Source organism: Neofelis nebulosa, chromosome 15, assembly GCF_028018385.1.
Source record: "Neofelis nebulosa isolate mNeoNeb1 chromosome 15, mNeoNeb1.pri, whole genome shotgun sequence".
Taxonomy (NCBI): Eukaryota; Metazoa; Chordata; class Mammalia; order Carnivora; family Felidae; genus Neofelis; species Neofelis nebulosa.
In genome coordinates this window covers 14265838-14337926 of record NC_080796.1, presented here as the reverse complement: position 1 = coordinate 14337926, position 72089 = coordinate 14265838, and the positions used below count along the sequence as shown (strand labels likewise).

At 42.5% G+C, this 72089-nt stretch overlaps 1 protein-coding gene and 1 pseudogene across 1 annotated transcript; one reads left to right on the top strand and one right to left on the bottom strand.

The window, feature by feature from the left end:
* Positions 1 to 12148: 12148 nt before the first annotated feature.
* LOC131496488 (large ribosomal subunit protein uL11-like) lies at positions 12149 to 32996 on the bottom strand (annotated as a pseudogene).
* A 4758-nt stretch (positions 32997 to 37754) lies between these two features.
* BECN2 (beclin 2) lies at positions 37755 to 39063 on the top strand. Its single transcript, XM_058701677.1, has one exon. It carries the CDS (start codon positions 37755 to 37757, stop codon positions 39054 to 39056), a length of 1302 nt encoding a protein of 433 aa, XP_058557660.1. The 3' UTR covers positions 39057 to 39063.
* The last annotated feature ends 33026 nt before the right edge of the window (positions 39064 to 72089 follow it).

The window sequence follows — 72089 nt, the reverse complement described above, 5'->3', positions numbered from 1 at the left end:
TACTGCGTGCTCACAATGGTTAGCACTTTACAGTGCAGTGTGGTAAGGGGGACAAGTGTTCTAGATAAGCACTTACAGAGTCTAGCTCAAATCTGGAGTCTGGCAGACTCCACTTCCCTGGAGGAAGTGATGTCAGAGCAGATAGATGATGAGAAAGAATTAGGCAGACCAAGAAGACGAGGAAAAATATTGTGGTCACAGAAAATGGGATGGACTGTCTGAAGAGCAAAAATCATTTCAATGAGGCTGGACCTTTGAGAAGTGAGTGGAGTGAACAGGAGCAGGGCGCTAGGAGGCAGTAGAGGGGTAAGGACCTTAATAAAGGATAGATAAAAAGAGTGAACTTTCTCCTGAGAAGACCAGAAGGGATGGTTAGTGCTTTTAAAGACTGCAGTGCCGTGGTCCAGGTCTCCTGTTAGAAAGATCACTCTGCCTAAGAAAGAAAGCCATTGGAAGCTTTCAGTTTTCTTTTTAGATAGGCCACTGTCCAGAAGTTACGAAGGATATTATTTTAAAATATGCTAATAGGCCATTGAAAGATTTTTAAGGAAAAGAATGACGGAATTTGATGACTATTTTAGGGGTATGATGTTCTGGAGGAAGTTTCAGGGCATAAAAAGAACTGAGGAGGTGGAGAAGGTTTGGGAGGGAGGGACGCGTGGGCGTCAGGAGCGCCGTGGGCGTCACTGGGAGGCAGGATGAAAACCAGTCCCCAAAACTGGACAGGCTCCCGGAGACGCTGGCCTCAGGCTCACCCAGGACGCAGCAGTTCCCGTTGTCCTCCACAGCTTAGATTGAGGCCCCAGAGGGAGACAGGTGCTCTCTGGCCACAGGACAGAGTCCCTTCCAGACCCTTCCCCAACAGTTGGAACAGCACTCACAAAATGTCCCCCAAGTTCTATCCCGATTGAGATTTGTTTCAGGAAAAACTCAAGATCACTGGGGATATTTCCCCTCAATCCAAAGAGACCTGACTCTCCCACTGTGTGAGGAGACCAGCAGGGCCCCTCTGTGGGCTGGACTCTTCTCTCCCGCACAGAAGAGGGGCAGGGGTGGAGCAGAACTGCAAGCCCAGTCTGGGGACGCAGGAGCTGAGGGGTGACAATGAAAGGAAGTGCCAGGTGGAGCTGGGGGCTGAGGCAGGGAGAGGGTCATGAAGCAGCACCAAAACAGAGCCGCTCTGGGTATTGCAAGCAGAGATGTTTAATGGAAGAAACTTGCCATGAGATGTTTAAAAGCAGGAAGAGAAAAACGGAGAAGAAGGTTAGCTAGAGAGCAAAAGGGGTGAAAGAGAAGAGAGACTGAGGATATGGAGGGAGCCTCAGACCTCAGGCGGGCACCTGCTGCTGCTCTTAGGCTCTGGGCCTCCCTGGGGCCCAAAGCAGGAAGGGAGTGAGTCCCCCCTGCGCCCCCCCCCCCCCCGGGGGCCTCAGTGGCCGGAGGGACATGGAAGAGAGAGATGCCAGGGGCAGCGGGTTGCAGAGATGGAGGTGTGGTTCCCCAGCTCCTCCAGGGCTTCAGGCGCAGAGAAAACTGTTGCATCCACACGACTCCTGAAACAGAATGCTACGGGCACCAGTGACAGTCACAACAAAGTTTATTACAATGAGAGGCAAGGCTGACCGATCGGGGACCAACACTCTTGATAAGAGTGCGGCCCCGAACAGCCGGGGTACAGAGTTTTTATAACCGATCACATCGTTTTATCATCACCTGGGAACAGAACAAAGAAACAGGTTCCAGATGAGTTAGAAACAGTTGCCTAATGAGGTGTTTACTTTAGACTTTCTGCCTCTAAGTTGCAACCAGTGGATCTCCTTGACCCTGCCTCTGATGCTCTTTTCTTTGAACTTTTTTTCCTTAATTGGTGAAGCCTAATTTACAAGGGTATGAGGCGTAGTTTACCAGAGCAAAGCAAGGCTGTTATCTCTTAACCTTCAGTGTCAACACAAAGCTGTTATTTTTCAAGCTAAGCATTAGCCCTACACTACAATTTAACCCTTACAAAAACAACAGGTAAATGACCTGTACCTGCGCACTTCCTCGGACTTGTATTTTTGTTGTCCAACAAAATATTTTTTTTTAATTTATTTTATGTTTTATTTTTTAAAGTTTACATCCAAATTAGCATATAGTGAAACAATGATTTCAGGAGTAGATTCCTTAGTGCCCTTTACCCATTTAGCCCATCCCCCCCTCCCTCAACCCCTCCAGGAACCCTCAGTTTGTTCTCCATATTCATGAGTTTCATCTGTTTTGCCCCCTCCCTGTTTTTATATTATTTTTGTCTCCCTTCCCTTGTGTTCATCTGTTCTGTGTCGTAAAGTCCTCATATGAGTGAAGGCATGTGATTTTTGTCTTTCTCTGACTAATTTCACTTAGCATAATACCCTCCAGTTCCAGCCACGTCGTTGCAAATGGCAAGATTTCATTCTTTTTGATTGCCGAGTAATACTCCATTGTATATATATATATACCACATCTTCTTTATCCATTCATCCATCTATGGACATTCAGGCTCTTTCCATACTTTGGCTACTGTTGATAGTGCTGCTCTAAACATGGGGGTGCATGTGTCCCTTCAAAGCAGCACACCTGTATCTCATGGATACATGCCTAGTAGTGCAATTGCTGGGTGGTAGGGTAGTTCTATTTTTAGTTTTTTGAGGAACCTCCGTACTGTTTTCCAGAGTTGTCCAACACTATTTTTTTTTAATGTTTTTTTTTTTTAATTTATTTTTGAGACAGAGAGAGACAGAGCATGAACGGGGGAGGGGCAGAGAGAGAGGGAGACACAGAATCGGAAGCAGGCTCCAGGCTCCAAGCCATCAGCCCAGAGCCCGACGCGGGGCTTGAACTCACGGACCGCGAGATCGTGACCTGAGCCGAAGTCGGCTGCTTAACCGACTGAGCCACCCAGGTGCCCCTGTCCAACACTATTTATGGCCAGTTAGATGTATCAGTTTTAAGTTTAGTGGCTTTCAGTGCATTCGCATTTCCTATGCAACCATTACCCTGTGTCCTGGGTCAGCCATCTTCGCAAACTGAAGCTCTGTACCCTCCGCTCTCCCCTCCCCCAGCCCGTGAAAATCACCATTACACTTTCTTTAAGGATTTTTTAAGCCCCATCAGGCATTAATTGTGCCGTAAGTTTGCCACTTCCTTTATCATTTCATTTATTGAGGTTTGCAGGTGATAAGCCCTCTTCTTTTTTAAAAAATTTATTTTTAACTTTAATTATAAAAATTTTCAACCACATATAAAAGTAGAATTGTAGGGGTGCCTGGGTGGCTCAGTCGGTTGAGCGTCCGACTTCGGCTCAGGTCGTGATCTCGCAGTTTGTGGGATCGAGCCCCGCGTTAGGCTCTGTGCTGACGGCTCAGATCTTGGAACCTGCTTCAGATTCTGTGTCTCCCTCTCTCTCTGCCCCCACCCCCCCACTCACACTCTGTCTCTCTCTTCTTCAAAAATAAATAAACATTAAAAAAATTTTTTAAAAAGTAGAATTGTATGATGAAATGAATCTGAACGGCTCATTATTCAGTTTCAACAATTATCCAATATTTTGCAAATTATTTTTATTATTTTAATCCAAGTTAACATATAGTATAATAATGATTTCAGGAATAGAATTTAGCAATTCATCACTTATGTATAACACTCAGTGCCCATCCCAACAAGTGCCCTCCTTAATGCCCATCCCCCCAACTCTCTTTTTGTTGACCTAAAAATTAAAAATGTTTTTGTTTTATCTTCATCCTTATACATGTTTTCATCAGTATAGAATTTGGGGTTTGCAATTCTTTTGTTTGAATGCATTAATGAAGTCCTTGTATATTCTTTTGGTTTCTATCTTTGCTAATGAGAAGTTAGCTATCAAATTAACTATGGCTGCTTTGATGGTAATTCATTCTCTCTGTCTCTGTTGGTCTCTCTCTCCCTTCCTTCCTCCCTCCATGTTTTTAAAATATTTTCATTGATTTTGATTATCTGCCGTTTTACTGTGGTGTCTTTAGGTATGACTTTCTTTTTATTTGTCTTTCTCGGAGTTCATTAGGCTTCTTGAATTTGTATTTTGGTATGGTTAACATTTCTGGAGAATTCGCAGGCATAACCCTTTCAAATAGAGCCTCTGCCAGTGCTCTCTCTCCTTCTGGAAGCTTCTTACTCTTCCCTGAAGTTCTCTCACCCTCTCCTCCTAGTTTCTATCTTTCTCTCTCTTATTCTGTATAATACCTTCTGCCCTATCTTTCAGGTATGTCATTTTCTGTGTTCAACCTGCTTTAAATACCATTTTACTGAAACATTAATTTGGTTTTTTTTTCATGTAAAAAGCTTTATTTGTTTTTGTTGTTGTTGTTGCTGTTGTTTTTACAAATTTGTTATTTCACTTGTTATAGTTTCCTATTTCCTGAGGATATTTTTCAGTCTCATATTTTTTAAACATAATTATCATTAAAAATAATCTGCTGCTGGACACCTGGCTGGCTCAGTCAGTAGAGCCTGTGACTCTTGATCTCAGGGTCATGCGCTCAACTCCCATGTTGGGCGTGGAGCCTACTTAATAAAAAAAAAAATATATCTGTTGCTAATAATTCTAGCATTTGAAATCTTTGGAGGCTAGTTTATGCCAGTTTTTCTGTTAATTCCTGTTTATTGCACCTTATTTCCTTGTTGTACTCATTTCTTTAATTTTGTCCTACTTTCTTCCCTTGAAAATTTATCTGTGAGATTTTCCAGAGACCCAGGATAAACATTTCTTCAACCAGAGAGAGGTTTTGCATTTGCAACTCCAAGCACCTGGGTACTAGGAACTGTAACCATTTAAAAGTAAATATGTCTCATAGCCAAAGTATGGAAAGAGCCCAAATGTCCATTGATGGGTGGATGAATGGATGAATGGTATATATACGCAATGGAGTATTACTTGGCAATCAAAAAGAATGAGATATTGCCATTTACAACAACGTGGATAGAACTAGAGGGTATTATGTTAAGTGAAATTAGTCAGTGAGTCAAAGATAAATATCATATGATTTCACTCATATGAGGAATTCAAGATACAAAGCAGATGAACATAAGGGAAGGGAAGCAAAAATAATATAAAAACAGGGAGGGGGACAAAACATAAGAGACTCTTAAATGCAGAGAAAAAACAGCGTTGCTGGAGGGGTTGTAGGAGAGGGGATGGGCTAAATGGGTAAGGGGCATTAAGGAAGACACTTGTTGGGATGAGCGCTGGGTGTTATACATGGGGGATGAATCACTGGATTCTACTCCTGAAATCATCATTGCACTATATGTTAACTAACTTGAATGTAAATTTAAAAATAAATTTAAAAAAATTAATATGTCTTCACGCCTGATATTGTTAATTTTGGCTGCAAGTGTTCATAGAGTCAACATTGGGTTTTTATACTCAGGGGCAGGTCTTTTTCTCCACCTGATCTCACTTGAGAGGCAGTAGGAAAGGGATCCAGGTGCACTCTGGTCAGTCTGTCTTTTTAAGGCAGCTCTATTTCAGCTCACTTTCTCAGCTGTTTCCAGCCAAATCTGCAAATACCTCCAGAGCCAGAGTGAACCATAGCTCACCAGCAACCTCTTGTTTCTTGACTTCCAAATTTTGAACTATCTTCTCTAGAAATTTTAAGAAGCTATCTTTGCAATAACTTCTAAGAAGTTTTTTCTGATTCTATCATTTTAAGTCATCTTCAGTATGAATGTGGTCCAAATAACAAAGTCTGCTGTTATAGAAAATGGAAGCCCCCTAATTATCATTCTACCTATTTTCTCATTTCTATCAAGTTTCTGCACAGTCCAATGTTAGCCATAGGGCTTCCTCAACTCTAATATGGGGTTAATCATTTTTTCCCAGCCCACAGAGTCAGTGTGAAGGTCAAATAAGGTACTGTAAGTGGAAGTTCCTATAAACCTATGTGTCATCCAGAGGGAACAATTAGGAGGGATGAGCACAGTGATTTGATCATTTGTGTGTTCTTCTCAGCTCTAAAATTCCAAGAGTCTATATTTCGGATGAATATGTCTCATCTCCACTTACATATATAAATCTTTAGACCATTCTCTCCCCATTTGTAATACCAAGTACCATTTTTTTTTCCCTCTGTGACTCTACCTTTCCTTAAAAATTCATGCAAGTATACCTTCTACAGAAGGGGTCCTCATGATGCCTACAAGAATCCAGATGTGTGGTTGCCAGTTAGACCAACTTAATCAGAATCTCTGGTTGGGGTGTGGTCCAAATGAAGCTATTGTATGGCCAAGGTTAATAATCATGTTTTATATAAAACCTTTCATGCCTTCTGAATCTGATCTTTTATTGACTTTATCATTAATTGGGACAGAGCCTCTAGTGCCTCATGAGTTAGTTATCTTGTTGAATTTGTAAATGTCTTATCTTTCAAAATAGAATACAGATTCGTTTATGGATAATCTACCTTTACCTCCCATATTGCATTTGCTTCCCATATCCCTTGTGAATAATAAAGCACCTAAATGTGTGTCCGTAAATGATTGTTATAAGGTGTAGGAAAATGACCTGTTTGTCCTAGGTAATATACTGATGCCAGTTTCTAAAATAAAAAAAAACAAAACAAAAAACTTCAATCAGTTACGTTTCTATACACCAATAATGAAGCAACGGAAAGAGACATCAAGGGATCAATACCATTTACAATTCCACCAAAACCCATAAAATATCTAGGAATAAACCTAAGCAAAGAGGTGAAAAATCTATACACTGAAAAGTATAGAAAGCTTATGAAAGAAATTGAAGAAGACATAAAAAATGGAAAACATTCCATGCTCATGGATTGGAAGAACAGATATTGTTAAAATGTTGATACTACCCAAAGCAATTTACATATTCAATGCAATCCCTATAAAAATAACACTGGCATTCTTCACAGAGCCAGAATAAACAATCCTAAAACTGGTATGGAACCAGAAAAGACCCCAAATAGCCAAAGCAATCCTGAAAAAGAAAACCAAGCTGGAGGTATCACAATTCCAGATTTCAAGATGTACTACAAAACTGTAATCATCAAGACAGTATGGCACTGGCACAAAAACGGACACATAGATCAGTGGAACAGAATAAAGAACCTAGAAATGGACCCTCAAACGTATGGCTAACTAATCTTTGACAAAACAGGAAAGAGTATCCAATGGAATAAAGACAGTCTCTTCAACAAATGGTGTTGGGAAACTGGACAGCAACATGCAGAAGAATGAACCTGGACCACTGTCCTACACCACATACAAAAATAAACTCAAAATGGATTAAAGACCTAAATGGAAGACAAGAAGCCATCAAAATTCTAGAGGAGAAAACAGGCAACAACCTCTTTGACCTTGGTCATAGCAACTTCTTACTTGACATGTCTCCAGAGGCAAGGGAAACAAAAGCAAAAATGAACTATTGGGACCTCATCAAGATAAAAACCTTCTACACAATGAAAGAAATAATCAGCAAAACTAAAAGACAACTGATGGAATGGGACAAGATATTTGCAAATGACATATCAGATAAAGATTAGTATCCAGAATCTATAAAGAACTTGTCAAAATCAACACCCAAAAAAACAAATGACCCAGTGAAGAAATGGGCAAAAGAAATGAATAGACATTTTTTCAAAGAAGACATCCAGATGGCTAACAGACACATGAAAAGATTCTCAACATCACTCATCATCAGGGAAATAGAAATCAAAACCACAATGAGATACCACCTCACACCTGTCAGAATGACTAACATTAACAACCCAAGCAACAGTAGATGTTGGCGAGAATGCAGAGAAAGAGGGTCTCTTTTGCACTGCTGGGAATGCAAACTGGTGTAGCCACTCTGGAAAACAGTGTGGAGGTTCCTCAAAAAATTAAAAATAGAACTACCCTATGACCTAGGAATTTAACTACTAGTTATTGATCCAAAGTATACAACAGTGCTGATTCGAAGGGGCACATGCACCCCAATGTGTATAGCAGCACTATCAACAATAGCTAAGGTATGGAAAGAGCCCAAATGTCCATTGACAGGTGAATGGATAAAGAAGATGTGAGATATATCTATCTCTCTATCTCTATCTATCTCTATCTCTATCTCTATCTATATATATAATGGAATATGACTTGGTGATCAAAAAGAATGAACTCTTGCCATTTGCAACAACATGGATAGAACTAGAGTGTATTATGCTAAGTGAAATAAGTTAGACAAAGACAAATATTTTATGACTTCACTCATATGTGGAATTTAAGAACAAAAAAAGATGAGCATAAGGAAAGGGAAGCAAAAATAATCTAAAAACAGACAGGGAGACAAACCATAAGAGACTCTTGTGTACAGAGAGCAAACAGGTTTGCTGGTGAGATATTGGGTTGGGGGATGGGCTAAATGGGTGATGGGCATTAAGGAGGGCAGTTGCTGGGATGGGCACTGGGTGTTATATGTAAGTGATGAATCACTAAGTTCTATTACTGAAATCATTATAACACTGTACGTTAATTAACTTGGATTTAAATTAAAATAATCAATTAAAATTAAAATTAAAAAAATAAAAATAAAAAAACAACTTCAAAACATTAGAGAATTGGTTGAATAAATTATGTGTTAACCCTATGGTGGAATACATTATAGCTATCACAAAATATGTTGGAGAAGACTATTGAATGGTAAAATGATTTTGGTACATTACACAACAAGCCATAAATTACAAACAGTATGCAATTTTCAAAATTTAGAGAAGAATTTATGGACAAGTGGTATTCTTGAACTTTTTTTTATTTTTTAGAGAGAGAAGTTTGGGAAGAGAGGCAGAGAAAGAGAGAGAGAAGCTAAAACAGTCTCCTCACTCAGCATGGAGCCCAGCACAGTTTTTGATCTCATGACCCTGGGATCATAACCTGAGGCACAATCAAGAATCAGAGCTCAATTGACTGAGCCACCCAGGTTCTCCTTGAACATTTGTATTCAAAAAGCAAAATAAAAACAAAAGCAGCATTGTTTTCCTAAGATGCCTTGCACAAGTGGGGGAAGGGCAGAGAGAGAAACAGAGAATCCCAGGCAGGTTCCAAAGCTGTCAGCACAGAGTCCAACGTGGGGCTCAAACTCAGGAACAGTCAGATCATGACCTGAGCTAAAGTCAGATGCTTAACCAACTGAGCCACCCAGGCACCCCTCACCACTGCCTTTTAAACAGTACCTCTCTTTTCTAGATTTCCATCCAAGATCATTGTCATCCTGGGAAATGATTTATCTGGCACAAACAGAGGCACCACCTCTCACGGTTTTGCTGTCACCCTGTTGCCAACATCTGCTGTTTCCCTCCATCTAATACAAGATATATGGGCTGTGGACATAGCCTACGGGTTTGAGTGTAAGTATGATTGGTCACCTGGCTAAATCCTGGTTAAGTATTTGGATTCACTAAAGTTCTAAAAGCATGAAACTAGGATATAAAAGGAAGCTATAACAAGGTTGAGCTTTTTATAACATTGGATGGGGTCAGCTATGTGAGTGATGTGGAAAAGAGTGTGATGAAAAGAGTAGATCACTTTTTTACTTGGAGAATAAAATAGTTTTACAAAGAAACTAAAGTAAAACTGTGTGCCAAAGGAGCCCAAGATATTAAAAAAAAAGAAGAAGGAGAAGGAGAGGGAGGGGAAGGAGGGGGAGATGTGGGGGAGAAGAAGAAGGAGGAGGAGAAGAAGAAGAAGAAGGAGAAGGAGGAGAAGAAGGAGGAGGGGGGAGGGGGAGGGGAAGGGGAAGGGGAAAAGAAAAGAAAAACCCTGCAAGAGAATATATCAAAATGTCACCTGCCATCAGAACTCATCCATTTCTGGCTGGAATGTTATTTGGTACAAACACCATTGAAAACAGTTTGGCAATAGCTATCAAAATTACAAATTCACATATCTTTTGAAGCAGCAATTCCACTTGTAAAGGTAATTTATGACATGCTCACACATTTGCAAGATAATATATGTGCGCCCTTAACTAATGCAGCGTAGTGTGGAAAAGTTGAAAATAAAACATCCATCAGAAGGAACTTGTTAAATAATTATATATGACTGAAGTTTACGCAACTGTAAGATTAAAAGATAAAAAAACACTTTATGAACTCATACAGAATAATCTCCATACACAATTTAAATAAGAGAGGGGAGAAGTAATATGCATACTTTTCAATGTAGTATGTATATAAAATTTGGTTGCCTTTAGGGAGAGAAAATGTATGGAGACAAGGAATTTTTTTTTTTTAAAGACTTAATTTTTCAGAGCAGGTTTAGGTTTACAACAAGATTGAGAGGAAGGTACCAAGATTTCTTGTATAGTTTTTGCCCCCACATGCATTGCCTCCTCCGTTAACAACATCAGTCGCCCAGAGGTACATTTTTTCTGAGGATGAACTGACATTGACACATTGCCATCTCTAAATGTTCAGTTTACCTTAGGGTTCACTCTTGGTGTTGTACATTGTATGGATTTGGAAAAATGTATAATGACATATATCCATCATCATATCATACAAAATATTTTCATTACCCTAAAAATGAATGTTTTCATTGTGCACTCTTTTGTAGCTCTTGAATTTGAGCCATGTAAATGAATTGCTTAGTGGGGCGCCTGGGTGGCGCAGTCGGTTGAGCGGCCGACTTCAGCCAGGTCACGATCTCGCGTCTGTGAGTTCGAGCCCCGCGTCGGGCTCTGTGCTGACAGCTCGGAGCCTGGAGCCTGTTTCCAATTCTGTGTCTCCCTCTCTCTCTGCCCCTCCCCTGTTCATGCTCTGTGTCTCTCTGTCCCAAAAATAAATAAAAAACATTGAAAAAAAAAAATTTAAAAAAAAAAAAATAAAAAAATAAAAAAAAAAATGAATTGCTTAGTTAAAAAAAAACAAAAAACATTTAATTAATTATTTAAAATAGTTTTAAAAATAATGTAAAATATTGCCAACCTGCTGGAGTGTAAGCTTCCTGGAGGGGGAAGGACTATGTCTACCTTGTATGTAGTCCTGTGCCAGCACAGTGCCAGCATAAAGTAGCTGAATAGTAGCTGATCAATAAATGAATGATTAATATTTAGTATTGGGTTTTAAGAGGTTTTTTTTTTTTGATAATTTGTAAATATTCTAGAACATAGAGGTATTGATTTTTTAGTGATCAGAAATAGAATTTTTAAGTGGAAAGGAAAACTCAGATACATTATAACTTTTAGACCCAAGCAAGTGGCTCCCCTGCTCTGGGTCAGCCTTGTGCCTCAGGTAGCCCTGTGCACTGGAGCATCTTCCTCAAAGTTTTCTTGTTGGACGGGACCAGCTGAGCCTGTAGTGCCATTGAACAGGATGCTACAGGTGTGGACCAGATCCCAAGGTGCTCTCCAATCCTTGCCCACTGTCCCCCTGCCAGGGGTGACCAGATGCCCCAAGCAACTCCAGGATTGTGTCCATGCATTATCCCTGCCTGGCCCCGTGACTGGGTCCTGCTTCCAGGAGGGTGACCAGAGAACAGATAGCTTTCATTGGCTGGTGTGGTATTTCTTCTGTGGAATTGTGTGGCATGGGCCACCAGTTGGTTCTGATACCCTAATTTTGAGTGACTGTCACTCAAGTCAGACACAGTGTAGTGGGTAAGTTCGGGGCTTGACCACTGAGGGTTTACCACTAAGTCTTGGGCTTGCATCATCATAAATCCCGTTCACTGGTCAGTTCTCACTTATCCATGTTCTGACATGTCACCAAGTTGTTTACAGAAGCCAGGACGCCAAAAAAAAAATTTTGCTGGGGACTCACACACCCCAAGGGTGACCCTGTTTCTAATACAATCATTTGTATTATTTGAAAGATTTCAGTGGCAGCAAATGGAAGTGTTAACATTCTGACAAATCAAAGCAGGCATTTTGTTCTAGAATAGAATAAAGGAAATAAAATGGAATAGAATAATGTTGGTAGGTGAGGGAAGAGATCTAAACCACTGGAGTCAGAGTCCCTACCCACCAAATCCAGAATCAGAAGAGCCCAGTGAGTTATACAGTGGGCTGTTTTCACAGCTGAAGTCAGTAGTTATACAGTGACTTAAAAAATTATATGTATGAATACATAAGCTTCAACCCCCTTGCCCATTCTTGGCAAGTTCAGAAGAGGTCAAGCCCTATGACTCCAGCACAGCAGCTCTGGACCCCCTGCCACATGAAGCTATGGCCCACAAGGTCCACCTCATCTCGCATGGTCATCTCCCTGCACACCCCAATATACTCTTCCAAAGAAATTGAACTTTAGAGAGAGCAGAGGGTCAGAGAGAGATCAGCTCGAGAAAAGGCCACGTTAGGGAGACAGTCAACTTCTGTCTCCTAAAATCAGAGACTGAAACCCTCTTAGTTTTCTGCTCTTCACCTGTAGCATGTATCTCTGAGCTGAATCAGGCAACTCTGTACGATCCAAAAAAAGCGCCTTGTCGCTGACTAAAAACCCCTCGGTCCTTCCCTACTCTAGACCAGTCCTTTCTGCTCCCTCCAGGAAGCTCCAGACTCCAAGTCAGACCAGAAGCTGTGGAGAGACCCTTGCTGAGGCCCACCAGCTCCTTCCCTGATGTCCTAGGAGGCCACAAAGGCAGCAAAGCTGTGACTCATGACTTACGTTAGGCCAACATGCTGTTGCACCAAGAAATCCAGCAGGGTCTCGTTTTCATTTTCATGGATGTACCTGTATGTTGCATGTGAGGAGACGTGTATGCTGGTGCAGGCAGAGAAGGAAGGGGTGACACGGATAGAGCACTTGTCACTGAAGGCTGGATCCAGCTGGGTACCGTGGACACAAACACCACTTACGGGGCTGTGTGTCATGGGCCTGAGGATGTTTGTTTGGCTCCTGTCTCCCCAGCATTGCTCACCACGCCATCAACATCTTGATTCTGCCTAATCCACAGAATCTGAGAACCTTGTGCAGCTCCTTGTCCCTCACCTTCTGCCCCAAATTGAGGGAGAGCCCATGCAACCAGACAGGGAGGCCTGATTTATTCTGGAAAAGAGTCACAAGTACCCTGGGTCAGAAGAAGCACCCAAAAAGTACTGTTAGTGGATCGCTTACTGCTGATGCCCATTCATGCATTTATTAAAAAATACGTTTTAAGCACCTACTATGGGTCACTGCAGCAGAAGACTCAGCTCAAGTATCTGTGCCTGGTCTTGCATCAGGGGCAGTGGGGGACAACATACATCTAAACAGATAAATGCAATAGAGTATTCCTGATCTGATGATGGGGAGGTTCTGACGTGGAGCTGTGGGGGCCCGAAGGACAGAGCAGCCCCTTGTACCTTGCAGGTAGGGTGGAGGGACAGATGCATTTTCATGCACAACATGGAATTTCAAAGGTGAGGAGGTAACTGTAGGCAGTGATGAGTCTAGAGATGAACTCTCGGTAGAAGGAGGAAATGGCACAAAGGGGGTGCATCAAGGAAGAGTAAGGGATGCCGGGAGTGGTTTCACTAGTGGACTTGGCCTGTGTGTTGGGATGGAAATGGGAGAACAGAGAGCTGGGATGGGGAAGTGGTCAAGGGCTGTAGGTTTAGACTTATCTCATGGGTGATGCTTGGGAGGGACCACAAATCATGGCTTTGCATTTTATTGTATTTCAATTTTTTGATATTAAAAAATCCATATTCTAGTTAGGTTGAAATACATGATACAAAATCATTCTGTTGTATCAAAAATAATAGCAATATTTTTTGTATTATCCCTAGATAAACATCTGCAAATATTCCCATTTATGGAAGCAAGTTCATTACTATAAATCAAAACAAGGCAGTAGATATAGCCATGGAGAAACCTGTGCCTTGGACTTTTAAAAAGTCACAGTGGGACACCTGGGTGGCTCAAGTGATTAAGCACCTGACTCTTGGTTTCAGCTCAGACCATGGTCTCAAGGTTCATGAGTTCCATTCTTGGTTTTGGCTCAGGTTGTAATCTCATGGTTCATGGGTTCGAGCCCTGCATCAGGTTACAGCATGGAGCCTGCTTGGGATTCTCTCTCTCCCTCTCTCTGCCTCTCCCCTGCTGACCCTGTCTCTCTCTCTCTCTCAAAATAAATAAATAAACATTAAAAAAAATAAAAATAAAAAAATTTAAAAACCACAGCAAAAGCAATTGAGGGCATGGGTTGTTGAGCACCAATGCTTGCAGAATAGGCCAAGTAGAAGGGCCTCAGGGAGGGAAATGAGTGGTCTTGGTCAGCAAGTTGGCCAAAGACCCTAGGGGAGTTGGAGAGGACAATAGGAAGCTGCGGAGTTGGGGAGGAGAGTGTTAAGAGGGTAGATGTCAAGGGAATGTGATCAGAACAATTTGGCAAGTAGGAGATCATGGGCTATTTTGTCCAAGAATGTTCACTGGAGTGCTGGGGTAGGAGCCCAAAGACAGCAGCAAGCAGAAGGAGATTGAATGAGGAGGGGGAGCCAGTGAGGGTGCAGGCCAGTCTTCAGGATCCTGGTTCTTGCTGGATGGAAGGAGGTAGCTTCCCAGTAAGTGAAGCAGTGAAGGACCTGAGTGCTATTGAAGCTGAGAGAAGGGAAAGGTTAGTAGAAGGAGAAGGTTAAATAATAGTAGGGGTAGGGGAAGCCAAGCCAGGGGATCTGACCTGGCAGCACCAGAGAGAGAACCAGAGACATCTCTGGAAATGTAGGGGTCATTCCAGAGCAGGAGGAAAGACTAGGGCCTAGAGGAAGGCCCTAGTTTGGAGCAGGGAACAGGAGGCAGGGTGACTTAGTATCATTCTTACCACCATCCTGAAAGGTTAAAATTATTTCCGAATAAACAGTTTTGAAGATTGTGAGGCATTTATAAGTTATATTTATATTTATTTTTTTAATGTTTATTTTTGAGAGAGACAGAGACAGAGTTTGAGTGGGGGAGGGACAGAGAGAGGGGAGACACAGAATCTGAAGCAGGCTCCAGGCTCTGAGCTGACAGCCCAGAGCCTGACGCGGGGCTTGAACTCACAAACCACGAGATCGTGACCTGAGCCAAAGTTGGACACTTAACTGACTGAGCCACCCAGGAGCCCCAAATTTGTGATTTATATTTTTAAACAAAAATGGAATCATAACAACTATTTTGAAATCTTGCTTTTTTTTTTTTTTTCAATGTATCTTATTGATAAGATAATAAGACATAGCATAGACAAATCTCCATCATTCTGCTCTGTGGCTGGGCATGATTGCTTTGTCTGGATGAAGCATAATTTATCCCATCTACCTCTTGGTAATGAACTTGGATCTGTCCACAGTTTTTGCCTTTGCAAATGACATGTGACCATATTTTTGAGCAAACACTGAACAAGATTTGCTTCTCACAAATACCATGAGTTTAAGCATATATTTCTGTTCTCAGCCTCAGTTCTATCATTTGTAGAATGAACATTAAAAATACTACGTTGATTTAGTGGTTGCAAGAATTTAATAATAAAGTACTGTGCATAGAACCTGACATACAGGAGGCCCGACTCTTATAACAACAGCACCTATTATGAACGCCTTCTCTGGACATTTCTCTGCACGTGCATGCACGTGCATGTGTGTATGTGTGTGTGTGTGTGTTGTTCTCCCTGTATAATGTTTCTGGCAGTGGAATTCCTGGCTCAAGTGTATGAATATTTCACACCGTGGTAATTATCACTGACTTTCTCTCTACAAAGTTGTCCCACTGCTATCAAAAGTGACTGCCCCCCACTTGATCATTACACTGGAAATAGAAATCTTTAAAAAATATTTACCAGTCTGAGGTGGAAAATTGCCCAGAGCTGCTTTATTTTGTGTCTGTTTTTCAACACCTGTCAAATGTTTATGGCAGTTGGTACTTTCTCTTTAACAAATTCTGTGTATTTGGGGGTGGGAGGGAGCTCACCAATTTTCTACTGTTTTGTAAGTCTCTTTGCACATTAGAGAAATGTGTCTGCCACGTGTGCTGCAAAACGGTGTCTTTTCATTTTGTTTATGGTCGGCTTTTCTTTTCTTATAGAACTTCTAACTTTTTTATGAGATCCAGTTTTTCGCTCTTCTCCTTTGTGGCTTCTGGGCTTCTTGTCCTGCTTAGGATAATTGTTCCATGATTCTAAAACATGGCACAAATGCTTTGCGTTGTTTCTAATACTGTTAAGATTTTGTTTACTTTACGTGTAAATCCTGATCCATCTGGGATTTATATTAGTGTAATAAAGGAAGGAAGGAACGATTCAACTCCCCCACTTCCCAGATGCTTAATGACGGTTCCAACCCATCTATTAAAGAATTTGTCTTCTGGCCCCGACACCAGCTTGGCTCTGCTGTGATTGCTGTGTGTGACCTCGCTGAGCTCTTCAAGGGCCAGGGACACAGGGTTTTCTCCTCTCTGACCCCCAGGACACCTAGCAGAGCGCTGAGCACAAAAGGGCAGCTCCCAGGCTGAGAAGGCAAACTGGGGAGCCCATCTGGAGTCTCAGCAAGGGACCATGGCTGTGCTAGAATGAGGTCTGGTCCCTCTTTGCCCTTGGCGGTGACCTGTGACCTCCCTACAGATGGAGCCAGCATTTCCTTCCTTCATGACCTTACCCAGCTCAGTGGCTCTTTCAGAGGCCCCTCAGCAGGAAGGGCAGGTAACAAACAAGTAACGGTTACCTGAAACTGGGCTTGCCTCTTGGTGCGTGTTGAGCCCAGACACAACGAAGCCAAGGAATAGGAGAAGGAAGGGTTTTAGTTGCAAGAAGTAAATGAGAACATCATCGGGGATCTTTTCCAAAGCACTGTCTCCCTGGGCAAGTTTGAAGCTAAGGATACATTCATCTTCATGGAGGGTTTGCACAATGAGGAATTCAGCACAGAGTTGGGGTAGAAGTGGGGCATCTGGGTGGCCCAGTTGGCTGAGCATCCGACTTCAGCCAAGGGCAGGATCATGAGTTCCAGCCCCACATCGGACTCTGCTGTCAGCACGGAGCCTGCTTCGGATCCTCTGGCTCCCCCTCTCTCTGTCCCCCCCGCCCCTGTCCCTCCCTGCTCATGCTCTCTCTCTCAAAAATGAATAAACATGAAAAAAAAAAAACATTAAAAAAATTGGGGAGGAGTCATCTTAAGGTGATAGAGTCCAGGTCTTAGTAGATGGAAGTCATGAGGCCTGCAAGGGTCGGCACCATGGATGTTCTGGCTCCAGTCGGTCAGGTACCCAGTGCTCAGAGGGGCTCAGATCCTACAATGATAACTCGAATACGCTCCAGGTCAGTCTCTACTTTTGAATCAGCACTGGGAGTTTCACCACTGATTTATCATCCCTGATATAATTAGGCTACCTCCTGGCCTGACAGCTCTTACTTTTTTTTGTTCCCTTAAAATTATTAAGGACTGAGGTCTATTTTTTCTGCAATTTCAACATATCCCAGGAAGTCCTGCAAGAAACGTGTTTGGGGCAGGTAGGGCTGGTCAGGCAGAGATCACAGGATGGCCGGGGGCCTACAATGACTTTTCTTGTGTCTATGTCTCATCTTTCTTTTTCCAGGGACTCCTGACTCTTTCTGCTTACACAACCATTAACAAAGGGGAGAAAGGGTCCTCTGTTGTCATTTGTTCACCAGAATATTACAGAGCTTCAAAAAAGGAACAACAAGTACCTGAATACCTGGGAATGTGTTTATAATATATTAAATGGAAATAAAATTATATAAGGAATATATAGATAATCCTGTTTTTGTAATAAACAATTCATGTAAACATTGGAAAGATTTGGAGACACACAACCAAGTATTCTGCATGGTTGTAGCAAGAGGGTCAGAGAGCTGAGTAGTGGTCCAGAAACGGAAGAGATGCCACAGGCCCCTGGGCCTCCCATGGCCAAGTGAACTCAGGGTTCATTTCGGTATTCACATTCTCTCCAGACTAGAACGGGAGGTGCTAATCACATAATTTTCAAGAACCTTCTGGTTATAAAGAGGTTTCCCATGCAAATAGGCCTTTAGGGAGAGAATGTCCAGACTACATTGATGACATAATCACCTTTAGTCAGTACATTGTGTTGTGTTTTGGTTTTTACCTTTACCTGTATGAGCCCAGAAAACACAAGTCCACTAACGAATGCTGGATCAGTGTGCCCTGATCAGCGATCAGGGTGCACTGACTCTTAGTTCACAGGATGCTTGCCAAGGACAGACCCAGGAGTAGCCTGCCACCCACCCCTCCCAAGCTCCCTGGCAGCCTGCAGGGCATCCTGAGACCCTTTCAATGCAGCACCCACCCCCTTAGGCTAATGTCAAGCTTAGATAAAGTGTCCCATGTGAGCCAGGGTGCCTGGAAAACAGTGCTCAGCGAAGCCATTGCTGTCTCTCCCTCCTCTCCTATTCATCAAAGGATTCTGCTTTTATGGAGGGGATTTGTTTGTTGGCTGTCCTGTTTCCCCTCCCCTGGGATTAGTTGATCTTTTAGAATTCCAATTTAAATTGCATAATTGACTCTTAGCTATACTTCCTTGGTATTATTATTATTATTTAGTGGCTCCTAAGTTATTGAACTATACATTGTTAGCCTTTCAGAGAGTTAACAGTGTGCCACTTCACATAAAATATAAGATCCCTGCACCCATGCAAGGCCATTCCCTGCACAATGCACAGTTACAAATCGTTGCTTAAACATTCCTATGCATTTTAAAGGAATTAAGAGAAAAAATTAGTCTTTAATGCTTACCTACATCCTTATTATTTCCAGTGCTTCTGCAAGGGAGTTATGCACCTTGAGGGCAAGGACAGGTATGGTGTGGGCAAGAGGAGTTAGGGGTTCCTGCAGTTTTCAAGACACCAGAGAAGTCTTTTAGGCCCTCAGCTTTTTTCCATGATCCCTACTTGCCCAAGCACACTTCTTGCAGAACTTCCTAGGAGGTGTCAGAATTTCAAAGAAATGGGAAAACCTCAGCAGTTAAGGATTTTAAGGAACAAAGAAAATGCAAGAACAGTCTCTACCAGGCCAGGAAATAGTCCAACCATATCAGAGACAATGAATCAATGGTAACCCACACCCCTCCCTGCTCAGTGCTGACCCAAAAGAAAGCAAGGCCCTGCATTCCTTATGTCAGACAAGGAGCCCAGGACCCCATCCAGTTTATATGAACTCTCAGAGCAAATCCAAAATCCCTTCTCCTTATCCAACAGTTACCTCTGCTTCATTATAATAATAATATCTCCAAAGGAGGAGCAAAAGCTTCATTAACATAAGATGCATGTACAGTCTTGTTTTCTAAGTACACCTGCACAGTCTTATGCCCACATTTACATGTGATGACAAAGCTCCCCTTTCTCCCCTTCCTTAAACACTGAATAAAAAAGAGCCCTCCCACCCCTGCTCCGGGAGTCATGGCCTTGGAAATTATTCCCCATCATCTCCTTATTTGCTACAAATAAAGTTTCCTTTGAGTGACAACTGCCCGTGGTGTAGTCTCCATCTGTACCTCATCGAGGAGCAAACTCCCATTAGTTTGGTTACAGTGGAAGCCAGAGAATAATCCAAGACAACATACAAATATTGTAGAATTTATAGGTCATGGAAAGAGTCCCAAAGAGTTGATGGAATTACCTGGGTGATTCAGGTACTGACCTTTGTCAGGGAGGAAGAATTTCCTCTGCCTTTCAAGGTCCTTCTAGCTGGACTTAGAAAGAAACTGACGTGAGACAGATCAACAGGAGAAAGTCAAATTTAATAGCGTATGGGGAATCCACACAAACATGGACATTCCAAAGACAGACATGATGCTTATATGAGCAAGGAGAAGGACAGGATCTGAGGACACAAAAGGGAGAAAGACCATTAGCAGGAAGGTCAAAGGACTTGATATTTGGAAAGCAAAGTTTGCCCTGTTACATAGAAAAATTTCTTAGGTAAAGAGGAATCTCTGGTAATAGCTTTCTTCCTGGTAAAGTGGGCAGTTGAATGGGAGGTAAAGAGTTTTTCCTGAATCTGCTGGGTTTTGATTGCTTTTAACTGACAATAATGCTCATGCCAAAGTAACCCATCTTGGGGTGCCCTTCCTTCGGTCCCTACACCTTCACTTTTCAGGGATTGGATTTATTTCTCTGATCAAATATCTCAAGACATGTGGAATTTTCTTTTTCCTTTTCTGCTTTTATGAGTTCAGATCTAATAAATTCACTTGTACTCTCTGTCCTCAAACATTTTGGTTCTGCTTGATGATTGCATTTTAGAGGAAGAGTAGGGTCTTTGTTCCATCAGTGGAAACACTGCAATTGCTTCTCTTCAACCTTCCTGGAGGGTCTGTGTGGCTCAGATAAATGCATCCTTTTGCTCTCCTTTAGGGAGACCATTTGCAGGAGGGACACAGCAGATTGGCCCTCCCAGCCCTCAACCCCTTCAGCCTTTCCTGCTGATCCCCATAGGCCCAGGAGCACACAGCCTTTGTTCTGAAGACTGTCAGAAAGTCAGGAGTTTGGATCAGGAAGTATGGAGAGAAGCAAGTAGAGAGGTAGCCAGGGGAGAGATCAGGCAGCACCTTTATGATGTCAAGAATTTATTCTAAATGCAGTGAGAAGTTATTACAGAGTTACAAGCTCAGGGGTGAACATGGGATATATAAATAAAGACATTTCATTTCATGGGAATTGGCCCTAGTATTAAATATTTGCAAACTCATTTGAGCCCCCAAAAGTAAACCTCCTGCTTTATCAAACTTATCTCTAACCTCATAAATAAAAATGTACGGTTAAAGGAAAATTACTTACTTCTCAACAACCACAGTGATTGTACAAAATAAAAAAAAAATTAAATTAAAACCGAGGAATTATAATGAGGAAATTGTGCAGACCTGCTTTTAACCAAGGGGGAGGGATGAAGGCAGGTCACTAGCAGGGATGAGCATGTCATTCTATTCCAGAGACAAAATCACAACGTTTCTTGGAAAGCTTACAAATAACTGAAATTACCCTCCCTGACAATTCCCCTTTGCTCCTTTACTCAGTTCTTAGCCTGAGACAGAGGAGCAGTCCCTGAGCCAGGAGCCTGCCTGGCACACATGGTTAGCCCATGGGGTCTCCAGTGGGCATAAACAGTTTCACAGAATGAAAACACCTCGTGACAGAGATGGATCAGACAAACCAAAGCCAATCCCTAATCATGTGTGAACACAGACAAAAGCAGGAACTGTCATCCAAACCACAAAACTGACCAGACATCTTATCCTGGCTAATGAGTGATGGCTGATTCTTTTTTTTTCCTTTCATTTTTTTTTTTAAGTTTATTTATTTTGAGAGAGAGAGAGAAAGCACAAGCAGAGGAGGGGTAGAAGAAGGAGACAGAATCCCAAGCAGGCTCTGCACCATCAATAGAGAGCTGGATGCAAGGCTTGAACTCACAAACTGCAAGATCATGACCTGAGCCGAGATCAAGAATCAGACGCTTAATCAACTGTGCCACCCAGGTGCCCCATGATGGCTGATTCTTGATCAGATATAGCATTAGCCACCATCTGTTCTTTCCACCTTCTAGGTATGAATTATCTAAATATCATAGAATTAGCCCTACTGCTAATCTGTAGCAAAGCCTTGTGTCCTAAACATTCACCAAATCCCTGGGGCGCCTGGGTGGCACAGTCGGTTAAGCATCCGACTTCAGCCAGGTCACGATCTCACGGTCCCTGAGTTTGAGCCCCGCGTCAGGCTCTGGGCTGATGGCTCGGAGCCTGGAGCCTGTTTCCGATTCTGTGTCTCCCTCTCTCTGCCCCTCCCCCGTTCATGCTCTGTCTCTCTCTGTCCCAAAAATAAATAAAAAACGTTGAAAAAAAAATTAAAAAAAAAAAATTCACCAAATCCCTCACATAACCCCAAATCCTGTGAGTCCTTTCTACCCCTTTTACTGGGACACACCATGGTGTGAATTGTGAAGAGTTAATAAACTCAACTTTGTTCAACTATAGCTGTGTTCCTGGAAAGTACTGACAGGCCAATTAATTTACATAAGGAGGGTGAGGGTCACATTCCATAGACAACAAATTTGCTTTTATAAACCCTGCCTTGCTTTTGTTTATAGACTAATCTGGTGATCTAAACATTTTATCATAATGATACATCTCCCTTTATCCCTTAGAATGCTTTTTACCTTAAGGTCAATTTAGTTTGATATTAATATAGCTACTTAGATTTGGGGGGAATTAGTATTTGCATGGTATTTTTTACTCTCAGTCTATATGTAGGTTTAAATGTATCTCTTTTTATTGGATAATAAATTACAATAAATTTTCCTTGAACTATTGGCCATTTACATTTAGTGTAAAAATGTGATACATTTGGATTCTATTGTACCATCAGACCTATGATTTTTATTTGTTTTCCTGTTTTTTTTTTTTCCTGGTCTCTATTCTTTATTTAACATCTATTATTTTTTATTAATCTACTTTTCCCCACTTTACTAATTTAGAAGTGTTAAAAAAAAAAAAAAAAGAAAGAAAGAAAAGAAAACCTCAGGCCCAAAATAATATCACTTAGACCAGGTTCCCAAATCAGGGATTAATATCCAATCTAATTGCAGTTTCAATGTCCCCCAGAAATATGGCTTTAACTGATCAGTCAGGAATTTTCTTGTCAGCACCAATAAGTTAATTTGTCATTGGGCCCTCTCCATCCCCAAATGAAGATAAATCATCTGAATGATAAGATTCCCTTTCCCTTTCCCCTAAAAGAAAGTGACCTTGCCTGGGACAATCTTTTCTTTTCTTTTGCTAATAACTTCCTTGCCCCACCCTCTTTCCTGTAAAACCTTCAATTTTGTAGAACTTGGAGTCCCTCTCCACTTGCCAGATGAGGTGCTGCCTGATTCTTGAATGATTTAATAATAAAGCCAATTTCTTCAAATTTACTTGCTTGAATTTTTAAAAACAGATTTTATGTATTTCTGTTCTTGTGGTGGTCAAGAAATTACAATGTGCTTTATTAATTTATTAATGTCTAAATTCAACTTATTTATGTCATCCTTGATAATAAAAGCAATTTAAAACACTTTACCTCCATTAACCACTCCAACTTATTTCTTTGTTTCATGTCTTTCAATTTTGTCTTGTTTTTTAATTTACTTTCTTAATTTTTTTATGTTTATTTATTAAGAGAGGAGAGAGAGAGACAGAGCACAAGTGGGGGAGAGGGAGAGAGAGACACAGAATCTTAAGCAGGCTCCAGGCTCTGAGCTGTCAGCACAGAGCCCGACGCAGGGCTCAAACCCACAAACCTCGAGATCATGACCTGAGCTGAAGTCAGCCGCTCAACCGACTGAGCTACCCAGGCGCCCCTATCCTGGTTTTTTTTTTTTTTTTAAACTGTATATGTTATTATTTTTCTGCTTGATGAAATCAAAATCTGTCTAGATATTTCCCATATTTATCACTTCTTTTAGAACTTTCTTCAGATGAGAGTCTACAGGTGAAGAACTCTCCTAATGTTTACTTGTTCTGAAAATACCTTTATTTTACTCATGTGCTTAATAGATAATTCATTCAACATAGGTTCCAGGCTGACAGTTTTTCTCCAGCCAAGGGACGGCCTTATTTCACTGTATCTTAATGCAGCTAGAAGTCAGCGTCCAGTTTCATCTCTGCTCCTTTGAAGATAATCTATTATTTTTTTCATTGACTGCTTTTAAGGTATTCCCGTTACCTTCTACTTTCTTCGGTCTTACTATGATATACTAGGTATGTCTTTTTAAATATTTATTCCACTGGGGCACCTAGGTGGCTCAGTTAATTGTCTGACTCTTGATTGAGGCTCAGATCATGATCTCAAAGTTTGTGGGTTCCAGCCCTGTGTTGGGCTCTGTGCTGACAGCATGGAGTCTGCTTGGGATTCTCTGTCTTCCTGTCCCTTAGCCCCTCCCCTGCTTGTGTTCTCTCTGTCTTAAATAAATAAATAAATAAACATTAAAAAAATATATCCATAGGCCTTAACCTAACTGACCAATGGGCTACTTACAACCAAGCATAGTTACCAAAAAAGGGAAATTTCTATACATCCCTATGCTTCTTCACCTTCCTGCTTTAATTTTTTTTAACGTTTATTTATTTTTGAGACAGAGAGAGACAGAGCATGAATGGGGGAGGGTCAGAGAGAGGGAGACACAGAATCTGAAACAGGCTCCAGGCTGAGCTGTCAGCACAGAGCCCGACACGGGGCTCAAACTCACAGACTGCTAGATCATGACCTGAGCCGAAGTCGGCCACTTAACCCACTGAGCCACCCAGGCGCCCCATGCTTTAATTTTTTTAAATATTTATTTATTTGAGAGAGGGAGACCAGGGTGTGAGCAGGGGAATGGCAGAGAGAGATGGAGGCACAGAATCTGAAGCAAGCTTGAGGCTCTGAGCTCAAACCCATGAACCCTGAGATTATGACCTGAGTCAAAGTCAGAAACTTAACTGACTGAACCACCCAGACACTCCCTCGCCTTCCTGCTTTAAATAATCCCTCCCCCACTGCCTGGTTGCAGAGAGTCTCTCCTCTGCCGTCCTGCCCACCCTTCCCTTGCAGTGTATTCAATAAAGTTATATTTCCTTTGTTCTGCTTTCGATGAATTCTTTTACTGCCTGAGTCACTGGCTTCCATCAATTGTTGCCCCACATTTGGGGATTCCCATCTGATGGAGACAGACACCACAGCGGGTACACTTGTAATGCCCCCGATTTCGAATCCGAGAGACCACCAAGGATACCGATGCAAACGCATGAGGATTTATTTGCAAGCTCGAGCTCGGGCCCAAGTATACCCGACACAGCGGAGCAGGGACTTGGACCCCTAGGTTAAGAGGGGTAGCAGTTTTATAGGGGCCAGTGGCCAATGAGATTGTAACACACACAGAAAGTTGCATAGTCATGTCAGTCCACACGCAGGTGGCCAATTGAATTACAATTGACCCTATAGTAACTGTTTGAACTAGCCTATCACTCTGGTCAGAATTGGCGCGCAAGTTTGGTGGGCAAAAGGCGGGTTTTACATTCTTTGGCGGTTGAGCCGGTTTCCAGTAAGGGTGTGCTCAGCGGCTTGACTAGGGTAGGGGAGTGTCTTAAGCAATAAGTAGGTCATGTGGGGGTTATACATGAGATGGTGGGTGTAGCACAAAATGGAGTTAGTCTTGCTCTGCTTGTCCAGGGGTAGGGGATTTTTGTTAAATTCCTTGGGTCCCACACACTCTAGTCATTGTTAAAGAAAAATAAAAACTCATTTACATGAAAGTATACCTCTATGTACACAGATATGTAAATTATAGAAAGGAAAAGTTAGTGAAGTTTCTGCAGCCAATTCCAATGTTTGTGTCAGAGGGGAGGGACATTTTCCACACCAACAAGCAATTCTCCAACACCAGCTGTGTGTCCTACATTCAACTCAATTCTGACACGATCTACCTGCATGTAGCCTCAGATCCTACAGGTTAAAAGCTCAGTCCTCCAAGTCTGTCCCTACCCCCGAGTTCAGACACCAATCGTAATCTAGATTATCACCTGGGCTTCTGACTGACTGGCTGTAGATTGGAGGTTCTTACAACCCCATTTGTGTTTGATTAATTTACTAGAGTGGTTCACAGAACTTAGAGCAACATTTTACTTCCTAGATCACTGGGTTATTATAAAAGGGTAATACAAGTCAGGAATAGCCAGATGGAAAAGTTGCATGGAGCAAGGTATGGGGAAGGAGTATAGAGTTTCCATGATCTCTGTGGGCACACCACTCCCCCTAAATATCATGTGTTTACCAACCTGGAAGCTTTTCCAACCCTGTCCTTTTGAAATTTTATGGAGGCCTCATTACGTGTGCATGATTGATTAAATCATTGTGCATTAGTGACTGATGAACCCCTCTACCCAGCTTAGAGGTCTGGGGTGTCAGGACTGAAAGTTCCATTGCTCTAATCACATAGTTGGCTCAGCTGGCACCCAGCTCCCATCCTTTGGCAGGGTCCAAAGGTTGCCTTATTAACATAGCAAAAGACACTTTGATCACTCTCCTCACTTAGGAATTCCAAGGGTTTTAGGAGGTCTGTGCCAGGAAGGGGGTCAAAGACCAGATATATATTCATTATAAATCACAATATCAGTTAGACAAAAGGGAACAAAAACTTGCAAAGTTTACTTGGCAGAAGGGGAGAGTTCAGAAGTAGAGAAGAGAGAAAGGAGGACTTATTCTATCTACCATTGCCTTAGAAGTACAGTAAAACCTTGGTTTGTGAGCACAATTCATTCCTGAAGCATGCTTGTAATCCAAAGCACTTGTTTAATTTCCCCATAAGAAATAATGGAAACTCAGACAATTCATTCCACAACCCAAAAATATTCATATAAAAATGATTACAATACTGTAATAAAATACAAAATAATAAAGAAAATACAAAATGTAAAGAAAAATAAACAAATTAATCTGCACTTCCTTTGAAAACCTTCGTGGCTGGTATGAGAGAGATAAGATAGAGGAGGGTTATTATTTTTTTAATTTTTTTTAATGTTTATTTTTGAAAGAGAGAGAAACAGAGTGTGAACAGGGGAGTGGCAGAGACAGAGAGAGACACAGAATCCGAAGCAGGCTTCAGGCTCTGAGCTGTCAGCACAGAGCCCAATGCGGGGCTCAAACTCACAGACTGTGAGATCACGACCTGAGCTGAAGTTGGACGCTTAACCGACTGAGCCATCCAGGCGCCCCGACAGAGATGGGTTATTATGTAAGATGACTTTCACTATCACTAACAGAATCACTGGTATCTATTGGCTCAATGGAATCTTTTTCTTTTCATGCAAATTTAACAAGGAATCTATCCAATGATCCAAAATGAAGCAAAACTTACTCTAAATGGAAAAGCAAAGGACTGTCCATACATGCTTTGAAGTGACAAAAAATATACTAGTGCCAGTTGTGGGCATGTTTTAACATTCTGAAAAATCACTGATTCTGCCAAACATTGCAGCCTGAGGCCAAATATCCAAGCATGGGAGGAAATCACCCACAGTCCCACAGAGAGAGAAAGAGAGGGAAGAACCATTGGCTCAGTTGTGATCATGTGACATTCGATGTCACGTACTCCTTGCATTGCAAGACACTGCTTGTTTATCAAGTTAAAATTTATTAGAAATGTTTGCTCCTCTCAGGAAAGACTCACAGAACAAATTACTCGCAATCCAAGGTTTTACAGTATTTGAAATCTCTGTAGCAGTAAGTCTTCATATATTACTTAGGTGATACAATTAAGCAGCATTTTTTTTTTTTTAATTGGGACACGGGCACATAGGTGGCTCAGTTGGTTAAGTGGTCAACTTTGGCTCAGGTCATGATCTTGCAGTTCGTGGGCTCGAGCCCAGCATCAGGCTCTGTGCTGACAGCTCAGAGCCTGGAGCCTGTTTCAGATTCTGTGTCTCCCTCTATCTCTGCCCCTCCCCTGCTCATGTTCTGTCCCTCTCTCTCTCTCAAAAAGAAATAAACAGTAAAAAATTTTAAAAAAGAAAAAAGAAAAATTGGGACAGAATTCAGCAGTTAATAGCAAAATGATAGTTACCTTCCAGAGTTGATATCAGTGCAATCAGTTACTCATGCGTGAGCTCCTGAGGGGCCGGGAACTAGCAAGCTAGATGGTCCCTAACATGACAGAGCTCTCATCATGTTGGGAAAGACATGATAAACAGCTAAACCACAAGTCACTAGTTGTGGATGGAATTAAGTTTGGTAAAGGTGCTCTAAGGGAGGGTGTCTGGGGAGCCCCACTGTACAGAATGGCCTCCTTGGGAGGTAAAGCCTAAACTGAGGCCCCAAGAGTGATGAGCTGCCCCCTTCCTGGAAAAAGGAAGGAGCAGACTCAGGGGGAGGGCTCTGCATGTTCCAGAGAGAAGAAACTTTCCAGTACTGCGTAACTGGGAACAATCTTCCAGAGCTGGTGAGGTTTCAGGCTGAATAAATTCCCAGACACCAGAGAAACAGGATGGGCAGGGTTGAATACTGTCAGAGGAGTTTCTTGATAGGCCACACCTTCAGGGCCAGTCTGACCCTAAATGCAGTAAATTTGGAAAACATTTCTGGCTAACTGCGTGAAGGCCTGCTGTCCTTTCCTAGCCCGTTTCCAAACTGCCTTTCTATCCCATGTTCCATGTTTTTCACTTTCCTACTTTCCAGTGGTAAGGGATTAGTAAGCCCTGCAATGCTTCTTTATGCCAGAGGATCATTTTTCATCCCAAGGGTTGCAAACACCTGCAAGGATGACTCAGGAGAGGAGAGGAGCCAGTGTTTTCTGGCAGAGGAATGTGGGAGCTGAGAAACAGGGTCACATTGTTTCCACTCTTCCTGAGGGTATTGGAGCAGTCTGATTGTATTTCCTCTGGATTCTGATCTGTGTCTCTTCCTGACTGTACTGTGTACTTACACAGGTGTGAAGGAGAGAGAGAGAAGGGGCTCTCAGCAGTGGCCATTTGCATCCTTAAGGCATGAGGCTGCTTTACTGATGCAGAACCCCCATCAGGACATCCATTCCTGGGAGGATCTGGGGCTCTTGTACCCAGGGCTCTGAAGGAATACTCAGTTGGCATTTTCTCTAAGTCCACTTTTCTATTCTAAGTCAATTATTGCTCTATTCATCAAAGACCAGAGTCATCATGTTTTAATGGAAAGCATGGCTTTTGATCAGGTGTCAAATATGCCTGGGCCCAAAGCCCAGCACCTGAGGGATTCTGACCCTCACCTGAGATCCTGTTGCTTGTTTCAGAAACATTAACATGAAGAAAGAGAGGTAAGGTAATTAACACTCTCTCGATTACTCAGCTTGTGCTGTGATAATAACTGCAAGTTTCAGGGGTTTACAACCCAAGCATACATTTCTCACTCCAAGTTTTGCAGGTTGGCTGGCCTGGGTTCCAGATGCCTTCTCACTTGGGAATGGAGGGGAAAGGAGTGGCTCCTCCATGGGATATGCTGTTCTCACGGTGGAAGACAGGAGCACAAGGGCGGTGGGAGAAACTTGGGCTTGGAACTAGCACACTGTCATTTCAGCCCACAGTCCACAGTCCAAAATAATTCCCATGTGGAGGGAGAGAAAGATGAATATTTGCTTAACAATAATACAAATTGCCACACTAAACCAGGAACATGTCAGGTCCTCCAGAGTTGTTAGCCTCCACCCCTCCTCCCATGCCTACAGTAGGATTCAATGAATGCATGGCCGGAATGATAAGCCAGCCCTGTTGCCAGCCCAACTTTGAATGTCAAGCCAGCTGGCCAGTGTCCATTCTGGCCCCACAACCTTGACCTTCATCCTAGTCTTAGTGCCCTGAGCATCCCACCTGCCTCAGCTTCCTCATCCTTTCCAGACCCTCACCTCACTCTACTGTGTCGCATACCACGTAATCCTGTGTCCTGACAGCTGGTGGTAGCCCCCACTTTCTACCTTCTCCATGATCCCAACAGGCCACGGTCCATGTAGTTTCCTGCCATTCCAGGCCATTGTGGGCTCTGATTGCTAGGCCCATTGTGAGTGTGTAGACAAGAATATGACATCAATCACCAACTTTGTCATTGAAAAGACCGCTGAGCCTAAGGTAGCAAAATAGGTGAACACATAGTCTGTGGTCATATGGTTATAATGCATGGGTATCTTTAAGAATAAGCCTATGCCTTTTAACAAATTCTGGTCCTCAAATTACTTCTCAGTGATATTATTGTGGGGGTTAGGAGAGAGTGTGGGGTGGCACAAGAATTAGTTGGCAACCTGGCCTAATAAGAGGTGGAAAATGTATAATAAGTGAGGTTGTGAGGACTTTGAATATCACTTTTTCCAAGTCCCTTATTTTACAAATAAGAAAACTGAGAGGTACAGAGAAGAACTTTCTATAGTAAATTATGAAAAGAAACCAAGCCCCTTGAGTCCTGGGCCAAATCTCTTCCCACTGCATCAGAACAAAATGGAAAAAATCTTTAGGCCATCAAATGTCCTGAACCCCAGAATAGGCTATTAAGAGGGAGGCTATGTTAATTTAGTCTTTGATTGAGAAGATGTTAAATGGGGCCAATGGCATGGACAAAGGCATCAGAAGCAGTAGGTGTTGTCCAGGGGTGGGGAGCCTTTGGGCTTCAGCCAGTTTGGCCTTAGGTATAAAATACAGTCCTGCCTGGGAGCATTCAGGATCTTGAAGGGACTGTTTCAAGACATCAAGACTTTGGCTGCTTTCTGAGGACTTTCCTTTCCTTGCTAATGTTTGTGAGGACGATAAAAACAAAGGTCTGAGCCTAAATATTGATGGTGGTGATTTCCTTGTTCATATAGCAAAAGTCTTGGGGAATGAGTGATCTTCACAGTCTTCTGAGGGAATGACATGTCATCATCAGGAATTTCTAAAGGCATTCCTTGTGACAACGGAGAGTAATTCAGTACATGCGATAAATTGCTACTCCTAGATTTTCAGTCTAATTATCAAATCATTATGATTAGCAGGCAGTTCTCTGAAAAGAAAATTACCTGTATATTTTAGTAGAATGAGCTGTCCCCTGGAGGGAATTATTTCAGTCAGAGTCATGGTGTCTAGAAGCCCTTCCATAAGAATGAAAACAAAAAGAAAGAAGAAAATAAGGAGCAAAATGGATGAATGGGTGCTAAGGATACAAGATGGATTTCAACAATATTGTCAAGAGACATTTAGTGCATTGGAAGGGCAGATATGGCACACGTCAACCACCAAGACCAATGGATGCATGTGCCAGTGCATAGGTGAGAAGTTTCAGTACCCACAGGCAGATTGACTTGGAACGTTCTGCCCTTCAACTGGCATTGACTGCCAACATTTTAATATTGATTATAAAGAGTTAATGTTCTGTAATGCCCCGTAGCCAAAAGTCTATTTGTAGAAATTCTGTGAATCTTTTTGCAAAGAATATTTGTTTTACGCAAACACGTTAGCTCTGCATAAATCTATATTTTATTTTTCTGGCATGGCGTTAGATGGGGATTAGTGGGGAGTGGCAGGAGAGGGGAGCTCCAGTCTCTCAGGCGGAGCACTTCCATGCATTAGTAATGCATGCAGAATCTAGCAACAGTTTACTGAACATTTACTTGACACTACGTGCTGTGAAGAGCACGGAAGGAGTATGGTGTAGATGCCTTTGCCCACAACAGCTATTGTGAGCAATGGCTCATTGCTAGCGTTGCATCCGTTTCACAGAATTTAACTAAGCAGACTGTGAAGTTAAGTGGCTTCCTAAATCAGCATCTGACCTGGGACAGAAAGCCAGAGCCTTGGCTCTTTCGATGGTTTGAGTCTTAAAAACTATCCCCACTGCAGCTTATTGTGATTAACTTCTGTGGAGTCTCACCAGCAAGGAGGATGTTGGCTAGTCTGATGCAAAGCAAAATAAATTAAAGCTTAAAATTTCTTTTAGAAATTTCTTATGTGAACCAGAAATCTGGGCTCCCCTGTAACGATGAGCATTGCCTTCCCATCCTGTGTGAGTCACTTCTGGGCCCGCAGGTGTCTGGCCTCTGCAGCCGCAAGAGTCCTTCCTCAGACGCTCACATCGCCACACTGGCGTTTGTGAGGCCACAGTCAAAGTATGTGGAGGTTTACAAAGGAGACAGGGGACATCTGAGGCCCATAAGCCAGTGCAACCTTGAGGTTTTTAAACTGTGGTAAGACACATCACACAATATTTTTTCACTTTAATCATAGCAAACAGAGGCATATTTGCTTAGAGCTGTGGCTATTTTTTTCTAGTTAATATGGGTCTTGCTCTTTGAGCCCATCTGAGAGTCCTGGGGCATTTTAAATCTCCAGGAAAGTTTCTAATAGCTATCTTATCACCCCAGGGACACTGCAGAGAGATAGAGAGGGGCTTTAGAGAGGTCCTTTGATTTCTTTTATTACTTTTTAATGGTGACAAAATACCACCTTTCCCATTTTTAAGTGTACAGTGGCATTAAGTACACTCACATTATTGTACGTGGGGGGTTCAACATGAATCACCCTCAAAGCGCCACTTTGGCATGCAGATTTTCTTGAGCTGAAAACAATCAAAAACCAAAAGACTCAAGAAAAACTTAGACCATCCCCCTAAATGTCAAGAGGATTTATTTATTTTTTTCATTTTCATTTTCATTTTCATTTTCATTTTTATTTATTTATTTAGTTAATGGTTGTCAAATGATCCTTTATTAAGATATTTTCCTTTGTATTTCTTACCTGGCTGAGCATTCCACTGTATCACTATTGATGTCATGAGGGTGGTGGCCATCAACATTGCAGCCCACAGACTGGGTGGTTCCAAAAATCTCTTTAATGGTTCCAGAGAGTTCTCTGGATCAGTGCCACATCTGTTGGGCAATGTTGATGATCTCATCAAAAGTGATATTTCTACTGTGCTTAATGTTTTTCTGCTTCTTTCTGTCTCTTGGTGGTTCCTTGAGGGCTTCGATAATCAGGGCAGAGACAAAAGGTGCCATTTCTATCTGGGCCTGTCTGTTCTGAATGGTCAGTTTCACTGTAATCCTCAAACCCTTTCTTTCTTTTTAGGTGCCATTTCTATCTGGGCCTGTCTGTTCTGAATGGTCAGTTTCACTGTAATCCTCAAACCCTTTCTTTCTTTCTTTTTTTTTTTTTAATTTATTTTTGGGACAGAGAGAGACAGAGCATGAACGGGGGAGGGGCAGAGAGGGAGACACAGAATCGAAAACAGGCTCCAGGCTCCGAGCCATCAGCCCAGAGCCTGACGCGGGGCTCGAACTCACGGACCGCGAGATCGTGACCTGGCTGAAGTCGGACGCTTAACCGACTGCGCCACCCAGGCGCCCCCTCAAACCCTTTCAATCACCTGTTACCTTGGTGATGTCATCACCGACATTTTTTGGAGACAGAGCCTTCGGGCTGATTTTTGGGGCCAGGGCAGACGTGAGTGACACCGACTTCACCACCGGTGCACCTCAGGTATATGACTTTGACCTCATTGGGGTCGAACTTAAGCAGCATGGTGGAGGTAGTTGGTGTTGGATGAACCTGGATTAGGGACAACCAAAGACAGTTGCAGCATGGCCTCCTCTGAGCCGAAAGTCAAAAGCTGTTTTTTTAAGCTTATTTATTCATTTTGAGACAGAGAGAGAGAGAGAGAGAGAGCATGAACAGGGGAGGGGCAGAGAGAGAGAGAGAATCCCAAGCAGGGCTCTTAACCTCCTGAGCCACCCAGGTACCCCATCTAAGAGAATTTAGAGGACCTGTTCCAGGAAGGGAGCTATCACCATAGATAACTATAGTATAATATGAACGAGAAGAAGCAGATAGGGACAAATTTTCTTTTTACATTTTTAAAAATGTTAATTTATTTTTTGAGAGAGAAAGACAGAGCATGAGTGGGAGAGGGGCAGAGAGAGGGAAACACAGAATCTGAAGCAGGATCCAGGCTCTGAGATGTCAGCACAGAGCCCCCACACGGGGCTCAAAATCACGAACTGTGAGATTATAACCTGAGCTGAAGCTGGTCGCTTAACAGACTGAGCCATCCAAGCGCCCTACACAGGGAAGAATTTTTAGCAAGGTCTATTTGTTAAAATTCCTCTCTGTGTTCCATTGTTTCTGAATAGCCTAGCAAACACTTGTTTACCAAACATTTACCCTTTTTCATCTTCCTGTGCATTGTTTTCCTTCCCTTAAAAATCCCAGATCCCAAACCCCTTTTCCTTAGTTCAGGATGACTTATACACCTCATTTTTGCCTATCTTTGGAATTTAATGTTTCTGTGGATTCCCCATATGTACGAAATTAAATGTTACTGTCTCATGTCAATTTTTTAATTCATTTTTTAAAATCTTTATTTATTTTTGAGAGAGAGACAGAATGCAAGCAGGGGAGGAACAGAGAGAAAGGGAGACACAGAATCTGAAGCAGACTCCAGGCTCTGAACTGTCAACACAGAGCCCAATGCAGGGCCTGAACCCACAAACCATGAGATCATGACCTGAGTTGAAGTCGAATGCTTAGCCAACTAAGCCACCTGGGTGCCCCTGTCTTATCTCAATTTAATTCTTAGGCATACTAGAAGAACCTTGAAGGGCAGATAAAGTTTTTCCTCCCCACATGTGCAACCATCACCACCATTCATCTCCAGAACTTCCCAAATTAAAACTCTGTATCCATTAAACACTAACACTAGAATATTCTGACACTAACTAGCATTCTGCTCCCAATTCCAGTGTGTGGGTATTTCCCTCACATCAAACAATTCTGACATCAAATGATTCCCTTGACCCTTCCTCAGGTTTTATTAATTTCCTAGAAGAGCTCGCAGAACTCAGGAAAACATTTACCTACTAGGTTACCAGTTTATTATAAAAGAATATAACTCAGGAACAGCCAGATGAAAGAGATGCATATAGCAATGTATGTGGGAAGCATGTGAGCCTTTCATGCCCTCTCCAGGCTCACCACTCTCCCCAAATTGCCACGTGTTCACCAACCCAGAACTTCCCTGAACCCACTCCTTTTTGTGTTTTCATGGAGGCATTACATAAGCACAGGTGATTAAATCAATGGCCATTGGTGATCCATTTAACCTCCAGCCTCACACCCCTCTGGAGGTCAGGGGGATGGAACTAAATGTTCCAACCCTCCAATCACATGGTTGATTCTCCTAACAACACGCCCCATCCTTAGGTGCTTTCTGATAGTCACTTCATTAACATAACAAACGGCACCTTGATTGTTTTCATTGCTTAAGACATTCCAAGGGTTTAGGAGCTCTGTGGCATGAACAGAGAAGATCATGTATATATTTCTTATGTAAAGTATAATATCACAGTGATTTATAGAGAGAACCCTTCTTCCCTCAGCCCCTGGCAACCACGGTTCTACTTTCTGTCTCTACGAATTGTATTTGATTACTCTAGGTACTTCATTTAAATGGAATCATATAATATTTGTCCTTTTGTGATTGGCTTATCTCATTTAGCATAATGTCTTCAAGTTTGATCCAGGTTGTTGCATGAGTCAGAATTTCCTCCCTTTTTAAGGCCACACTTCATTGTATGTATACACCACATTTTGTTTAGTCATTTATTCACCAATGGGCATGTGGGTTGCTTCTACCTTTTGACTATGATGAATGATGCTTCTATGACCATGGGTGTACAAAGCCTTGAATTTTTAAAGGAGATTTTTATTCACACTTTGCAAGCTTCAGAAAAATTTAGTTGTCTATCTCAAAGACAGATTTTTATTTTTTAAAATTCAGATCTCTTGAGTGGCTCAGTGGGTTAAGCATCTATCTCTTGATTTGGGTTCAGGTCACGATCTCACAGTTCATGGTTCATGAGTTTGAGCTCCCTCCTATTGGGCTCTGTGCTAACAGCATGAAGCCTGCTGGGGATCTCTCTCTGCCCCTCTACTACTTTATTTCTCTCTCTCAAAATAAATAAATAAACAAAAAACTTCAGAATCTCTTGGTGGGGTAAGGCTCAGCAGGGTGGAAAAGGAAGATCAGAGATCCAGGAGAATCAGAGACAACAATCCTCTGGAATCCAAATAAGGACTTTGTTTTCCTCTTTCCACAAGGAAAGGATAGCAATCACTTCGAATGTTAAACAATGAGTGCCAATTTGGAAGAGAACAGAAAAGATGTTTTGAGATGTGCTATTTAAGAATCCACTGCTAATCTTAGCAAGAACGATTTTATTCCGTTAATTATGGAGACAGATGCCAGATTGCAAAGGTTGAAAGAAGTCTGATGAGCATATGGAAACAGTGAGAAGTAGTTAACTTCTCTTTTGAGAAGTTCAAGGTTCACAAGGAGAAGGAGAAAGCCAGACTATGGCCACATAGGAGACTGGTGATGAGAGGAAACTAATGTCAGTTTGAGGTTCTAAACATCATCTTGTTTAATCATCAAAGCAATTCTCTTAGGATGGCTTCTGTTTAATTCATTTTCAGATGAAGAATCTGAGCATCAAGAAGTTTAAGCAACTTGTTAAGTTAAGCAAAATTAGAACCCAAGACTGACTCCAGAATACTGTGTCACATGCCAGGAGGTTGTTTGTTTCAGGATGTATAGTGGAAAGATGATTATAGATCATGGGGAGCAAGTCCTCTGTTGTGTCTATTTCATGCACACCCTTCGACTACCTCTTGTATTTACTCCTCTGGTCTGATATCCTGACTGCAATACTCCTTCAACCTCTGAGAACAGAAACACATCAGCTCTCCCACCTTTTTGCTGTGTCTCCCTCCCACGCCCACCCTTCCTTACCAGTATGCATTGAAGTCAACCTTCCTAACCACTTCCCTGCTGACACCTTCTCTTCTGCTTCCCTGGTTAGTCTTGCTTGCTTGACAACACCCATTCAAGTGAGTGACTGACATGTATACTTGATATGTACACATGACAGCCAGTCCCATGTGGACCTTTACAAATGAAGAGCAATCACACCACTTCTCTCCTCTATTCAATCTCCTACTCACTGAGGTAACTCTCACACACATCTCTTCCCCATCTTCACTTTTTGCTGAAGAACTTGCTTCTTATTCCACTGAGATTAAATTTAGCAACACAGATAATGTTTGTGACCCTGTTATGAGGACTTTCTATAGAGCGCTGAAATTAAAGTTGAATTATGATGGCTTTAAGAGAGAACAGGAGAAGAACTGGAGACAATAGGTACAGACAAGTCTTTCCTAGAGGTTTATGACAAAGCCCAAGAAAAGGAACAAAGTTTGGACAGGGAAGAGGGGACAAGGCAATTTATCTAAGTGTACTATACAGTAGTACATAAAACCCCTGCTCCCAATCTTTAGAATCCTCTTCACTCTTGGGCTTCTCAAACCCTCCCAAAGGAGACCCAAGAATGAGGACATAAGAATTGGAGGGAAGATCTCCAGAAATCAGGGATTTCCTTCCTAGCTGAAAATGACACTCCAATTCCATTCATTCTTTCACTAGAGGAAAGCTCCAACAGACTGATTCTGGATTATCCAGGAGGCATCATTCAGTTGTTAGATAAACAGATAAACCACAGTCTGAAACAATCTCTATTCCCCTTCAGCTATGTTTCTGTCTCTCTGGGCTGGATCAAACCCAAAGCCAGGTATGGCTTGAATTTGTTTGGTTTTATTGGGTGGGTAATTAAAATGAAGTTCAGCCATTAGCAATGAATATGCTTTGCCATTCTACTCCCAAGGATGAATCAGGACTCAGAATTGACCATGACATTGAAAGCAATTCCAAACTTATTCTGCTATTCCCCAACTCTTTGGGGAGAGGTATCAGGATGAGGAAAGGCATAATTTGTGTAGTAGATCCTTTGCAATCATTACTCCAGGCATCATGGAGAAGCCATGGGTAAAGGTAGCAGGAAATTGGGAGAGAAGCTGGGAAAATGGACAGAGGCCCTGGTGTCAGGTTAAGGTGATAGGATTTTATTTTAAGGTAAGACAAGAGCATTAAACCATTTTAAGGAGGGAAGTGCCATGATCAGGACTTAGTTTAGAAGTACTCTTAAGATATACCTTGGAAATGTTAAAGGACAAAGTGAGATGATCAGATTTGCCTTCTAGAAAGAATTACTTGTCTAAAAGGAGTGAAAGGAACCCTAGAGTATCTAAGGAGGGCACCAAAGTAAGTCGTTAAGAAGAGCAACAAGATGAGATATGCATTTTGAAGGAATTACTCCTCTAAAGAAGTTTAAAAAGGTATAAATGGACAAGTAAGTGGGGAGCCAGAGGAAACTTAGAATCAAAGTAAGAGCCAAGGCCTCCACCATGTTCCCCATCCGCTTCATTTGCCAGTGTTGCAAGCAGCCACTAAAGCTGAATCCGTCCATGGAGACCTCAGGTCTTGAGACCACCCAAGAAACTACAGCTTCCACACTCTCAGCTCAGTGGGAGCCAGGAGAAACCTTGGAAAGAGGCCCTGCCTCCAAGGCAGAGACAGATACTGAGAAGCTGCAGGATAGTACCTCCTGCTCCACCCTCCCTGGAGATGATGGCAAGATATCCGGGGACAGTTCCAGAAACTTCATCTTACTTGGAGAGTTTGCCCCTACAAGTATGCTCAGTAACGCCCAGAAGACTGCTGGGGACATGTTTGACATCCTGACTGGTGAAAGAGATGTGGACCACGCCCTGTGTGAGGACTGTACTGACAAACTTTTAGAGGAGCTGGACACCCAACTCATTCTCACAGCAACAGAGAACCAGAACTACAAACATTGGAGGAAGAGAATACATGACGGGGAGCTGGAGACACTGCAGGAGGAGCTGGAGGGCCTGGAGCTGGAGGAAGCAAGGCTGGCTCAGGAGCTGGAGGAGGTGGAGAAGAACCAAAAAAGAGTAGCAGAGGATCTTGAGGCAGCCAGAGCAGAGACTCAAGTGCTGGACCAGCAGGATGAGCAGCACTGGAGGGACTACAGTAACTTACAATGGCAGCAACTGGAACTGCAGGATGAGCTGACCAGCAGGAGGAACCAGCTGATACATGCCCAGATCCAGTGGGACTGGCTGAAGAAGACCAATGTCTTCAGTGCCACCTTTGAGATCAGGGATGATGGCCCTGTGGGCACCATCAATAGCTTCAGATTGGGCTGCCTCCCCACTGTTCCCGTGAGCTGGAATGAGATCAACATGGCCTGGGGACAGACAGCCTTGCTACTTCATGCCCTGTCCAACAAGATTGGGCTGGAGTTTCAGAGGTATCAACTCTTCCCCTGTGGAAACCGGTCCTATCTGAAGTCTTTAACAGATGACGCCATTGAGCTGCCATTGTTCTGCATCACGGGGCAGATTACTTGCTTGGATGTCAAATTTGACCTCGCAATGATGGCTTTTTTGGACTGCATGCAGCAGTTCAAGGAAGAGGCTGAGAAAGGCGGGTGGGGTCTCTGCCTGCCCTGCAAGATTCATGTGGAAAATGGCCTGATGGAAGACTCTGGAAGCACTGGTGAGTTCTATTCCATCAGAACCCACCTGAACACGGAGGAGCAGTGGACAAAGGCACTCAAGCTCATGCTTATAAATTTTAAGTGTAGTCTTGCTTGGCTGTCTTTAAAATATTGTCAAAAATAACTTTCTATGAGGGAGAGGGAGATTTTTTTGCTTTAAACTATTTGTGACCATATCACAATTGTAAAATTGGAAGAGATAACATGCTTATAACTTTAAAAAGTTAATGGCAACAGGGGCACCTGGGTGGCTCAGTTGGTTGGGTGGCCACCTACAGCTCAGGTCATGATCTTGCGGTCTGTGGGCTCTGGCTGGCCACTCGGAGCCTGGATTCTGCTTCCAATTCTGTGTGTATGTCTTCTCTCTCTGTCCCTCCCCAGCTTGCACTCTGTCTCTCAATAAATTAACATTTAAAAAAAGGGATCAAGAGATGCAGAGGGAAAGCACTGGGGCTGGAGGAAGGTGGGGGGGAGGAGAATGAGAAAGCTGGAATCTTCATAAAGTGTCTGGGTCACTAATGTATGTAGCAGGACTTTATGGGGAGGGTGAATATTCGAAGATTAAGTTTTTGCTGCGATATATAGTGTAAACCCCTCCTTCATCCCTGAGAAACTTTCAATAAACTTCTATACATTCTTCAATGATTTAAAGTGAGAAGTGTGTCCTATTGGGCTATGCCATTATGTTGAGACCAACCTGGTGGGGTTGTGTGGCCAAAGAGGATGGTAACATCTTGGCTGATAAGTCAATCCAATCATCAGTTAAGAGTCATCAGATGAATTCTTACAGAGACCTAAAGATTTAAAAGGAGTCAGAGAACTTTTTTAAAAATGCAAGTTGCAGGGCACCTGGGTGGCTCAGTTGGTTAAGCATCCGACTCTTGGTTTCGGCTCAGGTCATGATCTCAAGATTTGTGAGTTCGAGCCCTGAATCAGGATCTGTGCTGACAGCTCAGAGCCTGCCTTGGATTCTCTGTCTCTTTCTCTCTGTCCCTCCCTGTGTGTGTGTCTCTCTCAAACATTTAAAAAAAAATGCATCATTCAACCGTTGTTCCATTGCTCTCAAGACAAAATTCAACCCTGGGTCTCCCTGTGTGTCTCCAGGCTCACCTCACACTTCTTCCAGCACCCTCTTATTCCAATACATGCTAAGTCCAAACTTCCTCTGCCTTTTGCCTAAGCTGTTGCTTATCTGCAAGATCTTTTAACCAAACAACTCCCTGAGAGCTATGTTAGCTTTGTAGTCCATAGATAGTGCCTGTAATAGCTACGGCTGCATACATAGTATCTATAAATAGAAGTCATTGTGGAAAATGAGAAAAGGAAGATGCTTAAATATTTTTTAAGTTTATTTTTGAGAGAGCACGTGGGAGTGGGGAAGGGGCAGTGAGAGAGAGAATCAGAGGCTGACTCTGTGCTGATAGCAGAGAGCCCAATGTGGGCTCAAACTCAGGAACCGTGAGATCATAACCTGAGCCAAAATCCAACATTTAACTAACTGAGTCATCCAGGTGCCCTGGAAAGTGAATAACTTGTCATACACTAAGAGACTAGGAGATTGGTTAAATAAATTAAGCTCTAAGCCTATGATGGAATATCATGTAGGTATTAGGATGTTAAGAGGAATATTTAATTAACATAACATTTGATGACAATACTTGTATAAATATATTAACTAAAAAGATTAAGTTATAAAACATAATATGAAAACTCAGAATAGTAGGAAAAAAAATTTTTTTAAATGTATTCCTTGAATATAAAGGTACTGCCATAAGTTTTGGGTTTTAAAAAACTCTCCATTTGAGATTAGGAAAGAGACAGGATACTGGTTACTGGCTATCAGCATTTCTATTTAACATGTGTTGATGCTAGCCAGTACAATATATAAAAAATTAAAGGGATAGAGACTAAAAGGGAAAAAATAAAATTGTTGGGGTGCCTGGGTGGTTTAATCGGTTAAACGTCCGATTTCGCCTCAGGTCATGATCTTGTGGTTTCCTGAGTTCGAGCCCCATGTCAGACTCTGTGCTGACAGCTCGGAGCCTGGATCCCACTTTGGATTCTGTGTCTCCCTCTCTCTCTGTTCCTCCCCCACTCACACTCTGTCTCGCTGTCTCTCTCTCAAAAATAAAAAATTTTAATAAAAAAAGTATTTTCATATGAAATAACTATGACAATATCTAAATAAAACAACAGATAAATCATTAGAATTAATAAGTGAATTAAGAATTCAGTGGCTACAAAGTCAATACAAAAATAAAATGTATTTTTATATAAAGGCAACAATTAGAAAAAGAATTTTGAAATAGTTCAAATTGTCAAATACCTAAGAATAACCTGACAAGGTCCTTAGCGTAGGAAACATGTTATCAATTGCCTGCAGAGCAAGAGTTGGAAATTTTTTTTCTTTAAAAGGCCAAATAGTAAATATTTTAGGATTTTTGGTCCATGTCATCCCTGTTGCAACTACTCAGCTGTAGCAACTACTCAATTGTGCTATTAAAGAGTAAAACCAGCCACAGAAAATACACAAATGAATGGGCATAGCTGTGTTCTAGCAAAACTATATTCATCAAAACAGAAGGCTGGATTTGGCCCTTGGGCCATGGTTTGCTGCCCCTTCACCTAGATGATAGCTTTCATGGAGTCATGGGTTATGTCCACCTCATTTACACTGTGTCCCTAACTGCACAATGCCCACCACTAGTCAACGCTCAATGCATAATTGCATGAATAAATTACCGAATTATACTGAGTGATGGGATTATGGGAAATTTTATTTTCTTCTTCATGGTTTATAAACATTCTCTGGTCTATATGTGTTTGTCTTAGGATAAAAGAAATTAAGGGATGTGGCTAGACATCAAGTTAACCTGCTGTTACATCATTCTGTCCCATTTTGTGATGATCCATCTCCTTCCCTTCTCCCATCCCCCACTTCCCACCAAATTTCTCATACAGGCAAATATTTTCCAGTGAAATAATTTGAATGGCATAAACTAGTAGACGAAGAGATTTTAGGCACCTGCAATAAAAGGTAAATCAGTTTTTAGGTTTTCCTTTTACGTGTGTGTGGTAAGAACACAATATGAGTTTTCCCCTCTTATTGGATTTTTAAGTGTGCATTATAACATTGTTAACTATAGACACAATGTTGTCATGCTAATCACTAGAACATAATCACCTTGCACGATTGAAACTATACTCATCGAATAGCAACTCCCCATCTCCCTGCTAGTCCCTGGCAACCACCATTCTATTCTGTTTGTATGTGTCTGACTTAGATACCTCATAAAGGTGGAGTCATAACTATGGAATTATGAGGCAGTATTTGTCCTTCTGTGACTGACTTAGATAACTCACATTTATTATTTATTTATTTTATTTGTTTATTTTGAGAGACAGAGGCAGTGTGAGTGGGGAAGGCGCAGAGAGAGGGAGAAAGAGAATCCCAAGCAGGCTCCATGCTGCCAGCACAGAGCCTGATGTGGGTCTTGAACTCACAAAACTGTGAGATCATGACCTGAGCCAAAACCAAGAGTCTGACTCTTAACCTACTGAGCCACCCAGGTGCTCCTATTTTTTTTTTTTTTTAGTTTATTTATTTATTTTGAGAGAGAGTGCATGCAAGCACAGGAGGGACAAAGGGAGAGGGAGAGAGGGAGAATCCAAAGCAGGCTCCTTACTGTCAGCACAGAACCTGATGGGCTGGAATTCAGGAACCATGGGATCATGACCTGAACCGAAATCAAGAGTCAATACTCAACTGATTGAGCCACCCAGGTGTCCTGATAAATCACTTTTAGAAGAGAGACATTCTGGGGTAACTGGGTGGCTTAGTTGGTTAAGCATGTGGCTCTTGATTTCAGCTCAGGTCATGATTTCATGGTTCATGGGATCGAGCCCCACATCAGGCTCCATGCTGACAGTGCAGAGCCTGCTTGGGATTCTCTCTCTCCCTCTCTCTCTGCTCCTCCCCTGCTTATGTCTCTCTCTCTCCAAATAAATGAATAAAACTTAAAAAAAGAAAAGAGACATTCTGGTCTCCTCAAAGTGATATCTGGAATAGCTGCACAGCATCACCTATGAACATGTAAGAAATGCAAACTTTAAGGCCCATCCCAGATTTACTTAATCATAATCTTTATTTTAGTAGAGACAGATGAAGATAGAAAGGCACAGCCATGGAACAGCCAGGAACTCAGTGTGTACAGGGGGTTGGGGGCAGGGGTTGCTGTTGAGAGAAGATAGAAAGATAGGAAAGAGTACTGTCTTGGAGGGCCATCGATGTGATGCCAAGGAGTTTAAATTTCTAGTCAGTGGAGCGCCACCCATCCCCACCCACCTTGGCCATGGTACACAAGCCCCCAGAAGTCACAGATTCACTTTTGGAAGCAGTGTAGATTATAGAGGATTGAACACTGGTCAAGTTTGCATGTGGGGAGTGGGGTATCCTCAAAAACACCAGCCCTATCCATGAAATGGCAGGTGACTGTTAGAAGATTAAGCAAATGACCAGAAGTGAGAAAGAGAAAAGGGGAAGAGGTTTCCCAACAGGCAAGAGAAGAAAGAAAGTGCCTAATGGCACTTAAGAGGTTTTTGCTGGTTTTGATGTGAGGATTCTCAGAGCAGTAAGGCCGAGATCCAGCTGGCAATAGATGGGAGAGTGAAAGGAAAAGAAATAGAGACAATGAATACAGACAATTCTTTGAGACCTTTGACACGGACATAGATGAAGCAGAAGCTTTGAAATGAGGACAACTCTGAGAATTTTTATAGTATAAGAGGACAGTTGTAGGGAAAGAATACAAATACAGCATGTGCGTGACATAAATTGATAATGTGAGACGAGAAAGTAGAAGTCTAACCCTGAGGGAGGTTAGGAGGACTGCTCTTGGACAGGAGGAAATATGTCCCTCAGATGAGGTGGGAGGGGGTGAAGATACAGATCATTTGTGGTAGGAGTGTGGGTTGTTAACAGGAAGCAGCTCAGGCAGCTTTGAGGAGGCTGGTGGAGGAATGCACATGGTGGGGGAACAGGGATTGTGAAGGAAACTGTAAACCAAGTTTCAAAGCCTGCAGTAAATGAGGGGGAGTGAGGGCCATGGCTGACAGGTAGAAGAAGGTAGGAAGTTTATTATGGAGCAGGGACCATAAAGAGGACTGCACTGAGATCCAAGACCAGAAGGAAGAATCTGAATAAAGACAGTGGAGGGAAGTGAGTGGTTATGGTATGTGACAGGAGAGCTCTCAGAAGTGCTGGTGTTGGACCTGTGGCCGAGGATGACAGACAGGAGGCCTGCCTGGCCTGCCTGGCCTCATGTTTATGACCAGTAGAGACTGAGGTTTCCACTGATGTTGGAACTGTCAGTTGCGCTCACACCTCCTTTGCTCCATTGCTCTAACAGGAAGGTGCTAAGAAGGTGGTCTGGGACCTTTGATTTGAGCTCACTAGGGAGTGAGGAGGGCCATTTGGGTCCTGGACATTTAGCACCCACAGTTGATCCCTAGAGCTCTGGGGGTTTGTAGAGAAGAGTCAAAGAGGTCTGATGCCCTAGAGAGAAAAAATAACCCTTAACTAGAGTTTCCTTCAAGCACTTGGGAGGAGGTTGGTTGAATCCCAGATGGTTGCCTCCTGTTGGAATCCCAGTGGCTCCCAGTGACCACTAAGTAGTTCTATCCACAGATAGAACTCTCTTATGTAGGAGAAAATGGTCTAGCTTCTAGACAATGTCTTGGAGCAGAGCTTGCTACAGGGAGCTAGACAGGGGTTGAAGTCCATTGACATGGCTAAAAAGCCATAGATAGTCTACAGATATGAACAGCAAAGCGGAAACAAGTCTTGAGGAGAGTTCTTCTCAGTCTGGGTCATCTCAGGAGAGACATTTAAACTCAGAACCACACACTCAAATGTCCTTAGCTAGCACCAAGATGGTAACAATGTCTGACTTGGCACCTGTCCTACCTAAAGGGGTCACAGGTTTTGCAGCTCCAACCAGTTTCAACCTGCAATCTAGGTCCCTGTATCAAATCTTCCAACTTTTCTGGAGAACCTAGATATCTGGATTTAAATAAGAAATCCCGGGGGTACCTGGGTGGCTCAGTCGGTAGAGCATCTGACTTTGGCTCAGGTCATGATCTCACAGCTTGTGAGTTTGAGCCCCATGTCGGGCTCTGTGCTGACAGCTCAGAGCCTGGAGCCTGCTTCAGATTCTGTGTTTCCCTCTCTCTCTGCCCCTCCCCTGCTCACACTTTGTCTCTCTCTCTCTCAAGAAAAATAAAACACTAAAATTTTTTTTATATAAATAAGAAATCCCTTGGTTTCTAAATCACAACACCTAATGAAAATATTGGAAAACATTTTGAGTCAAAACAGTTATGGGACCACATGTGACCCTATGGCCATTAATTTGTAACCTATGGCTTATTTCACATGGTTGGCCTGAGAAGTAACGATATAAAGTTTATGAAAGACTTTTGTCAGTGAAAAAAATCCTATAAGAACAACTGGAATAAGGAGAAGAGATCTCTGCTTCTTAGAGGTAGAGAACTGGGGCATTAGATCTTTTATATAATGTTTGGGCATCAATCAGCAACTTGCAGCAAGTAAGCAAGTAATAACACAAATTCCAGATCTTTGAAGATTTCTTGTAAAGAAGAGGTTAGTAGTATCAGGCATCCAGTACAGGGGATCAAGTTTATCATATATTTTTTTAACGTTTATTTATTTTTGAGAGAGAGACACACACACACACACACACATACAGAATGTGAGTAGGGGAGAGGCAGAGAGGAAAATACAGAATCTGAAGCAGGCTTCAGGCTCTGAGCTGGCAGCACAGAACCCTACAGAGGGCTTGAACTGACAGAGTACAAGATCATGAACTGAGCCGAAGTCAGATGCTTAACCAACTGAGCCACCCAGGTGCCCCTATAATTTTAAATAAAATAATTTAAATAATAAGGTATACTGGAAAATAAATTTATCAATATTTGAACTAGAAATATTAGTATGAATTCTTGTGTGTGTTGCGTGTTTCTGGAAGCAATGATAAGCTGGCTGCTGTAAGTGCCCCACGATTCAGATCTTGGTTTCCCATTCTCCACGGAAAGGACACTTCTTAGAGAAAAAGTGCTTTATCATTTCCCGCCTCCCGCCCCGCTTCCGTCTCCCCCCTCCCTCCCCCCCAAACCTGATGTTGAATTTTAGCTATATCAATATCCTCAGATCATGATAAATGAGTGTTTTTCTCTTCCATTCTGGAATCATTCTCCTTCCATGTCTGGTATCACTAAGAATTCATGGATCCTTTTTTGCAAGAAACTGCAGTTCACCCCCAGATGATAAGGGAACATTCTTTAGAGAAAAATGCCACTTTATAAATGTAGAAGGAACAGTTGAATAGAAAATAACCATTTTGCGATACCTGAGGAAATAATTGAGTCAGGTAAGGATGATCAGAGACCCTGAAGAAGGGCCCTGGGGAGGAGGATATTTGTGGAGTACCAATATTATCCCACAGGCTCACTGATGTATGTTTATAGTTGAGAAGTTTACTGCCACATTTTACTCAGGTTGTGAAACATCATCATTAATCAGGAGATGATCTAATGTTATGAATCTCCTCACAAGATGTATTAACCTCATGGCATCACCTGTAAAATCTTTTATGCAGAAAGTTTAAGTCTTATGAAGCCCTTAAGACCTATTTTCTAATTTACAGGAACAAACTAAATGCTATCACAAAGAAGTAATCAAATTAATCCAGAATGTAAGATTTTCTACAAGACAATTGGACTAGGTTTCAAAAAGTTATGGTTTTTTATTTAAAAAAAAAAAAAAGGTTTTTTAAATGTTTGTTTGTTTATTTATTTATTTTTGAGAGAGAGACAGAGTGTGAGCAAGGGAGGGCTAGAGAGGGAGACACAGAACCCGAAGCAGGCTCCAGACTCCAAGCTGTCAGCACAGAGCCTGATGCGGGGCTCCAACCCACAAACCATGACATCATGGCCTGAGCCGAAGTCAGACGCCCATCTGACTGAGCTACCCAGGCACCCCATGATTTTTTAAAAAGTAGGAGGGATTTGTTAGGTTAACAGACACAAACAAGCTGTAACAACCCAATATGATGTGAACTCAGAGGAACAACTACTGTAGTGGGCCTGCCACTAACAACTAGGCCCTGGATTTCTCAAACTGAGCATAAACAACTTCACAGAACACCAAAAATCAGGTCACTCTGACCAGGATAGAGCAAGACAAAAACCAGACCACTCTGTAATCGTAAGGACAGACAAAAACAAGAACATCGTCCAAACCACAAAAATGGCCAAACATCCCCCGTCCCTGCTTTGTTCCACCGGATCCAGAAAAAAATTAAGAAAATCATAGAATTGCCTTTGCTTTTCGACAGCACCCAATCCAGAACAAAACCACACCCTGACCCCTTACCAAGAATCATCTTCAGCCCTCTGCCGGGCTCTTCCCTGCCCCACCCCCTTTGCAAAGAGCCAGTAAATCCAGCTTTGTTCAAGGTGAATCCGGCAAGCAGGGTGTCAATAACTCAGACTAGATCCTGGTTTAGAAACAATAAAAGACCAACTGTAAGACATGTGGGGGACGAATTATGGAAATCTGAATATAGTGTGGTATTATGTGATCTATAGTAAATCGTGAATTTTCTTAGGTGTGATAATGGTATCATTATGTTGGAGAATAGAATTTTGTTGTATATGTTTAGGCTTAAGATGTTGTGTCTTCAGTGGACTCTGAAATGATTCAGCAAATTAGGAAAATGTATTCATAAAGTCATTGTGGTAAAATGTTGAAACTTGGTGGTGAATAGTTTTGTGTTTATCATGCAATGTCTTCAACTTATTTTTTCATTGTGCACTTTTCTGAGATAATTGATGTACAACATTGTATGAGTTTAAGGTGGACAACATAATGATTTCATGTATGGATCTATTGCAAAATGATCACCACAGTAAGTGCAGTTATATCCGTCACCACACAGTTAAACAATTTTTTCTTGGGATGAGAACTTTTAAGGTTTATTCTCTTAGCAACTTTCAAATATACGATACAGTGCCATTGACTGTAGTCACCATGCTGTACATTATATCCCTAAAACTTATTTATCTTATAACTGGAAATTTGTATCATTGACCCTCTTCACTGCCCCCCCCCCCCCCGCCTTCCTCATGAATCTGTTCTCTGTATCTGAGTTTGGGTTTTTTTAGATTCGACGTATAAGTGAAATCATAGAGTATTTATTTTTCCCTGTCTCACTTGCTCTGTAACATTTTTATTTATTTATTTTTTTTTTTTTTAATTTTTTTTTTTAACGTTTATTTATTTTTGAGACAGGGAGAGACAGAGCATGAACGGGAGAGGGTCTGAGAGAGAGGGAGACACAGAATCTGAAAAACAGGCTCCAGGCTCTGAGCTGTCAGCACAGAGCCTGACGCGGGGCCCGAACCCACGGACCGCGAGATCATGACCTGAGCCGAAGTAGGCCGCCCAACCGACTGAGCCACCCAGGCGCCCCGCTCTGTAACTTTTTAAAAGAAATAGTACAAAAGACACACTTCTAGAATTTTTAAAATTTTGAAACACGCCATAATTAGAAGTTAAAAAAAAATCCCTACTCCCTGGCTCTGCCATTTATAAGCAAAATGAATGGCAACTAGGTGCTCTCTTTAAAAAAAATTTTTTTATGTTTATTTATTTTTTTTTTAATTTTTTTTTCAACGTTTTTTTATTTTTGGGACAGAGAGAGACAGAGCATGAACGGGGGAGGGGCAGAGAGAGAGGGAGACACAGAATCGGAAACAGGCTCCAGGCTCCGAGCCATCAACCCAGAGCCTGACGCGGGGCTCGAATTCACGGACCGGACCGCGAGATCGTGACCTGGCTGAAGTCGGACGCTTAACCGACTGCGCCACCCAGGCGCCCTATGTTTATTTATTTTTGACAGAGACAGAGCATGAACAGGGGAGGAGCAGAGAGAGAGGGAGACACAGAATCCGAAGCAGGTTCCAGGCTCCGAGCTGTCAGCACAGAGCCTGACGCGGGGCTCGAATTCACAAACCTCAAGATCATGACCTAAGGCAAAGTGCGACCCTTAACTGACAGAGCCACCCAGGAGCCCCAAAAATGTTTATTTATTTTGAGACAGAGAGCAAGTGGGGGAGGGTCTGAGAGAGAGGGAGACACAGAATCTGAAAAACAGGCTCCAGGCTCTGAGCTGTCAGCACAGAGCCCGACGCGGGGCTCGAACCCACGGCCCATGAGATCATGAACCCGGCCGAAGTAGGACCCCCAAACGACTGAGCCACCCAGGAGCCCCGAGGTGCTCTCTTTAAACTTCAATTTTCTTTTCTATGAAGCAGAGATAATAGTATTAATCTCATAATTGTGGGGATTCAGTGGTAATATTTAAAGTGCTCAGCAAAGTGCTTGGCATGTTTTATTACTTGTATTATTATTATAATTATGAAGATGTTAACAACTTTGTACTTAAAATTTGTGGGTACTTATATGACTTGTATTTCTACATAGGAAGTTTCTGGACAGGGAATTTCTGGGTGAGCAAATATGAATATTTTTTTAAATTTTAAGTTTTTACCAAATATTGTTCCACATGATTACACCCAGAACTATCCTAACATTTGTGGGGCCCAGAACAGAAGTATAAGTGAAGATGTGCGTATAACATGTGTGTAAGTACTTAAATCAAGCTACACACTGCTCAGTAAAATATGTTCTATCCTCCTACCTTGACAAATACATCTTCATTATTAGAAGTCCAGTTTCAAATGTAGAATTCTCAGACTCCTTGAAGTTGTAGGCTGGGATGTTCTGAGCGTGTCCACAGCCCATGGACCATCTTCTCCTCTCACCCCTGGTTTGACTCTACAAGGCAGAGTTTCTTGTGCCTCATGTGAACACAGCTTCAAGCTTCGTACCCAAGCTTTATCCATGGCCCTGAAATCAGCCATCTGTTGGGTATGCCTCCCAGCCAGAGAGGCACACACCAGCAGCACTGTCTGCCTTTGAGGCACCAACTCCTGAAAGAAGAGTCCTGTGTAGTTCTTGACATGGACATTGTGCCACTTTCACAGAGAAGTGCAGTGCTCTAGATGTCTGGAGAAAGATCTAGAAGGGGTGCGTGTGGGGGAGGGTGGGCTCTAGGTGAGTCTGTGGTCTTAATGCTATAGTCTTCCTCACAATGGGGAGGTCTGCAGCAGATCAGGGTCTGAATGGGGTCTTCTGAATTACAAAGAGGACTGTGCGGGTTTTGCCAGTTTATATTCCCACTGAAGGTGCCAATTCCATCACAGCATAATTAACACTGGATAATATCAAGCTTTAAAAAAACGTGTACTAATCTATTACATGAAAAGAAATCTCAGTATTATTTCAACTTGAATTTCTACAATCATTGTTAAATATTTTGGTGTCTACAAGCCTTTTGGATTTCCTCTCTTGCAACTAAGACTCATTTAATTTTTAATTTTTCTATTAAGTTGCAAGATCTTTTGTTTATTAGAGAAATCAGCAGTTGACCATAGGAGTTACAAGTATTTTTCTCCTCAGTTCTCCCTTTGATTATAATTATAGTGTTGGTTATCTAGAAATTTTTATTTTCATTTTTTATGTGGTCAAGATTGGTAGTCTTTTCCATTATGACCTCTGGGGTTTGTGTCGTGCTGAGAAAAATGGTCTCCATGCCAAGGCTGTCAAATTATACACCCACGATTTGTTTTCTTCTAGTATATTATGGTTTCATTGTTTTTACATTAAAATATTTGATACATCTGGAATTTATTTTAATTAATTAATTAATTTATTTATTTATTTTCAAAAGGCTGAGAAGTGAAGGAATTTATTTCAATGTAAGATTTGGTTTAGGGCCCATTGTTCCCTTTTATTCCAAATGGCAAGCTCCATGTCTCAATTGCATTTATTAAACAATCCATCCTTCGGCACAGATAGTCTGACTTGCATGTGGTATGATCATATTTTAACTCCTTAACAACACTTTATGGTCCTCAAGGACAAAGACTACCTTTCTTTTCCTGAGGTCTCATGTCAATGGGCAGATCTCAGGTGTTCAACAAATACTTGGGAAAATGGGAGAACTTGCTGCCATCTAGAGAGTGGTTATTGCAAAGATGAAATGAAATAATACTTATGAAGTTCTTAGAATAATAGCACTGCCACATTTTAAGGTACTATTGCTATTCTTTTGTTTGGGTTTTTTAAAAAAATTATATCTAATGTTATATTTAGATATTGGTATTAACAATATATTAAAGAGAAGAATGATTGTTGCCCTTTTAGTCAAAACTTTTATTCCTTGCTGGCTTTAGTGCATGAGTCACTCCTCCATGGCCCCCTCCCCCCCCATTTTCCATCCCCTTAAAATCACACAGTGGCTAATAACTCAAATAGCTCTATACATATTCCCAGTTGACCTCAGGTTTTGTTGTTGCTTTTGTTTTTGTTTTTAATACACATGGCTTACCATCAAGATTGAAATCTTATGGGGGAAGAGGAAGCAAAACACAATAGTAAAGGGGTTTTGCTTGTTTGTTTTGCTTTTGTTATAATAATGAAGAAAAAAACTTTTTCAAAACCTATGTTGATTTCATATTTACAAATATGTAATCCTGGCTGTGTCAGTCCCCCCAGGTCTGTCCCAGCCTGTTCTGTCTCAGCCTGTTCTGTCTCTGTGTGCTGGTCCCAAAGCCTGCAATGAGATTCTAAGTGGGTAGTGTCACTTCACTAGAAACTGCTTCCTGTCTGTTTCCCACCAAACTTCCCCAAGGTCAGAGCTTCTCAAGGCACATTGATCAAGTCACAAGAGCCCAGCTCTAGTGTCTGGACAGTGCTGGGCAGTATGACTGCTCTGTTTCTCTTCCACCCATTGGGGAAGTGCCCTGATTTCAGTGGATCTGTGTCCATTGTGTTTCAGCTCTGGTAAAACCAATTCAACAGCATGTTTTGAGCAAAGACCTTGGCCAACCATGGTCCTGATGGCTGAAGTGCCTTGGAAAGAGCCTGGGCTTTATAATCAGACAGATTGAGTTTCAAAAGATGTTCCTGGCACTGTGGGCCTGAGAGAGTTACTTAATCTCTTTTTTGGGGTTTCCTCATCTGTAAAACCTGATCATGTGATTTGGAAAGATCCACATGCAAATAGGCAAGACCAGTTATCTGTAGCAAAGTAATCCGGAAATGAGAAGGTCCAGAGAGAGTCCCCAAGAATAAAGACCACATAGCGAGGTCACTGGCGAGACTGCCCCTCTGCAGTGTGCTCTTGTCACTGGAACTCTATCTCTTTCTCACCTGTGACACGGGGACAACATTGCACTTGCATCAAAGGCTTTACCGAGAGGATTAAATGAGGTGACAGGTAAAGCACTTAGAATCACTCTGGCCCCTCGTAAGGAACTAGCTATCCCATCATCATGTCTTCTGAATTTTTGTTTTGTTTTGTTTTTAATTTTTATTTTTACATCTTTAGATAGTGGAATTAACATGTCTAAAAATGTTAAAAGACAAATAGTTAATTAACCTTTTGGTTCAGAGACTCCTTTATGAATGTGAGAGTGTGGAACAAGCAAGTCACAAATGACAAAAGATTAATAATCATCACCATACTGTACCCGTGAAACTAATACAACATTGTATATTAATTAACTACAATTAAAATAAAAACTTAAAAAGCTTAATAACCAATATACTTTAAAGTTATTTACCTTACTCTTAACTACAGAGAACAAACTGATGGTTGCCAGAGGGAAGGTGGGTGGGGGGGATGGGTGAAATAGGTGATGGGGATTAAGGGGAACACTTGTGATGAGCACCGGCTGTTGCATATAAGTGCTGGGTCACTAAATTGTACACCTTGAAACTAGTATCACACTGTGTGTTAACTAACTGGAATTTAAATAAAAACTTAAAAGAAAATAAAGTTATTTACCTTACTCAAGCCTAAAGGCATGCAAATTTAAAAGAAAAATAAACATTTTCCTCTTACTGGAAGAGAAATGTAATAGGATATCAAATACATGTGAAATTGGCTGGGGGGAAAGGTTGAGATATTTACTGTCAGGATGGATATGTGGGAAAAAGCTCATACATTTTAAAACAGTATAAATTCATGTAACATTTTAGGAGGATAATTTGGCATCTGTCCAAATTTTGAATGAACATTCTTATACACAAATTATCCCAGTTCTAAGAGCCCTGGGATATTTGTATGAGTGTGCAAATCAACAGATACTTTGTGCATTCAACAGATACTTTGTGAGCATCAGCTCTGGACTAGGGTCACTTCTAGGCACAAAGGGAGGGGAAGTTGTTTTCAAGAACTAAGAACCAAGACAGAGAAGAAGCATAGATAACTACTATAATTTCAGGTTTCTTTAAGAAGTGACAAAGAAAGTGACCCTATGAAGAGAAAGCAAGTCAGGGAGAACGGGGTGAGGGATGGGCGACTGATGCCAGGATGGGCTTCCCTGAGGGAACCAAGGCCAGGAAGGCACTGACCAGGGGAAGGTGTTGGCAAGAGTGTTTGGCTCTTTGGGGAAACAATGTAATTCACCATAAACAGAGGCATAAGTAAATAAAAACAAATAAAGATAAATCAGTTTTATGATATATCGTGCAGTTGCTAGGAAGAATGTTAAAAACATGTCTGAGATATATACAGTTTGGGAAAAAGAAAGTACTGAACAATATACTGTATGTAGCTTTGAAAATATAAATATACATATGAGTGAATATTTTCCTTTGGTATGAAATTCTTTGAAATATTAGAATCGGTTACAATAGATTTAGATTATATTACTAATTTTTAAAAATTGTATATGTATACATAATATTATTCAAGATTCAATGAATTGGGGCAACTGGGTGGCTCAGTTGGTTAAATGTCCGACTTTGGCTCAGGTCATGATCTCATGGTCCATGAGTTTGAGTCCCACATGAGGTTCTGTGCTGACAGCTTATAGTCTGGAGCCTGTTTTGAATTCTCCCTCTCTCTCTGCCCCTCCCTCCTCTCTCTCTCTCTCTCTCAAAAATAAACATTAAAAATTTTTTTTAATTAAAATAAAATTCAATGAATTGTATGAACTCTTTCTCAAGGACATGGGAAATATGGACAAATTTTTCATACCCTTTTTGGTGGTTCCTGTATCAGATTAAGAATTCATGATGCAGGGGCTCAGTCGGTTGAGCATCCGACTCTTGATTTCAGCTCAGGTTATGATCCCAGGGCCGTGGGATCAAGTGTAGAGCCTGCTTAAGATTCTCTCTGTCTCTCACTCTGTCCCTTTGCTCCCTCCCTAACTTGCATTCTCTCTCTCCCTCTCTCTAAAATAAATAAGTAGGTAAGTAAGTAAATAGAATTCCTGATGAAAAGTTTAGGAAAAGGAGAAAGAAGAAGGAGTCATGTGAGATCAGCATTGTTTCTGAGCTGTTTGGAGGGCAAACCACACTGCATGTTGGGGATTTAAACTCTTGGGAAGAATTCTTGAGGCTGTTAGCTCTGGAGCTTAGTAATCACATAATTTGTCTTGTTTTGTCTCCATATTCATCAAGCAACCGTCTGACTATAACTTGGCCTCTCGTGTGAATTAGTTTCTAGGGAGGAAATATACTGACTACATTGGTCAGTTGATGGTGCTTCTTTTAAAAGTTGTTCATGATCATTGGGGTTTCTCATTGATCTTAAGTTTAGTGGACATGAAATTGTCAATGAGAGGTAGCCATCCACTGGGTCACAGACAGGTAGAGGCCAGGATCATGAAGCCTAGGAGGCTTGCTGTGAAGACACAGAAAGAACATAGATGTCTATGAGCCAAGGAGAACACTCTCATCAGAGACCAAGTGCCCGTGTGCCCACAATATCACCCCAACCGCACCCAGTTGCTCAGGTGGATGTGAAGATTAAATAAAATACTAGATGCAGAGTGCGTGGCTTGCTTGGTGCCTGGACAGGCAAGGTGCCCAGTGGTGTTAATTTTGTCTACCACTCCTTGATTATACATCAAAGATACCTGCTCTCAGAGTTTATAATATTTTCTGAGAGAATGGATTATTTAAAGGAAACTGGAGAAAAATATACTACAGTACAAGGTTAGAAAAATAATATAAAAATTGGCAGAATTTGTAAAGAGCTCAGGAAGTCACAAAGGGCTGATGGAATTATCTGGACAAGTCACATTTTAAACTTGACTTTCCCTCAATTTGATTGCATTTCCTTGGTTAAAAATCTTATAAATTGTGTGGATTTGTTTTCTTTTGCCTATTACAGGAAGGCCTGACCTAATAAAATGGGGTCACTGGCCTGTCTTTAAAAGGTTTATAGCAATTTGGTTGGACTGTGCAATACCTTTCCAGGGCAAGAAGTATAAGAGCCTTCTGTCTCTGTCTCATTTACCAGGACATGGACACTTTGACCTGGAGACTCCTTTATGGTTTTGAAAAGGGAACTTGTTTAGTCTTCCAAACAGACAGCAGTTCACAGAAAAGGGGCAGCAAGATTTTGGCCCTTGCCGCCAGATGGCCCTGGGTTTGTATCCTGACTCATACAATTTCCTGTGTGACCTTGGGCAAGGCATTTAAACTTCTTTGCTTCCATTTCTTTTCATTGGTAAAACGGGGATTATAATAGTACTTTCTTCACAGAATAGTTGTGGGAAGTAAAAAGAAGGTAGAGGTTCTTAGGAAATCACAGGGTCCATTGTAAACCCCCAGGATATATTACTATCGAGAGAGAGAGAGAGAGAGAGAGAGAGAGAGAGAGGAGTTTGAGAGAAAGAGAGAGAAAGGCTTAGAGATGCCCTAACTCAGGAGTTCTCAAACTTTAGAATCATTTGGAATACACGTTAGCAATGCAGATTCTTATGGACAGATTGCTAGGGTGAAAGTGACCTTCCCATTTCTCCAGTTTTCTCAGACTTTTTGAGCTTAAAATATTTAATAAGCCAAGTTACCATATTTGGGGGCAGCATGTCCTGAACCCCATCGAGCCTATGGTGTGATTAGGTTTAGTTGAAGTCATGAGGGTGGGGTCCCCATGATGGGATTAGCACTTTTACAAGACACCAGAGGGCCTGCTCTGCCTGCCTCCAGCCCCCCCCCATGTGAGGGCACAGCAAGAACACGGATGTCTATAAGTCAAGAAGAAAACTCACACTAGAAACCGGGTTGACTGGTACTCATATCATGGGATTTCCCAGGCTCCAGAACTGTTAGAAATACATTTCTGTTACTTAAGGCCCCCAATCTGTGGTATTTTGTTAAAGTAGTCCGAACAGACTAAGACACCTGTTGTTGCCACCACCCCTGGTCCCTTTAGATTTGTAGGTCTAGTTGGGGCCTGGAATCTGCCGTTTGAATGGCACGATCTGCCTGATACTGATGCAGGTAGTCTCCAGCAGACCTGAAGAAGGGCACAGGATAGTCTCTTCACTCTCTGAGAACTTGGTGTCCTTCCTGCTTTATATCTGTCCTGTCCCTTTCTATCATATGCCCTCCTGCCTCCTGACAACTCTGCTGTTTCATAGTCTCTCGGGAGTTTTTCTTTCTTTCTTTCTTTCTTTCTTTCTTTCTTTCTTTTTTTTTTGTTTGTTTTTTTCATTTTTATTATTATCTTTTTTCTTTTTTTTCCCAATATCTGAAGTTTATTTCAAATTGGTTTCCATACAACACCCAGTGCTCATCCCAAAAGTTTCTTCTTTCTTTCAAGTTTATTTATTTTGAGAGAGAGAGAGCAAGCGCACACAAGCAGAGAGGGGGCAGAGAGAGGGAGGGAGAGAGAATCCCAAGCAGGCTCTGCACTGTCAGCATGGAGCCTGATGTGGGGCTCAAACTCACAAACCCGTGAGATCGTGACCTGATCCGAAACCAAAAGTCGGATGCTTAATCAACTAAGCCACCCAGGTGCCCCTTGGGGGCTTCTTAAATAAAACCACCACCAATTCCTCTAAAAGGTCAAGGAAAAAGTTATTTTCAGATCTTAATATTTGTAACTCTTCAGAAAGGCAAAAGATGTGATCACTATAAAGGTTTAAAATACATTACAGAAAATTAAGAGGAAAATAATATGGTTGAGATAAACAGGATAGAATTATTACTGAGGCCTTAGTAACATTTTATTTTATTTATTTATTTTTTTAATGTTTATTTATTTTTGAGACAGAGAGAGACAGAGCATGAACAGGGGAGGGGCAGAGAGAGAGGGAATCACAGAATCTGAAACAGGCTTCAGGCTCTGAGCTGTCAGCACAGAGCCTGACGCGGGGCTTGAACTCACGGACCGTGAGATCATGACCTGAGCCGAAGTCGGACGCTTAACCGACCAAGCCACCCAGGCACCCCCGTAACATTTTAAAATGGAATTAAAAACATATAGACACTCAGCCAAGCGATATTGGCTCCATTCTGTAAAATGGAATGAAGCTCTGGTCACAGCTTGCTATTTTTGGCTTGCATTTCCACCACCAACTTATACCAACTTTTTTCTCCTTGGTAGATGCCTTTCTAGCTTACCTTTTCAGTTTGCAAAGATCAGCTTTTCTCACTGCCACCTCACATTTCCTCTTATTTGTCCATTAATTCAAAGAATATGAGAAGGCAAAGGTGAACAACCCATAAATGGTGTGTGTCTTCAAGAATCTTCCATTTTGGGAAGCAAAATAATATAAAAACAGGGAGGTGGACAAAACATAAGAGACTCTTAAATATGGAGAACAGAGGGTTGCTGGAGGGGTTGTGGGAGAGGGGATGGGCTAAATGGGTAAGGGGCATTAAGGAATCTACTCCTGAAATCATTGTTGCACTATACACTAACTTGGATGTAAATTTAAAAAAATAAATTAAATGGGGGACAAAAGAATATTCCCTTTCATTGGTAAGATATATGAAGACCAAGACAATCTAAAATTGTTGGGGCCCCTGGGTGGCTCAGTCGGTTGGGCGTCCGACTTCGGCTCAGGTCATGATCTCGCGGTCCGTGAGTTCGAGCCCCACATCGGGCTCTGTGCTGACAGCTCAGAGCCTGGAGCCTGTTTCAGATTCTGTGTCTCCCTCTCTCTCTGACCTTCCCCCATTCATGCTCTGTCTCTCTCTGTCTCAAAAAAACGAATAAATGTTAAAAAAAAAATTTAAAATTGTGATGAGGTCAGAGGTGTCTGGGTGGCTCAGTTGGCTGAACGACCGTCTTTGTCTCAGGTCATGATCTCACAGATTGTGAGTTCAAGCCCCACATTAGGCTAACTGCTGTGCAAGCTGCTGTCTGTGCAGAGCCTGCTTCAGATTCTCTGTCCCTTCCCCCTCTCTGCCTTTCCCCTGCTCACATGTTCACACTCTTTCTCTCAAAAATAAATAAACATTAAAATTGTGACAAGGTCAATAAAGAAAACAAATATAACAAACAAACATGGGTTGGAGCGGGATGAGAAGAATAGAATCTATTTTGTAACTTTGTATTATGGATATTTCCAATGCATACAAAGATGTGATGAATATCCATCATACAGTGTCAATAGTCTTCTAGACACGGCTAATCTTGTTTTATCTGTGCCTCACTCATTTACTCCACTTCCAACTACTTGGAAGCAAATCTGAGACATTATATCACTTCATTCATAAATATTCTTGTATATTTCTTCTAAACCATAGCCATGAAACCATTACCACACCTGAAAAAAAATGAACTCTTCTTTTTCTGTCTACTCAGTGATGGACTACTACTCCTACTCTTACTCCTACTTTGGAGAAATTGGTCCAAAAAGGCTTCTTTAAGATTAGATTGGAGACCCAGCGCAATGTTGCCTAAATTATCTATGGTCAAGAACGAGTTTTTCTGCTTTTTGTTTTTTTGGTTTCATTTCTGATTGGATGAGCAGTCTTGTGAACTACAATGAAAATAAGTTGCCTCCTAAGCAAAATTTGAAAAGATTACATAGAACAGGTGCCGGGAGATTGGCCTTCTGCCAAATCAGGCCCACACCCTGTTTGTCTATGGCTCATAAGCTAAGAGTGTTTCTTTACATCTTTAAATAGTTGGGAAAAGTAAAAAGAATATTTCATGACATGTAAAAAGTATGTGAAATGCAGATTTCAGTGCCTACAAGAAAGGTGTGTGGAAGACAGCCCCTTTCAATCATTTATGTACATTTTCATATGCTTTTGGGTACACTTTCATACGGCTTTATGCTGCAGTGGAAGAGTTGAGTAGTTATGAAGGAGTTGCTCTGAGGTGGGCAGCAGAGGAAGGAGCCTTGCAGGAGGAGCATCCCAGACAATGATTAGTGCAAACTCAGCCACAGGAAAGAGCATGGCCTGGCCTAGGTTGATGAGTTGATGGTCATGGGCAACATTCCCATATGGTATCTTTTGGTCCACACAGGGTTTTAAAACAAATTAGAATTCTGTACCAGAGGTTTTGCATGGAGTGATTTATTTTCTTTCTTTTTTAAATGTTTATTTATTTATTTTGAAAGAGAGAGAGAGAGAGAGAGAGAGAGAGAGAGAGCAGGGGACAAGCAGAGAAAAAGGGAGAGAGAGAATCCCAAGCAGGCTCTGTGCTGACGGCATGGGGCTTGATCTCACAAACCATGAGATCATGACCTGAACTGAAATAAAGAGTCAGATGCTCACCCAACTGAGCCACCCAGGTACCCCTAGAGTGATTTCTTTTAAAACCTGGATTTCTTCAACGTTTTTTTTTGTTTTTTTTTTGTTTTTTTTTTTTTTGGGACAGAGAGAGACAGAGCATGAACGGGGGAGGGGCAGAGAGAGAGGGAGACACAGAATCGGAAACAGGCTCCAGGCTCCGAGCCATCAGCCCAGAGCCTGACGCGGGGCTCGAACTCACGGACCGCGAGATCGTGACCTGGTTGAAGTCGGACGCTTAACCGACTGTGCCACCCAGGCGCCCCTAAAACCTGGATTTCTGAGTTCTTTTGAGAAAATCTGAAAATGTGGCAATCATGGACCCACATAGGGATTTAATAACTCTAGGGCAGAGAAACATCTTCTTGCTGGAAGGGGATGTGTGGGTTCAGTTCAGGCATCTGAGCCTGTGACCTCTATTTCACTAGGTCAGGGGTCTGAGGCAAAATGAACAAGGGGAAGGTGGGTGGGAACGGTTTGGAAAGGCAGGTGGGGACCAGACCTGTCAGGACTGATGGGTGCTGGAAAAGAGATTAGATGTGAAGAATTCCAAGTAAGGGTGTGAGTTTGGATATTAAGGGTAATCTTCAGATATATTGTTAACAGACTGAGGTAAGAGTGACAGGACAATGGCTGGGAAGCTGTGGCTGAAGTCAGGGGAGAGCTGGCAGACTGGACTGGGAATTGGGCAGAGGAACTGGGGAATTCAATACATATTGTGTAGGAAAAATCAGTAGGACTTGTTTGCACATTTGAGGTGGGGTTGGGAAAAGAGAGAAAGCCAAGGTGGAGGATGACATCCAGGTTTCTGACTGGATCCACTGGAGGGGCAGTGTGGCTATTTATGACAGGGGAAGACTTGCAGAGGAAGGAGACAGGGAGACAGTGTTCAGGAAGAACGCCCAGAGCGCCATCTTGGACCCTGTGTGAACTGTCTGTGAAATTCAGAAATGAAGCTGCGGGTGGCAGGTGGCAAGAAAAACATGACGACGGCATACGGGCCGTCTTAGAGAAATAAACCCAGTCCCTCTGAAGATCACCACCCTCTGCCCCACACTGTCCCACCTTCACTCTCATCCCCAACATCCAGGCAGCAAGTGCAGGAATCAGTCATTGAAGATCTTTCTATGAGGCAGTCTCTTATGAAGCACAAAAGTTGTAAAAATCCCTACCCTTATAAAGATCACGGTCTGAGGGGAAAATAGTTTTACTCTGAGCTTTGCAGCTCAGCTAACTGCATCACACTTCGTGGAAGCTGTGGTCTGGGAGGGTGGGAACTTGTGTTGGGGGGGTGAAGAGGTGGGTGTGTAGGGAGGTGGAGGATGTGGGGGGAGGTCGGCTCAGTGCCAGCTGATGGAATCCAACGAAGATGAACGAGATAAGGGGGCCAAGCCTGGGAGGGGAGTCCACCAGTGACAGGGAGAATGGTGATGGAAGGACGGCCCTAGCACAGTCCTTGAATGGAGGAACCTTGTAACTCCAGGCACATCAATCTCCTTCTCTGGTTTTAGTCTCTTCTCATCGGTGCAGGGCTTTAGACTAAACAGATGGTAGGGAAATGGTTGCTTTGTGATCCATCATGGGCATTGCCTCACTATTTCCTAATTTTATGAAGTGCTAAATGATGCAAATCATTTCTGCTGTATATTGAAATGAACTGAGTTTATTCTTCAGTGGGAGAGCAGGGTGGAATTATGCTAAGTGTGGATCCTACATGTGTCCAACATTACCATAAATATCTTGATGAAGGAGAAGTTTGCAAAACCTTCTGACTAGACCGTTTGAAACCTTCTTCCAGCTGTAATCCGTGGTTTTGAAGTGCTTTGTATGGAAAGCTAGAAGAGACTCGGTATCTTTCAGAATCACAGCAAATTACTTCTGAATTAAGCCAGGATATAAATAAGAAAGTAACACATGAGATTACAATATTTTAAATTCCCATCGTTATTTTTTACGTTTTGGAATTCCTGCGTGAGAAAGAGAAAAGCCTATCCTCTCACACCAGGGAGCTGACCTGGTGCTCAGTCGCACAGTGTCCTCCTGAGGAACATAACCAATTTCATAGAGCATTGACCCCAGACAAGGCTGTTCTGAGACTTAGTCCAGGACAGATCAAGAGAAACACAAGACCTCTCCATGATCATGTCTGAACACAGACAAAAATATGAGCATTGCCCATGCCACAAAAATGACCAAAGAACCCCCTCCAGGCTGATATGAGTGACTGCTGCTTCTTAACCAACTACAGCTTGAGTCTTGTTGCCTCCTTCTTCCCATAGAGACTGTGTTGATTAAGGTACTTAATTACAGAATTTCCCCCACTTCTTGACAGCATCCACTCGAGAGCAATGCCTTCTTCCTTAAACCCGCCCCAAATCACCTAACACAAGCCAAAACCACCAACACCTTTCTGTCATCTCTTAGTGAGACGACATGGTATACATTCTCTGTGGATGTCCATGGTATACATTCTCCATCACCGTAATGGGGAATGAACCCAACTTGTTTAATGGTAGGTATGTTTCTGGTGGCTTTGGCTGGAAAGCATGAACGCATTCCAAGCTAAACTATTCCAAAGAAACGGAACCAAAATGACCAAGTGTAAATGTTTGTTGTCTCTCACCAAGAAGCCCGGGGCCTTCTCAAAGCAGGATATAGCTGACATTTTCTGGATTTGTAGAGAATGTTACTCAGCGCCTTAGGGTTTAGAAATACCCCAGCAGTAGTTGGCCATACACATCAAAAGGCCTAAGAGGTTTTAACAACCATAAATAGGTGAATGTGAATTGTCTGAAACCACCTCAGTTAGTTGCGGGGTGAGGGTAGGGTTGGATAAGGCAGCAGCATATGGCCTGCAGGAGAGTGGACCACACAACTCTGGGGGCCTCCACTTCCACTGACTGCAATGAGAACAGAAGCCCCCAGCGTTGTGCGGCCCGTCAGTCCTGGGTGAGATACCGTGTTAGGTGAAAGGCAGCTAGGGATGTGAAAAGAGTTTCATTTGCCTTGAATATTAACCAAAGGGCGCCTGAATTGTCAATCAGCTGAGAATGCCTCACTGCTGACATGAGGAATGCACAAGAAATCCTCATAAAGGAAAACACAACCTCCGAAGCTCTCACGCTGCCATGACAGCAGGAGCTCACAAATGATGCAATTGTACAGGCAGCTGAGGGTGTGCATGTGACCGTCGGCAGCAGGGGGGACACAGGAGATGAGGGCAAGGTCCCACCATGAGGGAAATGGAAACCAGGGAAGGGAAAATGTAAGCTAATCCTGGTAACAAAAATAAAATCAGTCACAGCTGTTAGCTGTAAGAGAGGGAAAGGGGAATAAGTATATTTTACTTTTGCACGGTGTCTTTCATCAGAGGTTATTAAAACACACTTCACTATCATTAACTCATTCCTTGGGCACCACGCTGAGTGTGCAGTCACCCATTTTATGGGCAACACGGTTAGCTCAGTGAATCATGTTTTGGGACAAAAATGAATAAAACATTCCACAGCAAATGGCTGTGGCACTAAATACTGCAAACTTGTTTAAACTCCCAAATTCTCCTTTACCAAAATGTATTTAACTTTACTTAATAAAGCTTAACATTAAAAAAATAATGGCTCTCAAAAATGGGTAAAATGAAATCAATTGGCTAATCTTGTTAAAGGTTATTGTGTAATTTTTGTAATTTAGATATATATTTGAAATCTATCAAAATACAAAGTTACAACAAAATAATTAGAGCCTCTGTGCCTGGTGCTTTATGAGGGCAGGGCTTTCTGACTGTTGTGTCCATTGCTATGCCCAGCGCCAAGTCCAGAGCTCAATCAATGCTCACTGAGTGGATAGTAGGCATTCAGTGAACTGTAACAACTGTTAGTAAATGTAGCTTGCCAATGCCTTCTCACCAACCAAGCAGTTCCCACAAGTTCTGTACTGTGGGACATTTTCTGATGATTTCCTTGGCCACTGATATTCTTTTATTTATTCTACACATATTTCCCATGTCTTCGGGGTGCTAGGAACTGTGTCAGATGTTGGATATTCAGAGTTGATGAATATCGAGCATGTGCACTGGTTAAATTTAATCTGGTGAGGGAGACAGACATGAAGCACACAACTCACAAATGGGAATTGACCCCCAGTGGTGACAAAGGCTAGAAAGAGAAGGTACAGGATGCCCAGAGTGGCTGGGGCAGGGAAAGAGGAGAGACTAGGAAGAATGAGACACACGTAATGAGCAAAGAAGGGAATGATATACCACCAGCCTGGAAAAGTGGATGGAGACAGATGTGGGGGAAGGGGGAATGAATTTTCCTCCACTATTCTTTTTATTTATTTATTTTTTTATTAAAAAAAAATTTTTTTTTGATGTTTATTTAGTTTTGAGACAGAGAGAGACAGAGCATGAACAGGGGAGGGGCAGAGAGAGAGGGAGACACAGAATCAGAAGCAGGCTCCAGGCTCTGAGCCATCAGCCCAGAGCCCGACGCGGGGCTCGAACTCATGGACCGTGAGATCGTGACCTGAGCTGAAGTCGGACGCTTAACCGACTGAGCCACCCAGGCGCCCCTTTCCTCCACTATTATGAGTTCTTGACTGAGATCCCTGTAATAAAAGACAGATTCATAAGAAAAGAACAAGAAGTTTAGTAACATCGTAGGGGCTGAGAATATGTCATCCCAAATATGCCATCGTAGACCTGCACCTTTTAGAGATCCTTCAAGCTATTGTCAGAATTAGAAGTCCTTTCCACTGAGTCTTACTGCCAGGCCTTTTGAAGGGAGAAGGTGCAATTTCTAAAATCTAACAGAAAATAAAGCCTCCATCCTGGCATATTAATTTGAAGGTACTTGAGAATCAGCCAATGCAAAAAAAAAAAAAAAAAAGATACTCTGACCCTGCCTTGTCCCCCTGGTAGCAGGAGACAAATCTCCCATGGGAAACATAGCCTCCCTGCTCCAGGAGAGTAGAAGGCATACTTATCACCAGGGATGAGGAATTCAGAGCCAAGGCCATATAAAAAAACATGTTAGTATTTCACCAATGTTTCTACTCCAAGCCCAAACCGTTTTGCCTTGCCAAGCCCTCACAAATTAATTGTTTCTTTTTCTAAAAGATTTGAAGGCTTCCTACCCTGGTCACTTCTTTGAGTCCCCTATTTTTATGGGGCTCCTGTATGTATGTACTAAAATTAAATTTGTTTTTCTCCTGTTAATCTGTCTTATGTCAATTTAATTACTAGACCAGTGGAAGATCCTAGAAGGGAAGAAGGAAAACTTTTGCCCCTCCAACATATGTCATGTACACATGGGAGCTACCTACGGAAAAATGAGTAATTCCCTGAGATAGCTTGGAATTCAGACTTAAATGCAGTCTTAATAGAGAAAGGGGAGAAGGGTGTAGGTTTCTTCGGGGAGAGTGAATGATTTTTAGGGATGGTGACTGCTCCCTCGGAAGGATTGATGCCAGGTCTGATAGTCTGTGACTAAGCTTTTCCGGGTGTGGTGAGAACTTCTAGGGTCCTCTGCTGTGATTAGAGGACTCAATCCTCCCAGGATGATGAAACTCCCAGGGAGTTGATCCCTTTTGGAGCATCTGTCCTTAGGCAGATGAGGGGAGTTCAGAGAAAGCCTTTCCATGCATTTGCTGTTTTTCAAGTGCCTGCGGCTCAAAACCATCCATATGCCTAAGTGGCTATTCTGCAGCAGCATATTCTGCTACCCACCACGGGCCATGCCAGGCATTGTAGCCAAAGCCAGGGGCTGAGCTTTTATGTCAGAGCAATGGGAACCCTGGAGGATGTCAGCTGGAGAAGGAGCCTGACTGGACTCGCACCTTTTAAAGATCCTTCAAGCTATTGTCAGAATTAGAAGTCCTTTCCACTGAGTCTTACTGCCAGGCCTTTTGAAGGGAGAAGGCACAATTTCTAAAATTTAACAGAAAATAAAGCCTCCAATGGTAACAGCTCCATGAGGCAGTCAAGTGCACGGACGCTCAGCAAGCCAACTTCCTGAGAGTAGTAGCTAATGCTTAGCTAGTGTTTAATCTTTGTCCAGCATTATTTCAAGCTCATTATACACATTAGCTCATTAAACCTCCATTAAGATTGTGAGGTAGCTGCTGTTTTTATCTGCATTTTTACAGATGAGTTCTCTGAGGCTCAGAGAATTTTAAGTAACTTTAGTAAAGTCACAGAGCAAGTAGGGGAAAGTATCCTCATTCCAGCAGGCTGGATGGTGGTTAAGGGGATCTGGATGTGCCAGCCCAAATATGCTACTCTGGTGTAAGGATTACATGGAGCTGAAGGCAACTGAGAATCAAGAGATGCAGGAATAATTCTGTGCCCTCCCCCTTATCTGCCTAAAAGCAGGGCATAGCTTTCCCTTTGTAAAGTTGTCCTCTGTACCAGGAGAGGAACAACTCTTACCACTAGAGATGAGAGGATTGTCATGAATAAACCTTACTGAAATAACCCCTGGCTTCCACTAGTTTCCCCCTATATTTCCTAGTCACTTTGCTAATTTATCATTCCCAGAGGCCCAAACCCTTTTCTTTGGTAGATAAAACCTCGAATCTAACCACATCTTCTATTATGTGAACTCTCCTGCACATAGATATGAATGATCCATCTTTCATTAGCTTAATTTGCAGGCCCTCAGGAACTGAACAAAAAAGAGTAGACGAAAAGTTTTTCTCCCCTTGCAGTAGTAATGGGAATCTAGATCACAGAGGGATGGGACAGGTCACACAACCCTGTGGCTGCCCTGAGATTCAGACACTCAGCTCCCTGGATCCCAAACCACTGTGAAAGCACTTTGGTGACAGAAAACAGCCACAAAGTAAAACATACATCAAACACAACTGAAAAACAATAACTCCCGAAACCCCTTGGATTTTTGTTTCACAGCCCTGGTTTCTCCTGTCACTGGTGGAGAACATTTCCACAAACATGAAAGGGAGTTCAGCCCCAGCCCTACACCCTCCAAAACCCCTTCCTTCCTGTTGGGGCTGGGGCTCCTGGAAGTCAACACCCAAGACTCAAGCCCACACTACGTTTAGGGGATCCCTTCTCTGGCCCTTCTGGGGCCTCAGGCTGTCCCAGAATTGGCATTTTACTGTGTTCTTTGCCTGCTGCCTGGCCTGGATGTGAATTCCTTTTGTCTTGCTTCCCTCTTGCCCCAAGGCATCTCTGATGGATGGTTGACCAATGTTCTGGACCACAGTCACTGCTGATTCAGGATGCAGGTGATACCTATAAGTTATTACACAACGGTGACTGACTGTCAGCAGGGCTGAAACTCTCAGGTTCTTGAATAAATGAGACAGTGGCCATTCTAGAGTTCTGGGCCAGGGGTTTCAAAGTGTGTGGTTTCCAGACGCTATTGCCAGCAACAGATCACCTGGGAACCTGTTAGAAAATTTCAGGCTCCTCTCTAGATCTTCTGAATCAGAAACATAGGTGAGGCCTTCCAGTCTTGTTTAAAAAGTCCTTCAAGGGAGGTTGATTAATGCTGTGGCACAGCCACGAACCCAGGTCAGGCTCAGCAAACTGTGGCCCGTGGGCTCAATCCAGCCCACCACCTGTTTTTGTAGAACTTGCCAGCTAAAACTGGCTTTTACATTTTCAAACACTTGGGGGGTAAAATCCAAGGAAGAATGACATTTTCAAGACATGTGAAAAATTATTTTATTTTAAAAATTATTTTACATTCACATTTTAGTGTCCATAAATAAAGTTTTATTGGAACACAGCCACACCCATTCATTGACATTCACATATTGCCTCTGGCTGCTTTTGAGCTATGACGGCACAACTGTGGCAGAGACCACAAAGCCGAACATATTTACTATGTGGCCCTTTGGAGAAAAGTTTGTTGACCCTGCTCTAGGCTAAACTGTTTTGAAATCAGCAATGTTTGGCGAAGTGTGACAGCTGTCAGCTGCACCCCACACAGGCTAGTTACAGAGGGGAAGTGGTGATCCCAGACTTTGCCGCGTAGAATCCATTTCTGTGCCATGCAGTTCAATGAGTTTGTCTCTAAAAGATGCTAAAAATGGCACTGGGATTTAGAAAAGTTCCCAAAGGCCCAACCAGTCCCAGATCCAAATAAACAGATCTGATTTTCACACCCCAAAATTCTGCTTCCACTGTTGGAAATTTTGCCAGGTATGCCCAGCTGGTGTTTATCTATGCCTCTGTAGGGCAAATCTAGGCAAGGAGTTTGATGGTCTTGGGCTAATTCAAAGTGTCCCTGGAAGAAGACTAATGAGGATAGGAATCCTGAGGTCAGAAGTCTGAAGGTTAAGCTTACCTTGAGCTAGGACTTGGCCACACTCAGCTGACAGAGCAAGCCACGTGCAGAAGCTGCATTCACTGGCCTCACCTGAGGAGGGTCTGAGGAAGGTCTACAAAACGTCAGTCAAATCTGTCTGTAGCTTCTGCTATAAGAAGCAGAGTCCTGGGGCACCTGGGTGGCTCGCCAGTCAAGCATCCCACTTCAGCTCAAGTCATGATCTTGTGGTTCGTGAGTTCAAGCCCTGCAACTGGGCTGTCTGTTGTCAGCACAGAGCCTCCTTCGGATCTTCGGTCTCCCTGTCTGTCCCTCCCCCACTCACGATCTCTCTCCAAAATAAACATTAAAAAACAAAAAAAAAGCAAAGTCTCGAGAAATGAGTCTAGATAGGTGATTAGATCTTTGAGGAGCTTGTATAACACTTCATGGAAGCTGGGGTTTGTCCAGCATATATAACTAAGGATCATGGTGTGTTTTAAAAATGGGGGAGTCACATCTCCTTAAAGCCAGGTTGTATTAGGTTCTAGGGATATAAAATAATGCTCTTGCCCATAAAGAAAGCATGGTCTAGTGGGAGAAACATAGGTAAAGAAAAATTTTTAACACATTAAATTTTGGACTAATGTTAGGCTTTTGGAAATTTGTGAATCCAAGAACAAGACACCTTAACTATGGACATGCAGCTTCCCAAATACCCCCAACCTCCCACAGAGGCATGGACTCAGGAGGACTGGGTGGGTCTGCCATCCAGGATGGCTGAGGTTGGGGTGGGGGCATCCTCATGGAAGGGGGCACTGGTGCAGGCAGTGAAAGAATTCACCTAAGGCAGAGCAAAAGAGAAGTTTATTGAATACACCTCAAGGGTGCAGCGGGCAGGACAGCAAAGCAGAGACATCTGCAAGGAGGGAGTGGTGAGGGGCTATAGTTACAGGGTGGAGTGAGGCTGTATGGGAACATATGGAATTTTCCCTTGTTTGGTAATCTTAGGGACTGTGTATCATGAGCACGCTGTGAAAACGCACACACAAGTTGTCTTTCCACACAGCTTCATTCAGTCTTCAAGCAAAGTGCACCACAATTATGAAGCAGGTTCAGGATTCTAAACTCAGTGACATTTCACCATGTGATTAAACGTGGCTTCTTACACGGCACATGGGACAGAACATACAAGCCACACAGCCAACAGGATATGGGAAGGTGTAGGGAGCTAGTGAACCAAATGGGAAGTCCGTGGGCGGGAGCACAGTTGACAGGAGGTCGGGTCGAGGTCAGCCCCCAGCACTCACTGCTTATTATGTTCAAGCAGGGAAGGGATCTCGGTTCCTGTTCACAGATCAGTCAGGCAGAGCCCTCAGCGGCAGCTGCTTTTTTTAAGTGGTCAGACGTAGAGGGGTCACGTCTGACGAGTCTGACAGTTTGCTGCAAAAACCCTCCCCTTTTTAAAGGGGTTTAACTCATCTTGGGCCCCTGCAGACTTCCCCTGCTTCTGGGGTGTGAGCTGATGCTGGTCCCTCCGTATCTTGTAGCTGCAGTACCTTTAAGTGCTTGCGTCATTGCTTGACACGGGCTTTTCTACTGACATGAGAGACTCCATTTTGCTCTCTACACGGTGCCTGGTTGTAACTGGTCAGTTAGGGCCTTTGGCTATTTTGAGGTGGGTCGCTTAGGAAGTCTGTTTGCAACAGCTGGGTGGTCGCTGGGGGCCCTTGTGCCCTGCTCATTTTTCCACTGCTCAAGCCTGTTGCCTAAAAGTGGCCTCTACACGAGGCAGGGAGTCCCGACCACCACAGGGGCAACTCAGAGGGTCAGCTGGTAACAAGGCAGTGGGCAGGAGGGGCTGTGTCTGTTTGGGGAAGGTCAAGGTGTTCAGTGTGCCTGGGATTGAAGACTCCCGCAGGTGACGAGCGGGTCGCTGCTTGTAATGAAGACCAGGCTCCCATCTGGCTAGGCAGAGTTCAACCCCCAGCTTTTCTCTTACCTGCCAGGTGGTCTTTCTTTATCCTGCTGCCTCTCAGTGTCCTCAAGGCTAAAATGAGTTGTGCTTACTTTGTAAGAATTTTGAGAGGCTTAAACGAAACCTTTCACAGAAAACAGGTTAGCACAATTGCTCATTGCTGTCAGTAAATGTTCCCTATTTGTTAACAAAAATTTAGCTGAGTAAATTTGAAGATCTAATTGGCTTTACATGATTCATGAATTAGGCAAAAACCCATCAAGCAAATAGGGGGGGAGCTCTGAGGAGTGGTACAAAAGGAAAGGTTTTTATAGGAAGGAAGGTGGGGCAAGGAAGTTATTAGCAAAAGAAAAGGATTATTTCAGGCAAGGTCACTTTCCCTCAGGGGGAAGAACAGGAGTTCTTATGCAGACAACTTCTCTATTATTGACTGGGGAGGCTGAAACTACAATTAGGTTAGGTACTTAGTCCCTTACCAAAAGTGACTCCATTTCAAACCTGTTCCTTTTTAACATTAAGACTTAAGGGGCCCCTGGGTAGTTCAGTCGTTAAGCATCCAACTTTGGCTCAGGTCATGATCTCGAGGTTCATGAGTTCGAGCCCCGCGTTGGGCTCTGTGCTGACAGCTCGGACAGGAGCCTGGAGCCTGCTTCGGATTCTGTGTCTTCCTCTCTCTCTGCCCCTCCCCCGTTCATGCTCTGTCTCTCTCTGTCTCAAAAATAAGTAAACGTTAAAAAAAAAAAAATTAAAAAAAAAAATTGGATAGAGAGGCACCTGGGTGGCTCAGTCAGTTAAGTGTCCAACTTTGGCTCAGGTCATGATCTCGAGGTTCATGAGTTCGAGCCCCGCGTTGGGCTCTGTGCTGACAGCTCGGACAGGAGCCTAGAGCCTGCTTCGGATTCTGTGTCTCCCTCCCTCTGCCCCTCCCTTGCTCGCTCTCTGTCTCTCCCTCAAAATAAATAAATATTAAAAAAAAAAGATTTTACATTATTGGGGTAGGTGGGTGGCTCAGTCGGTTAAGTGTCCAACTCTTGATTTCAGCTCAGGTCATGATCTCAGGGTTCCCCGTGTCCGTCTCTGTGTTGACAGCTCTCTCTCTCTCTCTCACACTTTTTCTCTCTCAAAAAAAAAAAAAAAAAAAAAAAAAAAAACTTTTAAAGAGTTAAAAAAAAAAATGTTACATTATTATTGCTTATGAGTTCCAAACAGTTAAGCCGGAAACATATCAAGCCTTAACATAATCTGCTACCTTAACCCTGTTTGTTTGCAAGAGGGACTTTGCGGGGTGAGCACAAAGGAGGATGGGGGTCAAGAGGTACAGACTGCCAGGTACAAGATAAATAAGTTCTGGGGGTATCATGTACATATGGCAACTACAGTTAACAATACTGTATTATATACTCACATTGCTGAGAGAGTAGATCTTAGAAGTTCTCATCACAAGAAAAAAAAGTTGTAACTGTGTGAGGTGGTGGATGGTAACTAAACTTATTGTGGTCTATTTGCAATATATACATAATATCAGATCATTACACTGTATACCTTAAACTAATACAAGCTCCTATGTCAATGATATCTCAATAAAATTGGAATAAAATCCCAAACAGGCCAAGGTCAGGAATGACCTCACTCACTGCTTTCTGAGTACATACCTGGTGCGTACCTTTTTCTAAATTCTTTTTTCTTTACTTAGGTCATCAGTGATGAGGGAGCTTGAGGCAGGCTGAGGGCAAAACACAAGCTAGCACCCCCCTCCCAGGTGGGGCATGTGTGATATTCTTTGGACACTCCCAGCTACCCCAAAAACCAGGAAAGGACGAAAAAACCAAATGGTTAAATTGGTAAGAGTCTCCACCAATCTACCAGAAAAAGGCGATCCCATCAATGGCCTAAAGTCTAGGAACTCCCCACTGTCACTGTTAATGCTTTGCTAGAGGTAAAAACAACCTTAGCTGGACAACAGCTGGGCCTCCAGAAAGTCTTTAGCAAGTGAAAGTCTTTTTGGAAACTCCCTTCTGACTTTATCTCCCTGGATTCCTTAAAACAGTCACCTCCCACACACACTGCACTTCTTCCTGCCCATAGATCCTGTCCCCATGCTTTGATAAAATTCACCTTTTTGCACCAAAGAATTGTCTTCAAGGATTTTCTTGGCCATTGGCTCTGGACCCCAAGAACCTCCCCCATCACCCCAAAACTTCATCAATCAGA

What these genes read in the sequence shown, in the direction of transcription:
- BECN2 (XM_058701677.1), top strand. Translation starts at nt 37,755, where the DNA reads ATGTTCCCCATCCGCTTCATTTGCCAGTGTTGCAAGCAGCCACTAAAG.